Below are 59,978 nucleotides of genomic sequence, written 5' to 3'. Positions count from 1 at the left end.
GAAATGAGTGACAAGGGACCTTCATCTTGTAATCAGTTAAAGGGGCATGGTCACGATTTTGGTCAAAAATCATTTTTCCGATTCTAATGTTTCCAATGCTTCAGTAAGGAATTTCTAATAGGCATCCACAATTTGAGTGAGTTATAAGCAAGTTACAGAGCTTACAATTCTTTTGTTTACATTTTGAATGTTTAAGTAAAAATCCCAGTTTTAAACCTAAAATGAATGTGTTGAACGTTAGAAACTGTTTATTTATGCTTAAAGTTAATAAAAATATTGACAAGCTTATTTTTTAAAAAAGATTTTTTTACAGGTAAATTGAACCTTTGTAAACAAAAACAGGGCAAGGGCCTTGTTTACATGACAAAGAATTGTAAGCCCTGTATCTTGCTCATAACTCTACATCCGACTCTCAAATTTCACTTGATCATTAGCAATACATTCTTAAAGCAATAGTTAAATTGAATTTGACCAAAATCGTGACCATGCCCCTTTAAATGATGCACTGGTATTTGACCTGTATCATTGGTTCACCCCTCTCCCCCACATCCCCGTACTAAATACGGTAAATTAGATTCACGAGTGTTAACAGATCATCATACTATCAACAAATTAGAAATTCAGTTCCAGAGTTTTTGATATGAAAATATTTTTTCAATGTGCGTTAAGAGTGTCGATACTAAAAAATGTTGATGTACCTTTATAACGCACTTTGAATTTTTTTTTTCAAAGAGGGTTGATTTTGTCCAAAATTTAATATCTTATGATATAAAAACATAATAATTGGCTTGCTTTAGTTAATAAAGTTGTTTATCAATGGTTGAATTTGAGAACTTTTGCAAGGTTAAGATCTACGCATTTACTGCACAATCGGTAATTAGGTCAATAACAATGTTAACAATTTACTTAAAAAGATCTTAAAACTTATTAGGGACTCGCCCACCTTTCACCCACTAGGGCTTTGCCTGGCGACCTAATGGGGGCGTCGCTGTGTAATCCTATTCTAGAAAACTTTTCTTTTTATCAAGACTTTACTATATACAAAAACTGCCTCAACAGTTCAGCCGGGCTTTGTTTCAAAAAGGACATACGACTAATGGCCAAGTGTATAACTGCTCATTATTCATCAGCTATCAAACGTTTTAACTTAATTATAGTACGGTTTACTCGGATGATTTGAACTTGTTTTATCATAAATAAATAATTAATAAATTGCAAAGCATACAATTTGTTTGTTGAGGATCATTCATTGAGACTGGTATATTTTAAATGACTTTGCCATAGGCTCTTTACTTTAAAGAAAAAAAACAGACTCGTGTCCAGGCTATTCATGTACAAATTCATGTACATGTAAATACAATCATATTTAACAGCGAAGGCACATTTCATGGCCAAAACAGCGACATAACAGATAATTTATCGAGATGGCGCGAATTCATTTCTAAAACCTAGTTAATTTTGACTGCGGGTTACGAAAATTGCAGTTATGTCAAGATAAGGAATACTTCATGTAGCATTTGTTTGTGTTTCTCTCGATCTTTCATGCACTGTACTTTAAATCAAAACGAGAGATTACACATGTTGGATTTTTATGTGTTTCTCCAGGTGTTGCAAACTGCTTTTATATCACCATGCCACTACTTTATACAATAGAGATGTTTCACTATAATACAATCAATAGCCTTTTTGTATTACATATGTGATTATAAGAATTGTCGTGATCTTTTTGTCGATAATTTTTAGGTGAGTGTATATTAATAGTTTTCCAAAGTGTTCTTTATCACATCAAGAATTTAAGAAATCGAAGATGTGTATATGTCCGATTTGACAGAAGATTTTGAAAACTCTTGTTAACAGGTTTATTCTATGTGACGATAACCTTGACACAATTTATAAAAAAAAAACCAAATTTTTTTAAAAAGAATAACTTGCATAATTCCTAAAATTAACTCATTTTAATGTAAATTGTAAGTTATAATAGGTTTAATGCAATTTATATCCCTTGATGATTAGTTAAGAGATAAGAACCATCGATCTGAACACAATCCACCATTACGCTTTTTTAATACCGGATTCCGATATATATTGCCCCCCTCCCCTCCCTTACACCAAATGCTCTTGAACAGTATTGCAGTTTTGTTGTATTACAAATGAAAGTCCTATTAGGTACTGAAAAGACAGTCACTTATTATAACAATAGTTTATTTTTTATATCGTTGATTATGAATGTTTTTCCTGTTAAGAAATCTTTTATTCTTGGATAAATTGATCAATGGCTACCGAGGTTAAATACATGATTTTGTTCCATTCTGTTTAAGTTAATAAGAGTTATTTTCCTTGTCAGTTGCACGTAGCCATCAAGCAGATTTCGGTTTCAGTTCATTTTCAGTTCCATTTATCAACCTCATGGGTGACATCATTGTTGGATTCAAAGCATCTATGTAACATTTACTTAAAGGTAATATTTTTTCAGCGATTGATGCCATACCCATTTAAGTAGGCAATGGGCAATAAGCCGAAAACTATGAAGGTAAAACCGTAAACATTTAGTATAAAGCAATGTTGACATCCACTATGGATGATTCCAGAGTTGTCGAATTTTTTTATCACTATCAACCGTTTAGTCTGACACGGTAAAAAGTTCTGTCAGACCGGGCAAAGTACTGTCAGACCAGATACACGTGTTATTAAGAAATATGGTATCATATTTGGATGTAAATACGGGTAGATCACATAATCAAATTCCATAAGGCCAAAATGACTTTATGGAAGATTTGATCAACAACCAACCCGTATTAATATTCCTACATATATCCAAAAATGTTACCATAGCTTGGATTTCAAGAAGACCACTTGTGTCTTCGTTTTTCTGTCAAAATGGACTAGATTTTGTGACCTTTCACACTGTCATTGCCATTTACTTGATCTTCACATTTGTATTTCGATCTTGCTTTCTTTGGTGTTTTGTTCGGGCTACTAAATAAATGTAGATAGCATCGCAAAAAAAAAAACATCAAAAAAACAAATACAGAACTCGGGTTATTTTGTTTTTTCTGTAATGCTAGCTACATTTATATTGGCATGAAGCACAAAAGAAAGTACTCATTGTTTACTTAAACATTTAGAGTGAGACCTAAACTGTAAGAGTAAGCAATTGTCAGCAGTGAGTAGGCTGTAATTTCACGCTTATAGCAATTCTTTACTTATATAAATGGCAAACTTTCATAATTATTACATATACTTATGTTAAACTCACTTTTTGCTTTTACATGTACAGTACCGATCAGACCCAACTTAACAGAAAGTAAACCCCAACTAAACCCTGGCTTTACTTTCTGGGTTACCTCCGGATTTACTAGAGTGGACCCAGAGTAAACCCAAAGTATACCCAGAATGGAAACAGAGAGTAAACCCAGTCAGAAGTATACCCCCTGAAAACAAACGCTGTGTATTCGGAATATACAAGGGGCAGGAATGACAGGCAGTAGGATGTTAAGATAAAAGACGGGTCTGCTTCACACTTCAGTGCGTACAGTTGACCTCAAAAGCATTTTCCAAATAAATCCAAAGTAAACCCCGAGTGGACCTTTGGTGTTATGTTGGGTCTGATCGGTACTCTACTCATATACCAGATACAATTATCACATGTAGATAGCAAACATTATTGCAACAGTTGTCAATTCTATTTTAGGTCCAATGTAGAGAAAATCTTATAGATGCTGACCTTCTTGGTCACATTCAGGTGAATATAGCGTTCTATTTCTTCTAGATTAACTGATATCAGCCAATCAAAGAGCCCCGAATTAATCAATCATATAATTAAACGTTTTGTTTTTTAAGATTGTTAGATATCAGCCAATCAGACAGCTTGGAATTAACCATTTTTATGATAAATATTTACAAATTAAATACAATGTCAGTATAAATTATAGGAAAAGTGAGAAAATATACAAATGTTCAAAGAGGACAGACTTACTTTTAAAACTCAAGTTTAAATGAGCAGAGTTTTGTTAAGTCTTAAATTAAACATTAATTCACAAAAGGTTTTTTTCATAAAATCTACATGTAAAAACTATGTTTTAAGTATTTTTTGTTCTGATACATTTCGTCAGCTATATGATTCTTATTAAACAAGGCACAGAGTCTTTTATTAAGAAGAATACCTAACCAACTACCAATTTCTACAGTAAATTGGTAGTTTGACGTTCGAAATTTACCAAATATTTTTCGAAATTTTAATGGCAAAATACTTTTTAAAAGTGCGTTTTGATATCCCAAAGTTGATTTAAAAGTTTAAAAAGAATTTGTTGAACTATCAACCGACCATTTCTGTACAAACTGGTCTTTTAATCTTTGCTTGACAACATTAGTAATCCAGTTAACATTTACAATATATTGTTAATTCCAAAATTAGAAAATCCAGTTATCAAAAATAGAATGCAAAAAATAAATCAAGGAATTCTTTAGAAATTTACTATTATGTTGTGTCAACAGGTATTTGTACAATAATTTTTTGGGCCAGAGAACAATTTCGCCCAGTTTGAAACTTGAACAGTTCTAGAACAAATATTAACAGATAACGGAAACTTTTTCGTTTTTCGATAAAACCTTATATGATGAAGCACAACTTCATGTATCTAATTTGGATTTCAAAAATTTCTACAATTTCTACATTTCCATAACCCCATGTTTCATATCCATGTTAAAATACTGGCATTACAACTTTGATTATCAAAACGATCTATTTGACAGTTGACGGGTATATCAAATTGTGTTTTTTGCCTGATGACCCCATACATGGCCTTCTTTGCCTACTCACATTTTGTTTGTTAACGTATCCAAATAATTTTAAAATTTTAGTTTTTCCTTGTATAGTCTGTCACTTAAAGCTTAAGCAGATGATTGAAGTGCTGATTGCCAATTTTGGTTGAATTGATCAATTAGAACATTAATTACCTTAATTACATGTATTAACCACTTGGTATTTTGGTAAATTTTTTAGGCCAATACAAGAGAGTCAACAATGATTTAGTGTTGTTTTATACAGCCAAGCCAGTCAATTTTACCAATTTCTTTGTTTAATTGAAAGACCAAGCTGTATAACAGTTTGGAAAGTTTGGTTTCTTTTCCAGTCAGTAATTTTGACCAATATTCAATCATGCCTGTTTTTACTTGGATCTCTAAGGAATATCGACCAAGTTCCCCATATATCGTGAAATCTTGAGTTGATTTTTTTTAGTGGAGAAATTGTTTACAGAATTTGAGGTGAACCTTTCCTATAACAGTGATACTAAAAAAAACCAAATCTAACATCCATATAACAACTTTGGCTGAACATTTTTTTAAATTAATCAAGTTGACACTGTATTGAAAGGTTAAGCATTCTTCCTTTTTTTAAAAACATTGCATTTGTTGCTTTCTCAAATAGCTTTTTGCGACTTTAAAAGACCCTGATCTACTAAAAGTAACTCCTAAATAGTTAAAATAGGTCACAACTTCAAATTATTTTTTATTAATTTTTTATTATTATTATTATCGTCATATCGTATCTGTAAATTTCCGTCTTACTAGTCTTTTAATAAATATAGAAGTTATTAAATTCTTTAGTGATTTCTGCTAATAATAAAGTGTCATTTGGTACCAAATGGCAAATAGTTTATTTGTAAGAAATACATTCAGCTTTGTATGAAACATTCTAGATATAGTGGGTAAGCATTGAGCATTAGATGAAGTTAACAAATCGTGTAAACCATAAAAGTATATGGAAAATAAGAAAACTGTTATTATATGATAACTTTAACAGTATTTTTCACAAAATATTTAGATCCCACCTGTTAGTTTTCTTATTTGGGGCACAATTAGATAACTAAAGAGTCCTAAAAGTCGATAAACTTCTAAAATGAAATTAATGTTAAATCAATTAAGAAATTTAATATAAAAACGCATGAACAGAAGATGTGTTAACTTTGATGGTAATTTATTGTTGTAGTTAAGTGATACCGCATTAATTTATAAGTCAGACTATCTTTGTCTTGTTTACTATCAACAATCTAACATATAATTCATATTTTGAAACTCACATTGCAATAAAATGAAAATCTACACCCATTCATTCGATTCTGATAGTCCTCTGAATAATGGCGACTCCAAAAATTGCTTTGCTTTCTCAGCTACCATATTCCAACAATTGCAGGCGGTTTTCATCACGTTGTTAAAGGGATTTGCTGGATCCACCACGTAGTATGGGTCGCTAAAAATGATACTTTTATTTGAATAATTTATTTAATTAACGTAAAGGTTTTTATCTGCTCATCACACCAATTAATTTACCATTATTGGAAATTCGTGTTCTCAAAAATTTATTTTTATAGCTTTTTACTTTGATTATAATATTTCTTTTTAGCTGTAATTGATAAAAAAAATCAGCCTTAATTTTAGAATCTAAAAAATAAAAGGTGGAATTTTACATTAAATATAGAAAATTTCATATTTATTTTTTGAACCTCAAGCTTTAAGTTGAATTTCCCAGGCTTACGTTACAGTCACTTAAACTGAGATCAATGTTTCGAATTCTAATATTAAGAGAATTTTTAAACTTCTTTAAAACTGAGAATGATATTTACCAATTCTATATTTTACTTTAATAACATTGATGTGATATTCGTTGACATTTAAAATGTGCATGCTATTTTTTTAAAAAAAAAATTGAAAAATGCAAATATTATTACATGTGTACTGTAATTAATTAAATACTACCGATTTTTTTTTAAAAATAGGGGCACATACACCCATCAGCAATAATTGTATGCAAGAAAAAAAATAATAGAAATGACTTCATGCACAGTGCAACAATATTTTTTAAAATGCGCAAATCTTTACAGTGAAAAGAGAACTAGCAAGCTGTATTATAATATACTCTAACGACATGCACAGATTGACTTGTTATGTGTACACATGTTCAAATGATTAGTTAAAGAATCCTGAACAGTGCCATCTATACAGTAACATGTATCAAACTCTGTAAAAATTCTGCTTTCTTCATCAATTGTACTTCATACTTTACAATGCACTGACTTTGTTTAGTGTTTATTCTGTTGATTAGCAAAAAATCACTATTTTTTAATTTTCACAACTTTTGCGATTTATCATTTTCCCACAAAATTAAAGTGCACGTGAAGTACGTATGTAAAAAGAATGGATTAATAAATACGAATTTATGGTAAATTGGAATAGCGACAAATCGCACAAAACCATGAGAAAAAACACTTTAATTAGTTACTTGACACATTTCTGTTAACACAACAAACATCATAACATTAAAGAAACACTACACCCACCTGATATAGTTGAAATTGTAATTCACAGTCCATGCGTATTTCAGTCCTTCATAGTGAGCTATTGCATTCAAAACATTGTAAAATCCTATGCAAAGATTAAAGTTTTCTGGTTTCCCAGCATCTCCCCATTTCCCGATGACAATCAGTTCCAAAATGTAGGACGATGGCAATTTCTGTTTACCAGAACTTTCCTTAAACACAAAAGACATAATAAAGAGAAAAATAATATATTACTGAACCTCATGCCTTGCAACAATCGTTACTGTGTTCTGTCCAATATACATTTTGTAGATTTTCATAAAAACTAAATATGAAATAAGTATGTTGCAAAAAAATTTAAGATTTATAATGGGAAGAGTTGACATTTTTAAAAACTTTTATCCATTGGAATGTTTGGGGATTTCTCTCACAATAGTCCAACATTATCCTTAACCTCGGTGTACTTGCGATACTCCATTTCTTTGTTTGAGATGTGTAATTTTCTCCGTATCCATAGCCTTTACACCATTTTGTAGAAATCTCCAAAAATTATTTACACTTTTTAAGACGTTGTCTATTTTTTGACGTCATAATAACGACTTTGATACCATGGATTTATTCGTTAATATATATATATATATATATATATATATATATATATATATATATATATATATATATATATATATATATATATATATATATATATATATTGTAGTACAGTGATGAAACATAATTACTTGAAATTCTGTTTTTCTCCAGTATTTCAACAACCGAATTAGGGTCTTAACTTTTGTTGGAACTCCAGAGACGAATTCAATTTGGAGTGGAGCGAGAGCTGCGGAGTAATATTCTCTGTTTTTATGTAGAGACTCCATTTCTGCATATATGTATTGCTTTGTATCTTTAATTTATAATTAAAAAAATTATTATTAGATTGATCTTGAGTACAAATATGGCAACTGAAGGGTAAAAAGTGTCTATACATAACCTTCATTACTTTTGCAGTTATTGTTTTCCAAAGAAAGAATACTTTACGATTATAATACATACACCTTTAATAAAAAACAAATATGCAAATTATCTATTTTCATTAATATAGGCAACAAAGAAATATATATTGAGCTTATTTCATAAAATGTCTCATACTTTTTGCAAGGATATCTACACTTGGAAGTATGTCGGCACTGTGATCATGGCCATGACAGGAAAAAGACACCTGTACTGCATGATATGTTGTATCTACAACGTAGCATTTGGGGTGTTTTTTAAGGTAGACTTTCATTTGATTCAAAATATCCTCACTATGTTTTAGAAAATCCGACATGGTACTTAGCTTTGCCAAAAATACAACAAGATCAGCGTCAGACTTCCCCTTTACTGCCGTTCCTTTTCCTAGTGACCCACACTACAAAACATCAAAATATATGTACTGCCATAAGCTTAAACATTGAATTCAATTTGACATAGGTCATTGTTACCCAGAATATTTAGACTATACAGCATTTTGCACTTGAAGATCGCTCACGAGGTGATATATTTCTCTGCTCCATTTCTCGATTATATAAAGTAATCAGTATGAATGCATATTAGTAAAAACAAAATACCTTTCTTATTTCCGATGGCCTTAGTTTTTTTGGAAAGCTGTTAAGCATGAACTTACAGAGCTGATCGACCATGGCATTACACTTCTTGTTATAAGTCTTATCAGGTTCAATTTCCTTGCGGACAAACAAGTTCAGTTCATCAGCTGTAATAGAACTCAGAGAAGTAGTGGAAGCAGACAAACCAAATCTTGGAAGCGATCCTGGGGAGGAGTATTCAAAGACATTTGATGTTGCAGCTATTAGAATTCCATCTTGATGACGTTTACTTTCGTCGTGATATTTCTTATCTCGAGGAAGCAGAAATCGACGTTGAGGGACACATGTGTCGCAAACGTATGGAAACTGGTCTGGATTCCGTCTTCGATATTTGAATGAGTATTGTCTCGGCATTTCTATGTCTAAAATTCAAAATTTAATGGTATCAAAGAGGCTGGCTTTTAATTAATATATCTTTTTATTTTTTTCACGTCAAAATGCCTTCCTCGGTATTATTTATAAGCAGTTATAATATATTTATAAAATATAATAAATTTTGAATACGATTTAGAAAAATGAAAATTTGTTATTATTAATTTCAATTGATTATTTTAAATGAATCTACAAAGGCGTCTGATATAAGTATATACTAAACCTCTTAAATTCTGATTATTTTCTATGATATAAGAAATATACTTTGTTTATTACATGCATAAATTAAATGATGTAACCAGTTTATACTTATGAAGGGTCTAAGTAATAGGCCTGCTATTGAAGAGTCTATAGAATTTATTCATCGATACGAAGCCCATTTCTTAAATGCGACAAAGTGTAATATGGTTATAATAATCAAAATATCTAATTATAAAGACGAGGTTGACAGTGAATCATTATAAATTAGCTCTGCTAAAAATAGGAAATGCACTGTTTATTATTTATTATATCTTTCTGGTAGATGTACTTGTAGTATGTTTACCTCCCGTGCCCGTGTGAAAGGACTTACGCACGTTTTAAGATGAAATTTTATATCTTGTTTTTTTTTATATATACGAGGGTTGTCCCAACATAGCGTAGACAAGTGGCGTTGTTCAGTTAATCGAAGACAAAGGAAGATGAAATTTGTGCCACAAAGGGTTCAAGAAATTTGCATTCAAATAATGTTTTAAAATCAAATATTGTTTGAAATTAAATTAGTGAAATGAAAGCATGTTAGATCAGAAATTCGACATGCGGCGCAATGTCAAAAACAAAAAGTTAAAATCAACGTAATGAAATAAAAATTGCGAGGAAAAGTACTTTTTGAATGAAAAAATTCAAATAAAACATACATTGATATTTGATAATAATTCTATTAGTTACTTAGAAAATGTTTTGGCTATAACAAAACCTTTAAATATTTTATAGCGCGTTTTGTGACAAGTTGAAAAGTTAACTCGTAATAAAATGACGATGTCAGCGTTTAAGGCGGCGCAGTAGTAACTAATACAATTTTGTAAAGACCATGAAATAAATCCTAAGCGACTTTTGAAGTAAACGAAATTAACAAAATCGATTAAAAATGCGTTTTGTGAATAAATAGTTAAACAACATTAAAAATATTTGAACAAATATGATGACAATAAGTGGAAAAAAGAAACCCCAAACGATATCAATGCTGAACACACATTTCGGCAAGACGGACGTTAGACAACAAGTAATACAGGGCAAGTTTGGAGCCGACAGATCGTTTGTACTAAGAAAATATTAAAAGAACAAACAAAACTAGAAATACATGTTGAATGCGTACTCAGGTTACTTTTTCAAAGATAATATAGATATATAAGACTTTTTCGGAAATAAAACGTAAATGTTATCGTAAACGATGTGGAGGGTTTAGCAACAACGTAAAACTGGAAATTTTCGACGTCGCACATTGCGCCGCCTGACAAAACTTGTTGTTACTAATTATTCATTTTCTCGAGAAATAAATAAAGTACAGATTTGAATTTTTCAGTATTGTTTGCCAAAGCGTCATTGAAGAAAAACATAGAAGTCTAATGAAATTGCAGTGAACAGATTATAAATTATGTGTCCTGTCTACGCTATTTTGGGACAACCCTCGTATATATATAAAAAAGTTAATTTTGGAATTTGAACGATTGTCCAAAATTTGAATGTTCGAAGCTCAGTTATAAACAAGATACAGCGGTCACAATAAATTGTGATATAAACAAAGAGCTTTTCATTAGTATGTTTTGAAAATGACTCACAAGAAAATCAAATCCTAGATTGTATCAAATTCCATCTCGTAAACAAAATGAGTCTCGGCAAACAATTTGATTCCTACGGAAGCGTATTAATTGGGACTTACACTTGTACATATACAAAGTATTATTCCCTCTATTTCGTAAAATAATTGATTGCATTTCATACTTTGTTGAAACGGAAAGGACTGAATGCCCAGTTTATTGATTGGTCGAAAAGTTAATCGACCTCAGAAAAATCACGGACTGCACAAGATAATCATGATGATTCCTGTAGAAGACGTTTTTGCTGCTTCTTCAAGCTAAGGTACTAATGTACGTTAAGTTATTCTACGTATTTTTTCAAGCAATTTATTGATTTGTTAAAAGAAATATGTAAAATAAAACAATAAAATGCTTTCTTTGTACAAGTACTACGAAGTTGCCTTTACGAAATGCTTGAAATTCTGATAGACGACATCTATGAAGTTTTTGGAGACCAGGCCCCGAGGTTATAAAACTTTTTCCATACTCATACTCTAACCCGTACTCCGTACTCCGAGTATGTGCTCCACTGAGTACGGTTCTAAAAACCGAGGTTATAAAAGTTTTGGAGTACGTTCTCCGCTGAGCACTATTTGGAGCATGCTCCAAAAGCCGATCGATGAAATTTTACGTCTCTGAAGAAAGACAGAGAGCGGTAATTCATGTAAATAGTCCTGGCATGTAGGCAAACTGTACATGTATTCAGATTAATTATTTATCAACAAAATGTAACACATTATTTACATGTACATTTTACCTTCTTCATCTGCAAGCATGGAGATGTGTCTGCATCTATAACTTATGAATTTTTGAGCAACAAAGACGATAAATCCAGTGTAATTGGTAAAATTATCAACAAATTGTGTTTATGTCAAATGTCTCTCTCTCTCTCTCTCTCCCTCTCTCTCTCTCTCTCTCTCTCTCTTGAGTTCTTAAGAACTAACCTACATTTTCACTATAATCAAAAAGGGACCAATCAAGTACATCTGATTGAAATTGATTAATAACGATACATGTACATTGATTTCTTTGTTTTAAATGATGGGGTGTATGGGTCGTATTTGACTAAAAACAGAATTCTTGAAAAGTCGAGCTATTCAACGATAGTATTTTGTACGTAGGTTTACATGTATATGTGCATTAATTAATGAAGCAAACTATCGAAAAGTTATTTTGATAAACTTGGTTGCAGTTCGCCCTTACTCTTAAATTCATCTCCATTATATCTAGATATGTCATTAATAAAATGGTAAAAACTTTCCATTTTAATTCATATACATGTAAATATGATTAAATTATTGCATATAATACAGCAACGTTACAATATGAACAATATTATTTAGATTTAGATTTAGATTAAATGCCTTGAGTACGACTTTGAGAAAGCTCCAAAGCTTACTCAGAAAATCGCCGTTTTGTACTCAGCCGGAGAACGAGTATGAGTATGAAAAAGTTTTATAACCTCGATACCTTGAATACGAGTACGATTTTGAGCACGAAGTACGACTTGGAGTACGATATCGTACTCAAGAAAGTTTTATAACCTCGGGGCCAGGCTCCGAGGATATAAAACTTTTTCCATACTCGTACTCCAACTTGTACTCCATACTCCGAGTATGTGCTTCACTGAGTACGGTTCTAAAAACCGAGGTTATAAAAGTTTTGGAGTACGTTCTCCGCTGAGCACTATTTGGAGTATGCTCCAAAAGCCGATCGATGAAATTTTACGTCTCTGGAGTAAGACAGAGAGCGGTAATTCATGTAAATAGTCCTGGCATGTAGGCAAACTGTACATGTATTCAAATTAATTATTTATCAACAAAATATAACACATTATTTACATGTACATATTAATTTCTTCATCTGCAAGCATGGAGATGTGTCTGCTTCTACAACTTCTGAATTTTTTTTAGTAACAAAGACGATAAATCCAGTGTAATTGGTAAAATTATCAACAAATTGTGTTTATGTCAAATTATGTCAAATGAATATAAAAGAAAGAAATAGGAATATACACGGATATGAAAAGGGTATTTCAACATAGAATTTAGTTCGATATATCTTAAGTTTTCCTAGCTTTTTAACGATTTTGATATTTTACATGCCAGGAAAAGGTAAGAAACGACGCCAATACAAAACTGGAAAGTCACTGCCCCAAGTGGATATATCTTAAGATATTTAGTGAGCATTTCCTGTATTAGGAAAAACAGGGAAGAGTTTAATTCAAAAATAGAAACATATACTTTGGAAAATCACAAAAATACTGAGAAGATCCGTTTATTTTTACACTCATATAGTATACACTAAGGAAATTATATGGGTGTTCCAATTTAATTGCAACATACTATGTTTGCCTTAATTCTTGTGAGAAAAAACATCTAATACAGTGTATCTTGAAGGGGTGGCGTGGGGTGGGGGTTGGAATTGCATCAATGAACATATGCCAAAAGCCAAGAACACACGTAAAGTTTCTCATTTTTATTATTTTAGGAATGTGCACGAGAAATTAAGAAAACTCACTAACTGAAATATTTTTGAAATTTCCAATTTGAGGACCACGTTAAACCGAAACAACGTGTTCAAAGAAATTGTGTGCTAAAGTTGCTTTTTGTGGGGTTTTATTGATGGTTCAAGTTTTTCTCATTTAGTCAAGGCTTGACAATGTGTGTTTAGAATTTATACATACACGTACTGTGTCATTTTTAATCTTGTGTAACGTCATTTGATATTTTTGAGCAAGCCTTTTCCTATTCATCTTTAAAACTCGAAATAAATGTGTTAATTTTGATGCATTAAATTAACGATTAAATGTCTTGAGTACGACTTTGAGAAAGCTTCATAGCTTACTCAGAAAATCGCCGTTTTGTACTCAGCTGGAGTACGAGTATGAGTATGAAAAAGTTTATAACCTCGATACCTTGAGTACGAGTACGGTTTGGAGCACGGAGTGCGATTTGGAGTACGAGATCGTACTCAAGAAAGTTTTATAACCTCGGGGCCAGACGATTAGAGTTGGGAACGAAAACGACCGAATAATTATGTTTATTCATGTGAAATATAAAACAACGTTATGTATTGGAGATTTTTGCACTGAAAATCATCATTATCAAATGTACATGTACTTTTGAATTTATATAACATTTCTATGAAACATTATTATATAAGACTAGTACTCACCTCAAAATTCAAATTGCGCCAGCCTTTTTTATTCAACAGAGTACGATAACCTTTCACATAATAACCCGGAAGTGACCTACCCTTCGAGATAGTTCTCCTCTCCTGTGTTAACCTTATACCACCTGTATTTATTGATCGGTGGTTGAAGGATTTTCAGAAAATGTTTAGTACACTCTAAATGGCTTTTTTATCTTCTCGTAACATGCATTTCGACGGTCGAGTTTTAAACGTTTGTAAGATAACGAAACAAAAATATCAACAGATAAATATAATTGCATCTTTATTTTAAAATTAATCAAAAAGAGAACATATAACTAATAAATCATCTTCAACGTGTATAATTTTGTTCAATAGGTTGTGTACACATAGTTATCAGAGTTTTATCATTAAAGATTAGTTAAAATTTGTTAGGACTAGGATTGAAACACATCACACAGTAAGGAAACGTGCGTGTAATGAAGAATGTCAAAGACAGAACGATATAAGCATATGATATATCAAAACATGTATATTTGCCTCTAAAAGCTCTGATTATAACAATGTTTCCTACATAAATTAATTAATTAAATGAGTGAATATTTATATTTACTGTAAAGCTGTAAACAATATAATTATAATAGGTTTTAAATCATCCTAAAAACTTTTTATAAATTTAAAACATAAGAGTTGAGCAACAACTTCAAAAAAAATTGAAAATTATTCTTATTCACATGTTTGTTGTGAAGTAAAGGAAGCAAGAACTCATCCATACATTTTCTGAGCACTAAATAAGGAAACTAACATGAGCCCTGTTGGACTTCAAGTAACCTTTATATTTCAATGTATATATTAAACTTATAATGTATATAGGGCTCTGTAAAAATTATCTAATCTATCGTCCTCTTTTACATGAACACTAGATTTTGACCCGTGCGTACACGGGTTGACATGGCATATGATATCGGACATTTACGAAATAGATACATCGACACACCGTATATTGTTGACATTTGCATTACCAAGCTTTAAGCCTACAATAATGCTATTAATTTCACTACATTCTGCTGAGTTGGAATAATATAATCTGTGACTGCCTCCCATATACCCGTAATGTAGCAGAAAATCGCACAATCGCTCGAAAACTAATTTGGAGAAAATTAATAAAGTTGCATTGAATATAACAGACAAATTGTTCATAACAAACCATGTTGAAGCTGTAAATACCTTTCTTCGAAAAGTTTAATTTTATAATAATTATTGCATAATTCAACATTTCTTCAACAACGTTTTTTACACACCATGTTGACAATCAAAACTCCCGGGATTTTTTTCTTATAGTAAATGCACTGTGTTAGAGTTGTCACCCGTATTTTCTTTGATGAACAGAAAAAAAAATTCTAATTAAAATTTATACGCATTTGTTTTATCGTGTCTGAGTTTATCTATGCAAATGTGATATTGTGGAAACATAAAATAAAGAGCCTCCCGTGATTTACCGTGAATATAATGCGCATGCGCAAAATTGTAAAATCCAAAAAATTCAGATGATTTCCGGAATTTTTTGAGGAATTTTCGTTGATTATTGATTAGCGAAGCTTGATTGAGAAAAAATAAAAACAAATTGGTAATCTTCAAGAACCTATGATGTTTAGAATATATAAAACAAAAGACAGTACTCTTCCGATTAATTGGTATTAAAGCTAAAAAATTCGAGTCTATTATTTTAATATAGTAGTATAGATATTATAAATGCACTTGTTTGGTTAATGCATACGTAAACAAACATATCTTGAAGATTACTTTTAACATCTCTCTTCAATATTGAACACTGCAAAAGTTTCTTAAAGAGGGTAATTCAAATCACTTTTTTTTTCAATGTGTTGAACAGAAATGATATATCATATGCAAAGGAGACACAAACACCCCATCAAAAATAAAGACGTCAAGGTATCGAGCTTTATTTCGCTGGAAAGATCTGACGAGTGCATTGAACGAACAAAAAATAACAGCTTTTATTCTATAAAACATTTTTTGTCTTTAAAGATGAAAAATGACAATAACAAACCGTCAACCATCTTAAAAATCATAAAGCGAAATACGCATTTAAAGCAGAGCAACACGGTACTCTGAAAAGATAGACGTAGGTAGGACCAGGTGCCAAGGATGAGTAAGCACCCCTTGCCGCCTGGTCGCACCCGCCGTGTGCTCATTTTCAAGATCGTGGAAAACAGAAGAAAAGATAGTCAGTCCGATGTATAAATAATGGTCTAACAAGTATGAAAAATGTCTGTCGGCATGTGTCCTAATGAAACATTGTACTTACTGACAAGGTCATTGTATCGACCGTAGATATTGCGTAAAGATGATTTTATTCGATGTTCTTGATATTCTTGTCTTCACAACTTGTTGGTAAGTAGCATGCCTTGTTTAATAAATTATTGGTACGTAGAGCATGTTCTTGCGTAACGATTAAGGTGAAAGACATAAACCCCATAAGCAGGTGATGATGGTACATTGCTAATCAAAATCATATAGTTTGTCATATAATGTTTTTACCATTTACGTCTTTTTCTAGTAAAACATCTAAATATTAAACAGATGTCGGAATCTATGGTATTTTTTATTTCAAGATCACTAGGATATACATGTATTGTGTTAACATAAAAGTGAAAGTTATCGTTGTAAATGGATAAAGCGTCATCAATATATCAAAATGTACAGTTGAAGGCCATATCTAGAGCTTTATTCTTTTCTTGCACAAGCTTTTGAATGAATTCTGCTTCATAAGAAAATAAAAATAAGTCAGCCAATAGAGGAGCACAATTTGTGCCCGTGGGAATTCCGACCGATTGTTGGAAAATAAACTACATAGATGTTGTCTATCACAAATATAAGCATCTTCTTTTAATGTCAACTTCAGAGTAATTGTTTGAGCAATCATAATGGCTTTTAATAGAATAGATTTTAAGATTTCCAATGACAAGGTGAGAAAATATACGAATTCGATTTTTATTAAAGAAACAAATGTCGATGATATCAAAAAGCCTTGATTGTAATTGGTCGTAGGGAATGGTTGTAAAAAGCGTTGAAAAATCGTACGTTTTGATGTTATTGATTTTGGTAAGACTTTGTGACCCCAAGTTTTCTAATAATTCTTTAGAGTTCTTAAGTATTTATATCTGACTCGTACCGCATCTGGTGTTTATTAGTTATAGTGCTCTTGAAAAGTGACACCTTATTATACTGGGCGACGCGTCTTCCAGTGTGGTAGTGTATTATGTCTTACTGCGCATCTAAGGGGAATTACCAAACGACAAGTATCCTCGCAAACAGACTGTCCACCAGCAGAAAGACATATTCGGTGGTTAAAATTAAAAATGGCAGTAACAAAATGTCTACCATGAAAAAAATCAATGAAGCGAAATACAGTTTAAAGCAGAGCAACACGGACTTCTAAAATTATAGAGGTAGGATCAGGTGCCTAAAAAGAGTAAGTATCAAGTAAGATCCAATACTTAAGACACTGAATTGTTATATACCAATAACAACCAACAAAAGGCTTGACCAATTACTAGAGTTGTAATAACAGTATTTGTGCTTTGCAAACGCAGATGATTCAAATTTTCAATATTGCATTTTAAATGTCATTCTAAAACCACATTTCAAAGCTATCATCATTTTAATGCTTCAATTTAACCTACATTTTTATAATGAAGGGAGAACATCCTTTTTAAAGATTACGCGACGATAACTAATTATATAGATAGAGACTCGTCAAAAGATATGAGGAGAACTGCTTAAAGTAATAAAAAACAGTAGAGCTAAGAGTAGCGACTTACAAAGTATTTGGTTTTTTCATTTGTATTACCGATGAGTGGATCAAAATACTAAACCAAAAACCTAGTTTAAGAATAAAATTTGTTCTGTATGTAAATTGAAATGTTTATATTGAAAACTTATTAATAACTTTTAAAGTCAAATTGATATTAATCAATGTGTTGTATGAAAGTTCCCTTAAAAATAATGAAAATATATTTGATATGGATTGTATGGAATTTCAAGGGCAACCTCATAAAACTTTATTGTATCCGTAAATTTTCTACATCCAAGCAAGCTTATCTGTAAGAGACATGAAATCCTTAAAATAACTTAAATCAAAAGAATTTTTTAAGCAAGAAGTGGTTAATTGAGAACCGACCATCGATGCAAGTTAAGTAAAGTTAGAGCTATTACACACTTGGTTATATTTTAACCGGACACCGCCAAGGGTATTGCATAAGCCTCTCCCCCTTCCGACATGTTCTCTGTGAGCTAAATATATATCAATGAACTTCACAGAAATCAATTTGTAGTTGTTAGGAGTTAAAAAGGTTTCTTTAAAATCTACAATCATTACTTTATAAAAATGTGTGATTGCACTAGAAAACAAAACCTAATCAAAAGCTCGGTTAAACACGAAATATTATTGATAATCTCTCACCGTTTTAACGTAGAACCACCATATAATCACTTTTTTTATTTATCATTATCACAGCTAACCCGTCATTATGACAACAAGATAATAACTGACCATATTACCAATATTTGCAAAACAGTTAAATTAATCAAATGAATAAAGAATCATCCGAGGACAATTAGAACCAACATCTTGCAGTGAATTGATTGGAATTGGGTGGGGGTGATGCTGCGTATTTAGTCTTCCGTTTAAATCAGGTGGGAAAAGACCTCTTACAAATAATATCAACGTCATTTGTGAATAAAAGAATAAAAAAGACTGCGAGTAGAAAGGTTTTATCCATTGAAGTGGGACGTATGTTCTGTTTTTAATTTTCTCGCTGGTTTGTTTTTCTTCCAATTTGCAAGTTTTCTTGAATGAATTCGTAGCACTTCCTCTTGTTCCATGAACACGTGTTTGCTTTTGATTATGATCGACAGAATGATTCACGTAGCACTGAAACAATTACTAGGGCTGCGTTCAAGATTGTAGCTGCTAACCTAACCGTGAGGTCGTATATATGTAGGTCTATTGAACGAACGGCTAGGTTAGCCGCTAGGTCTCAGATTTGAAGTTGGAAATATTCAACTAAATACTAATTTCATCGACAGTATTTGTTAATTTCAAGCGGAAATATACATATTAAAATTCATTTTCACTTAAAGGATGAATAAAATATCACTAAATGAATAGATTTCATGATTGGTAAAAAATTTGAAACTAAGGTGGCCATCATGAATTCGATGGTAAGCATAAAATATTTAGACTACGAATATCTACGTAGCGGCTAGGATAACTTATCGTTCAACTACGTAGCCCTACGTAGCAGCTACGATCTTGAACGCAGCCCAGTAGTATTTCAACTTCTTAAGTCTACTGTTATATTTGTGTGTCTGTGTGTGTGTGTGTGGGGGGGGGGGATAAATGACAATTCTGTTGTTTTCATGGAGCTTTGGAAACCTGGAAACTGGAGCCTCAATGCACTGAAAAGGAGGCGTGCTGTCCTTTGAATATTGGTATTAAGAGGGAATACGGAACCAGCCTAATCTCCTCAATGAATAATAGAAAAAAAAGTTGCAGCTCATGAAGGCGTTGATGAATAATGCTGCCACCACACGATGAAATTATGTCATTCAGGAAAGTTAAAATGGTACTGAATGATATGCCATTCGGTTGCCTTTCCAGACCCTTAGTTATCCTTTAGTTAACGAAGGATGAATTTTCATCAAGTGCATCTTATAAGGGTGACAAATGAACACTCCATTACACTGCTAGCTTAGCACATACTTAAATATATATGTATTCCTTCCAATTGCCCAACGTATAATAGAGCCGAAGGCAGGGACTACTCATTCTTTATTGACCTGTCATTATCTAAGAGATATGAATGCAATGAACGCATTGACACCTGTCCGACTTCATCCTGGACTGTATATTTCAGTTGAAACAACATCAGTTTTACTTTTACACAGCAAGGATGATCTTGGGAAAATAAATTTTACCAGTGTGACAGTTTATGAATATGAATGAACTCCTTTAAGCGAATTAAAAGAAAGGACATCAATGTTTGACAGCTTGTTTTAATGAGCAAACTAGATAGTAACATCCCATCAGATCAAAAATCAAATTTTTTTTTAAACTAACAATACTAGTCACTACATGTACCTTTCTCAGTTTACCACAAAGTGATGCTTTTTTTCCCAAATGATCATTGTTCCTTGAAATGAGAACATCAAAGTTTTAAAAAGGAGGGTTGTAATTTGTTCTTTTCACAACACATCACATGTTTTACCGGTATACTCGAGTGTATTATTCTAATGGGACTTGACTATGGCATTGTGCTTTGTACTCCTCAATATTTATTGGACATGTTTGGGGTTTTTTTCACGTCCTTGGTGGTTTATTAATTTTCATGAAATCGTTTGAAGAAGAGTAAATATCGCCCAATCTCATAAACATTCCTACACATACTTTTTGAAGAAACAAATTTACGAAAGCATGAAAAGAAACCATTACAATTTGATTTCTTTTTTGAACAGTAAAATGTCTCAAAATGTGACTTTTTAAAAAACACGATCGTGCTACAGAGTAACTGTAAAACATGTAAAACCCACTCAGAGAACTAATCAGAGTGGTGTCAACCTACAGAGATGATATATCGTTAAAACGTAATTGCAAATGCATGAAAAAAATAGAAACGAGTGACTTCATGTTATTTTAAAATGTATTTTTTTCCTTTGAATGAAATACATACAAAAGCACTAAAACGTTTGGTTTGAGTAATTTAATAAAAACGCAATCAGAATAAAAAGAACCAGAAATAGAGCAGGAAACAGAACGAAATTTTCCGGCCGGGAAATATATATATATATATATATATATATATATATATATATATATATATATATATATATATATATATATATATATATATATATATAGTATTCAAATTCTATGATACATAACACATAACTGCTTAATTGTGTTTAATATTGCAATGGAACAATTGGATCAATATTGCATATATAATGAACGTTTACTAAGAACAGCAAACAAATTGTATATTAAGCACATTTTTTATTGAGAGAGAGAGAGAGAGAGAGAGAGAGAGAGAGAGAGAGAGAGAGAGCACTCTAGAGTGAGTTAATCACAGGGGTCAAAATTTCCCAGTTGTATTGAACTTATTCATCTTACTTGAAGTTCTTTCTTTTGCACAGAATTGGAATGCAATATATTTTTAATAGTTTTTTGGAAAGCCCTTAGGCACGTGCGCGCGGATCTAGCGACCAAGAAATCAAATTGGTGTGGCCAAACTGAAAAAAAAGTCAAAACGTTGTTTAGTAATGGTTAAATTTGAGAAGCTTTACATGATTAAGATTTACTTTACAATGAATTATTAGGTCGAAGACAATGTTAACAATTGACTATTTAGGTTTCTAAAATCACAAAATTAATAAGGGGCTCGCCCACTAGTGCTTTCCCTGGCGACTGTACGGTGGCGTCGTTGTGTTATCCTATTCTAAAATATTTCTTCTTATTGAAACGGTAGTATAACATAGAACTGCTTTAAGAGTTAGTCCGCGCCTTGTTATGCAAAATAACATACGACTCATGGCGAAGTGTATAAATGCTCATTATTTATACGCTATCAAACTTTTTAACTTAATTATTGTAAAACTTACTCAGAAGATGTGCAATTGTTGGATTATGAAGAAAAAACAATTAAAGGCAATGCATTAGGCTAAATTTGTTTTTTTTTTCTTTTGCTACCATATATATAACTCTTTTGCAAAATATTCTGCTATATATTATTTTTTTCATACCAAGTAGAATTGTAAAAGAGTTTCAATAAAATGTTTTTAAAAAATCCATGTAAGTACATATACAACAGCGAAAGTACATCCATGACTAAAACAGCGACATTACAGCCACTATGTCGAGGTGGCGTGAATTCATTTCTAAAACATGGTTAAATTTGACTGCGGGTTACGTAAATTGAAGTAGTGTCAATAAGGTAGTGCTCGTTTCTGTGCTTGCATCGATCTTCATGCGCTGTAGCTTTAATCAAAACGACAGATTGCACATTTTTAAGCTGTGTTTCCAGGTGTCGCAAACTGCTTTTATCTCACTATAACACTACGTTATCCAAAAGAAATATCTCAGAATACATTCAATCAATAACCATTTTTTACTACATCTGTGATAACAAGAATTGTCGTTATCTTATTGTCAATAATTTTTGGTGAAGGTATAAAACAGTTTTCCTACGAGTTTTTTATCACATCAAGAATTTAAAAAGTAGAAGAAGTGTTGTATAAATGTCCAGATGGACACGACACGATATTTTAAAACTCATGTCGTCTGGTTTATTCTGATTGAAGGTAATTAAGCCTTCATATTATTTATCTTTTTTAATGATTAATGTTGATTAATCTGCATTAATTAAATTAATTAATGCAGATTAATGCATTAATTGAATTAATTAATTAAATGCAGATATCAAGTTGACATAATCCTCCAATATGTTTTTTTTTCATTTGAATGTCCATATTGCCCCCCTCCCCCTTACATCCAATGTTTTACGGTATTACAGTTATGTTTCATTACAAATGAAAGTCCACGAAGTGTGGTTATTAAAAGACAAAAAAATATTATAATACAATTAGTTTTTAATAAATTACTATGAATTTTTTTTTCAAATTAAAGAATCCTTTATTCTGTAAATTAATCAATGACTATCCAGGTTCAATGCATGATTAAAAAAATAAGGTTGAGGCACATCATGAAATTTAAAAAGTTTGTGTGACGTACACATGTAGTTCCAATGATTTTCACAACATTGACAAGGCCCTGACAAGATTCAATTTATAAATAGACAAACAGCTACACGACGTGGTTAGTCAGCTGGGTTTAAAAAAAATAAAATACCAAAATCGTTTTTCAAATTCAGAACAGATGAATACAATGTTGTGATTGCATGATATATAATACTGTGTACATATATAAAAAAAAAATTAAGTTCCATGTATAACATAACCCAAGTTAAAACATTGTCGATTTAGAATTATAAATTGGCAATTAATACCGTACCTTAACATGTACAGTGTACACGTAACTTGGTGATTTTCAAACTATTTATTTTTACCCCGGCTGGTTTTCCGTTGACGAAATCTAAAAGTTAACTTAAGAGAAAACACCTGCTATATGGGAAAACTGACTATATAGAAAGTTAACCCCGGGGATAGACTACTGAAAAGCCATTTTTTTTCGGGATTGGCTATTGGAGAAGATTACTAAAAAATGTTGAATTCATGTTTAAGCGAAAGTACCTGCTAATAGTGAAGTTACCAAACATTTTAGACATATCTCTGCATAGGTTTACCTTCAGTTCAATTTTATCGTAAAAATAACTAGGTTGATTTCGGGGAAAAGATAGTAACAAATAACGATCTTTAAATAATAAAAACGTTGCTTACCGTTAATTAACTTCAGATAGTTATGCTGATTAGGGCTGAACTAAGTTCAAACTTGGGTGTTTTGGGGGGTTTTTTTTTTGGGGGGGGGGGGGCTGGGATGGATGGATGGTTATTTTTTCTCTTTTTTGGGGGGGGGGGGGTGTTCTTACAATGTTTGGTTTTTTTTTACTTCAGATAGTTTAGAACTCTTCTGTATACAGATTTAGATGTTGGTTTGTTCAATTCTCTTAGCATAGTATACCATATCATTCATTTACATTTCTCAGCGTAGCATTCAAATCTCTCAGTATTGCACAGTTCATAACAAAATATAGACATAGGTAATCAAGGATTACATAGCTCACGAGACGAGACATCACCCTTATGATATCACTTCATCATTTTACATGAAAATCATCGTCAATAATCTTGGATGAAATATTGGACATTGTATATACATGTAGTGTTCTTTGACACAGTATCGTCTATCATATGATTAAAAATTTAGTATAATCACATTATGTGCGAATTTCATACTGGATCGTATGATACAATATTTAACAACACTTGACTCTAAAATACAATATTGTATCCTATCATACTATGAAATATTCTGTCATATCATATCTCATGTGATATCATACAATGTAATACTGTATAATATCTTAATACAAAATGAATTGTATCAAGATATGATATTGTATCATACTATGTGATATTGTATTTGAGTATACAATGTTGTATCACAGTACATTAAACAATATCATATCATATTATTCAGTATTGTTTCATATGATATAATATCGTATCACGATACATTACAATATTGTAGCGTATGATATTGTATCGTATAATATGATATTTTATCATATATGATATCATTTTTATTTTCTATTATACGATATTGTATTATATGAAATGATACTGTATCATAATTATGGTATCGTATGATATATTATGGATCATCTGAGTAAGTATTTAGCAGAGTTGACTTTAACCAGTTCAAAGAGCCTAACACAATTTGAGCTGTTCAAAAATATTAAACCTGCGTTAGCATCTAAATAATTAGAAACATTCAATGTGTCTGAAGCAACCTCTGTGATTCATTTAGATAATGAAATTAACCATGCAAGTATGAAAAATCATACTTAGTAATATTATTCAATTCATATAAACCTGCTCCAAAAAATCCACCTCCTCCAGCATCCGGAACCTGTAGCTCAGATTCAACAACCCACTCTTTTCTTTGCTGAATATAAGCCCTATCACTTTTGCATATATGAAACAATTTTGAACTTGACGTAAAAAGTTCGTGCAAGCCACCTAAAACCTAGACTTAGAATCTAAATCTCGATCAAAAACAATAGAGTACATAACATATTTCAAATTCATTGATATTTTACATAAAGCAAACTGTAGCTTTTGAGTTTAAGTTAATTTTTATGATTAAATAATTTATTAAAATTATCAACTAGTAAGTGTCTTACCCGTCGAGCATGATATCTTTAGTTCTGTTTTTGTCAATTGCGACACGACTAATTGACTTTTAGGAATTTGTTTCATGTCAGTGAAGTCCTAATTAGATTTAAAAAATTATTTTTAGCAGTGATTCCGTCTGTATGCACTACACACGCGTGAATAGACATATAACGTATAATCAAGGAATGTTTCCTTATCTCCGTCTGTAGTATATCTAAACAAAACATTTATTCTTGCTGTACTTTAATGTTTGTTGTATACGTCATTCATCCTTTTAAAAATATGATACTATGGCTTCGTTTTAAATGATTTATATATATATATATATATATATATATATATATATATATATATATATATATATATATATATATATATATATATATATATCACTCTTCTCATATAACAAAATATAACAAATTTTTCAACCATTCTAATTAAGAAAATCAGTTTCAATTGCTGTTAAGAAACATCGTGATAAAAATATTCTACTCAGTAATCTATATGAATTAATTTTTTTTTTAAAAATGTAAACTGGACAGAAATTTTCTTTTTTCCACCACGCTCTACAATGAATATTTATATTTCATTAAAAATTAACCTAAAATCAAATAAATGGAGTTGAAAATATTTATTGTTAATGTAGATGTTTCCGATAATCGATACTACATTGTACATTATATGGTCATGTTATTTTTTATGATCACGTTCTTAATTCATCTTCAGTGTAACGCCAGGAGTACTCATTGTTAGGGGAGAATATTACATACAAATTCAGCAAAATTATTGGAAAGGACTCTCGTTTAAAAACATATTTATTTTTTAGTTTTAAGTATACGTCCAGTGTCAGTGACAATGATCTTTATGGAATATTATTAAAATGTGCACTATAAGAAAGAGGGTATTCAGTTTTATCATAAAAAATATATAAGGTGAGATGCCTGTGACAAAGGGCTAAAATAATTTCACTTTTGAAAAATAATTTTAAGATTTTTGTCAAATGAATTTGTTCTGTTTTCTTATTCAATACTTATTTTAAAGACAGGTACTGCATTTTGGGAACATAAACCATGCACATGAAATTCATGAACTACTTTATTTAGCATTTTTATTCGGCTGCAGTTTGAAGAAATTGGGGGTTAGTTTGGAAAAAAATAACAGTGAAAGGTTTCTCCAAAACTGGGGGGGGGGATTTCTGCAGATTAAAATGTTTGATGTGTTTACACCCAGCCGTCCAAACTAGAACATTGTCGGAACAATGGCTTCTGCAAAAACGCCCTTGCTTTCTCTGCAACCATGTCCCAGCAGTTACAGGCTTTCATGATGTTGTTGAAAGGATTTGCTGGGTCAACCACATAGTATTCATCACTGAAAATGAATTAATACATGTTCACAATATACTAGTATCTCAATATAGGAAGATGGGAGGGGGCAGTCTAAGTTATGGAACTTTTGCCCAATCCAAATTGTATTCTTGTACAATAAAACTATGTTCAAATCAAACCATAAAGGAGTCACCAATATTATTACAAAAAATCTTTTAATGTATTATATCATTATGATGTAAAAAAAAAAAAAAAAAAAAAAAAAAAAAAAAAAAAGATAACTTCCCATTGACTTTTTTTCTAACGGGTGTGCTAGATTTTAGAGCAATAAAATTTCTTGTGTTTTGGGTTTATTTTTTCACTATCGTTGGTGACACATGCTTTCTACGTCAATACTACCTGTACAAACGTTATATACAGTGAATTATCAATGCAACTAAAAAGCGTTATTACAATACATAAATAAAAATGTGTATATGAATGTTTACTTTTTTGCAATTTCACTAGATTTAAATCGACTCATATTTAAAGAATTAAACACATCGTGATTTAAAAATAAAACCGATTTTATAATATTATCACTATTTTTAACGGTTTTAAGACGTTAGCGTAGTTCATTTTGTAATCATGGTTTAAGACAACGATATTTCATTACACAAACAATTTAACGACATTAACGTCACTCATAAAAGGATGACTTTAACTGCTACAGTAATTACTACACTGACTTGCTGACATGGTTGGAGTTATAATTAACAGTCCATGCATGCTTCAGACTCCTGTAGTGAACAATTGCTCTCAATACGTGGTAGAATCCTTTGCAGATATTAAAGTTTTGTGGTCTACCAGCATCTTCCCATTCCCCGATGACTATCAGTTCCAGTGGGTAGGACGTTGGTAATCTCTGAAGACCAGTACTTTCCTTAAAAACACAAATAAGACTAAAGATGTATTTTTGTAGCTTCATAACTAAAGTACTCCTTACTACTTACATAATTGACTCCTATCTAACATTATCTTTGGTAAGGTGGGTTTGAATAGTTTGCTTTCATAATTAAAGTATCTTATGTAAATAATATATATGACAACGAAAGTATGAATAAACTCGTGTAATACAGAAAATGTTTAACTCAACCTAAGTTTTTCCAAAGGTTAAGTGTTTTTCATGTTCATGAATTTGGTTATATTTTGTGAACATATCTTTTGTACATGAAAGTACATGTGGAAGTTTAATGCCCGGATATTGCTATCTGCCCATCTTCGTTAATTCAATATTTACCGCCATATCATCGCAAAACCTACACTGAACAGTGTTTATATATGTAATGTTATTTAGGGCTGACAAATATTATCAGGAATTTTTTGGTATTTTATAAAATTCCAAGCATTTTCACATTTCAAATTTCATAAAATTGCTTAAACTCTCGTAATAAGATATAAATGATTATATACCTCAAATTCTGTTTTTCTCCAGTATTTGACTAATCGAATCAATGTCTTGACTTTTGTTGGAACCCCAGAGACAAAATCGATTTGAAGTGGCGCGAGGGCAGCAGAGAAATATTCTCTTGCAGGAAGAGAAGAGGAAGCCATTTCTGTATAAATGGCATTCTTCGAATCTGCAATTTACAAACATTGTTAATTTTTCATTTATAAACTGTATGGTAAATGTAAAGAAACAGTTATAACAAGTGTTTGTTCTTCAATGTTCTGCTCATTAGTTTTTTAAATATTCAATCGCATTCGAAAAAGTCATTTTAAACGTATAAGTATACATATAAGTATCTGAGCTTTAACATACTGTATCTTAGGATATCAACACTCGGCAGTATGTCAACACTGTGAGAGTGACCATGGCAAGTAACGGACACCTTTACTGCATGCAATGTTGTACCCTCAACGTCACACCCACCGTATGTACCGAGGTACACTTTCATCCGAGCTAAAATATCCTTTAGATTGTCTCGTAGATTTGACATGGTACGAAAATTTGCTAGGAAAACAACAAGATCAGCGTCCGACTTCCCCTTAACTGCCGTTCCTTTTCCTAATGACCCACTCTACAACAACGCATAAGATAAACAATTTTGAAGACTTGTTAAAGACTTTCAGTATACCAGTCAGTATTGTTTTCTCCAAAGTATTTTTTGTACGTCAAGATCAATTTTTCCTTAACTTTTTTTAAATTGTTTGTTAAGCTGTAAGTTATAACCTAGTAAAGAAAAAAATATATCAATTAAATTTGATTGCTTCTTAACATATACAAATATTTTTAGAGCTTTTCTTTTTCAGGAGATTTATATGGTATAAAAAATAAAAATGACTATGACCATCCAGCCCTATTTTTAAAAATCATACTTATTCAGAGATGGGGTGAAATAAAAAAAATAATACCTTTCTAACTTCTGAAGGCCTCAGATGATCTGGAAAGTTGTTTTGCATAAATTGACAGAGGCGATCGACCACGGCTTTACAGCTTTGGTTATAAGCTGTATCTGGTTCTATTTCCTTTAGGACGAACGAGTTTAGTTCGTTCGCTGAAATGGAGCCAAGAGAAGAAGACGAAGAAGAAAAAAAAGAGGAAGAAGGGCCAATATTTTGAATGACACGTATTTGTGGTAAGGAGTATTCAATGAAAGGTACAGCTGATATTCCATGTTTATCTTTATCGTGCTGTCCTTTATGCGGATCTAGCTTAAAACGACGTAAGGGGGTGCATGTTTCACAAAAAAATGGAAATTGATCAGGGTGTTGTCTCCTGTATTCAAATATTGCCTTTCGATTTCCTGTCATCTCTCAGTCAGGTCAGTATCTAAATAAAGTGCATAAATTGGATTCAATATAGCAATACCATTTGATATTCTTTCCAAACAATTCGTAAATTTTACAACTATATCTACCATTTCAAGAACAAAGCATTGTTGTCTGCTGTTGATGATTTTGCAGGCCCCCTATTCAAATCGATAAAAATCACTAACCCAGTAGTCATTTATTTTTAATTTACAATTTGAATCCTCCATACGCTGATCATATTCTTGTATGCGTTCGAATGACTTGAATACTTGTTATAAGGTGATAAATCATCTGTTTAATGTCTTGTGGAAATTTAAGGAATGGGTACTTTTCTTGGAATGTTCGTGAAAGATATAAAATGCATGCATAGTCATCAAGCATTTCAAAGTCTATAAAAAAAAAGCAGACGCATTATATATTATTGTTTTTTGTCTTTTTTTTTCTTCTTAAGAATTCATATATATTGTACGTAGTCTGAATAATAAATTGCGTTTTCACTTCCAAGATCATCGACTTCATTACTCCTACTTAACTGAATTTAAAAAGACATCTAATCATATATTTTGATTTTCGTGCTTTTAAAGGTCTATGACGAACGATATTTGAAGGACACCTGAACATAAACTGCCATTGTATTTAACATAACTCGTTTAACAACCACCGAACGGAGATTGCTGATCGAAAGTGTGATTGATTTGGATCACAAGCTATTATATTGATTTGGGTACTCCTGTGTATGTTTCAATATGCAGGACTTCAAATGGGAGAAGGAAGGCTGAAGTTTTCAAAAAGAATATTTTGTGTTATAATGAGAAAACCTTGTTACTCAAATTTTCCGAGAAGCATAACCAAATTACATGAAAACAGCGTTAACTAATTAAAGAATATAAAATACCACTTGTTAATAGGCTATAATTTGTTTGCAATATTTTTTTGCTCTTGATATTCTTTTCAGTCTCTCCGTCTAAAAAACATAAATGAAATTCACTTATTATTTTATTATCTCGACATTCATGTAAACTATATGGGTATATAATCAGTAACGAGATATCTAACCGTTGAAAAATGTTAAAACAATGTAATGAATGATATAATTTGATTTCATTGTTTATTATTATATTATGCTTCGTTTGCGTTTTTATCGATGCGTCTGGTTAAGACTGAAAATTATGCTTGATTTAGTTTGTAACGTTAATATTATTACATATTTTGTAGTGATTAGTATCAAAAATTATCTTTCAAATAATTATTACCCAAATATAAATTAGCTTTTAAAACGGGGTAGATAGAAGTATATACATGTATTTGGAGTTAATCTCAAGATCCGTGATCAAATATGATTGTAAATGTTTTGTAAATGTGCTTAGAATGTGAAGCAATAAACATCTTTCATTGACAATGTCTTAAGTTATATGATAAACACCTGACATAAGTGTTTGAAAATGAAAACAAAAAAATAATAAACTTTGAAAATGATCAGCAATAATATTCAAATCATTCAAAGCAATTTTGATCAAAATTTATTTAAAGTAATTTATTATGGGCTCTTTTTCTAAATGTGCAGACAGTAATTTTAAAATACCCGACCCAGGTGATCCAAATCAAGCACATTCTTGATTAGCATTTTCAATACAGTCACAATGCATGAGGAGAAACGACCTTGTCTTCGTAATTTATTCTCTCTTTACACGTACCGAACAACAATGATTTGTCCTTTGAAGTTAGTTACTACATGTATCCCACATAGAACTAGCGGCGCTCTAGATACATTATTGGAATTATTTAATTCATAAGTTACTTATGCAGAGAAAAGCTACCAAACTTGCAATGGCGACGAATTTTGGCCTGGATTAGTAAAACGTCGGATGTCATTGACAAAATCAGGAAATACCCACTCAAACAAAAGTCACAACAAATATTCGTCAGCAATCAAAATATTTTATATTGTAGGTCAGATGTAGAAAAAAGCTTTGTTAAGGAAAATATACTCCCTTTCTTTTTCTCGGTATTTCCAGATCTGAATCAACGCTTTGAACGGACGAGCATGAACATAATAAGTTGAAAAGAACCCGGAACAAACCAGACTTAATTCTGATTTGAATACAAAAAAGCAAAATTATTAAAATATTTTCTTGCAAAACAGAGGCGTCTGTTTTAAATTTTACTTACATTTATCTTACAGGTACCTTTCCAGACAACTCCAATCCTGTATTTGTTTAAGGCCACATCGATCGCAAGCTGAATGATTTTCAGAAAATGTGTGTTGTATGGTCCTGTTAAGGTTTGAATAATATATTTTTGGCATAGATTCAAAATCGATTTTGTTAGGTATGAATGCAAACTGCGCATACATTTTTTTATCTTACGTCTTCATATCTGATTATTTTCTCTCCTCTTTTTTTTTTGGGGGGGGGGGGGGGGGGGGTGTTGTCTTAAAGTTTGTATCTTTTTTTATGACGCCCTTTATCCCTGTAAATGTAATCTTGCATTTCATTAGCAAACATTCAACGCAAGCAAATGTGTCTGTGTTTGATTTATGCATAACTAAACAAATAAACAAACATTTTTAAATCACACTTCTAAGATATATCATCACTCTCAATTAGTTAATTAAAAATATCTATTCAAATATCTGTTAAAGAAAATATGATGATATAAAAATACAAATCTATTTTTTTCAGTAACCTTTTTAAAAGCGCACACGATTTTTAATAGAATTTTCGAAGATGAAAAAAGGACAGCAATGCAGGTTCATAACAAGGCCAACTACACTCATAAAGCCCATTCTACATGTATAGTTGCCTAAGATACAAGTATTAGAAACACTCAAGGTTAAAGGGAGATTGTTCTGATGATTGCTTTGATAAAGAATCAGATTTATTTGAAAGGACTCTCGTTAAAAAAAATGTTTTAGTTTCAAATAAACTCAAGGTCTACTGAATTCAATTGATAATTTTCCAGTCATCTTTTAGTTACTTAATGGCATAAACGTAGCTTCGCCCTGCCTATATCCTTTGTTTCTTTTTCTATCTTATCTTTTTTAATGTGCACTGGAAAAAAAATAAAGGTAATACTATTATTTTGTTTTATTTGTTTTGATATCACTTAAGTTTCATTGCCGTTGGAAAATTGTTTTTTTCTTCAGAAATGTGTTCTCTGTCAGAATGTATCAAATGTTTTTTTTATGAAATTAAATAACGTTTGGTTCATAGATAGTTTTCACCTGATGCAAAGGTACCTAGTTAAAACAATATTTAACTGAGTCGAACATATGAGAAACTAAGTCGTATTTACGAGATGAAACTAAGCCGTATTTACGAGATGCTTAGTCGTTTTAACAAGATAATATGTCCAAGGTAAGAGATGATATGCCGTACGCGTATGAGAAAATATGTTGTTATAACGACATAAACTAAGTCGTACAAACGACATAAACTAATTCGTACGTATGAAATAATAAGTCTTTCTAACGAGAAAATGGCGCACGTAATATGTCGTTATTATAACGACTTAGTATTTCGTACGTACGTCACATTATCTCGTTATCACGACATTGTTTATGTATCTCGTACGTTGGACCTAGTGTATGTCGTTTTATCGACATATTATCTCGTACGTACGACTCAGTTAAAATTAATTCTAACTGGCAGCAATACGCTTCTGGCACTGTAGGTACCTGAAAAAACTCTTCAATCCAAATGCTTGTCCGTTGATAGATACAGAATGTTACTTTAACTGTTAACAATGACAATGATCTTTCATGGAATACTAGGTCTATTATAATGATACACGAAGAAGATGTGACTTGAAAGGAAAATATTTCATAAATACATTTATTCATTATATATGTTTGTATTTTGAGATTAAGAAACGAAAGGCTTGTCATGCTGTATAATTACTGTTTTATTTCAAATATACAAATTTGTTACATAATTTGTGCAGTTGTCAATCAACTAATGTAAATTACTTCTGATTGTCTATTGAGCAAGTGTTATAAAAATGAGGCAAAAGTATTTTTTTTTTAGTATACAAATATGAAAGATTGCATTATAATTTTATTCTAATTTCAATTGAATTATATCATTAGTAATTATGTAATTCAAGCATATGTTTATTTATCATTAGTGTAAAACAAAAGGGTTGATTTTGATCATAGTAATTGTACAAGAGACTGAAAGATTACTGCTTTATTAACTATGTGTATACACGTAATATGTATATCTGCCAATAGTTGTTCTGAGAAATTTTCAAAATAATTTGTTTGCTTTTATATAATTTTAGAAATCATAGTTTTTGTTTGCTTACTTTTTGTTTGGTACCTTCCCATTATTTTTTCTCTCTCTGGTTTTGATACCACATTGTACTAAACTAAATGTTGTGTGAACTTGCCAACGTAGATAAGGTCTTTATGCTTATTTGAAAAAATTAAAGCCTTTATTCTTTATTCAGAGAGGTTTTTTAACAATACTTTCATATTCAAATAGGACCCTGTCCCGAGCGGGTCCTACTCTGACCCTAAGGAAATGATATTCTTTATCATCAATTCTCGGTTTTAAATGTCTCTCTTCCAATAAACTTCTGTTTCATAATACCTGAACTCTTCAAACAAATTACTGCCTTTTCGCAATTTTCCAATCTGTAAAAAACTATGATTAAAAAACAAAAATATTTTTGCTTAAGTAACAGTTATTTATTTATTTTAAATTAAATTAACCCTCACTCTATTCATGTCATACATGTGAACTGATTATATACTATATATGTTGTACTATTCGATCATAGGATAGCTAAGATATTAAGGTAGTTCTTAGAACCACATACATTACATTAATTTGTTCATCAGACTAGGATTGAGACACATCACGCCAATACAATAAAGAGTAATGGAGAAATAGATTATCAAAGCAATGACAGATCAAACATATACATGTATGTTTTAATTACCCTTTCAAGCACTTGTTATTAAATGTATAAGCCATGTAACACATTATGATTGACAGTAGAAGTACACCATCCTACCCAACCAGACATGCATACATGTATAGTTACAATACACAGGATAATATTTGTTGGGTGTTAATTATGATAAGTAATCAACATTTTACAAGCAAGCAAAACTATAATTTATACAAATTCTGATTTTTTATCTTTTCAAATTTATAACAGCATAAAGGGTCAGAGAATGGAAAACTATAATTAATCTTAAAGAAATTTTGAACATTAAACACATGGTATTCATTTGAAGAATAAATAAGGAGACAACAATATGAAAGAAAAATAATTTGTTCAGGATTATGTTGTCAGTTAAAAGGAAACAAATAATCATCCACCAAAATAAATATTTCCTACCGCAATACATCTATAAAAAAGTGATTTGCCTTTGCAAAAGGTTATCTAAACTTTCTGGTGTTACATAACCAAAATGATAAAAAAAAACACTTTATCAAAAGCCCCTGTTAAGTTAATATGTAATTTAAAAACAAACAAAAACAACTGGAAGATAACTACGTATATGTACACACGTATCTAGTAATGAAAGATAAAAACAGTTTCAACAACTGTTATCAAAAATAGCACTTAGAATTCAGGATGTCAACGCAAATATTACTACACATTTTAATACCAAATCAAGTCAACTGTTTTTATAACATTTTATAAGGAAAACATAAAATGATAGTTATGAAATATTCATACAGAAGAAATTCATTTATACCTGACATGTATGGTATGAAAGTACATTACTATAATAATACACACACAGAGTCAATTCCAATGAGCTTTGGCATTAATTATTGATTAAAATCAATTAAACAAAGAATTTACATTGTACACGTAGTCTCATGAAATCTCCTACATCAACAAGTACGGTAATATGTCCAATTCAATGCATGCACCAGAAATACACACTATGAATAAGAAACAATTTTCACACGATGAGCAGCAGTTTATCAAAAGAAAACATGTGGAGATAAACAGTTTGTAGTTTTAAATAAATGATATATATACTATGAATAAATACAGTAAAACTGTATTTAAGCACAGTGCAAATAGAATTCAAATTTACCTTGAGTTTGTAAAAATCAAATTTTACTTTATAGTAATAGACATACCTTTCTTGATGTAATTCAATTCAAAAGCATTGCCAATGTAGAAACGAGGTAGATACAGAAAAAAAGGAAATCAGATTGTTATTTCTATATTTGGACCCCAATATAGAATTAATGTACACATGCTTGTCATTTGCTCAGATTCCCTGTTATGCAACTAAAAATACCCAAAGATACTTTTTAACAAAACTATGTTTTAAATGAGAGATTCGATGAAATTGAAAATAAAATCATGTGTGGTCCTTGTAGATAATATTTTGAAATAAATTCACATGTGGCCAATCTAAATGTTTTATGTGTGGTCCTTCTAAATGTATAATATATTATATATATAACTGTCAAAGCAAAAAGTTGCAAAAAAAAGATTTCATAACAATATATTTCTTACATTATTGCAAAAACAAGTGCATGTAATGCATTGATCGAAGTATATAGAATATACAAAAATATCAAAACAAAATATGTATAAATACTATGATGTAAATAATTCAAAGATTTTAAGCCAATTAAGGTTGATTTAAGCTGATTCAAGTGAAAACAACTGTAGACAACAGTGGCGCCCTGTCCCCCTCATCATAGTTGTTGGGGTGCATGTTGCTGTCCTCTGGGACAGAGCCTGATAGTGCCCGCTTCACTGGAGATTTCTTCAGGGCCGGCTGGGATTTACTTTTGGTCATGCACTATATAATGAAATATCACACATAAGGAATAAAACTTTGATCTTTAGTTTCTCAAGCAAATCTTTTTCAAAATATTATGCAGCTGACATATGGCGTATTATTATTGGTAAGTAAATTTTGAAAAAGGGAAATAATTCAATTTTGTTTTTACTTAGAATTGAAAAAATAAACTGCTGGTAATTCCCCTTTTCAAGAAGGCAATGAAATTGATCGATGTGACAATATTTTACCTGATGCTTAAGTCCCCAAAAAACTATAAACAATGAATTTTGTGGGGATTTTCTTTTGATTATCTTAAGAGTAATATGTAATTATAACTGTTACAAGAATAATTGATGACAATAATCCTTCAAAGAATGATGATAAAATGAATGATAAATGAAAAAGCTATGATAAAAAGAAAATATCTCATTTATACATGTAATAGAATATCTATAGAAATTGAAACAAAATTTCTGATATGCTTAAATAATTCTGAATGAATCAACTTCCAAAAGCAAATTTTAACAAGAAGCCAATTGGCCTTAACGGTCACCTGAGTAGCATATAACCTATACCCAAACTTGTCGAGGAGTCTCATATATGCATTTAATTAGGTTTCATTCTGGTGTAGAAAAATTATAAATTTGTAATGACGACCATCTCCCTGCCTGACATTTTTCAAAAAGAACTATGAAACCTTTAATTTTGGTGAAAAACTTAAAGATCTGGTCTACAAAATCATGAATTCAGTTTTCCTTTCAGGTGTGTGGGAGTAAGATAATTTTTAAACATTATATGGATTAACACCTATACATCCATTTTGGCCCTGCCCTAGGGTCTCCCCTCAAAACCCATACTCCAGGTGACATGAAATTAAAAATTTTAGTAGAGGACTTTCTGGTAAACATAACTATGAAGTCGGTTTTTCATACAGATGTGTGAGAATAGACAAGAAGATTTTTAAACATAATATGCATTAACACTATATTGCCCCCCCCCCCCCAACCATGCCCTGAACCCCTGACCCAGGGGCTATGAATTTCACAATTTTGGTAGATGAGTTAATGGATATCATAACCATGTATTCAATTTTTTTGCCCATATGTGTGGGAATAAAGAAGATTTTTTAAGATTTAATACATTTTAACTATATGGCCATATTGGCTTAACCCTAAAGCCCGAACCCCTGACACAGGGGTCATGAATTTCACAATTTTGGTTGAGGGCTTCATGGACATCATAATCATGCATTTAGTTTTTAACAAATATATATGGGAGTAGAGGAGAAGATTTTCTAATTCAATACATTTTTACTATATGGCCATATTGGCCCCACCCTAGAGCTTGAACCCCTGATCCAGGGGCCATGAATTTCTCAATTTTGGTTGAGGGCTACATGGACATCATAATCATGCATTTTATTTTTAACAAATATATATGGGAGTAGAGGAGAAGATTTTCTAATTCAATACATTTTTACTATATGGCCATATTGGCCCCACCCTAGAGCCTGAACCCCTGACACAGGCGTCATGAATTTCACAATTTTGTTAGAGGGCTTCATGAACATCATAATCATGCATTTAGTTTTTAACAAATATTTATGGGAGTAGAGGAGAAGATTTTCTAAGATTCAATACATTTAACTATATGGCCATATTGGCTCCACTCCGGAGCCAAAACCCCTGACCTAAGGGCCATAAATTTCACAATTTTGGTAGAGGGCTTCATGGACATCATAGCCATGCAACCTGATTTTTCCTCACATGTGTGGGAGTAGAGAAGAAGATTTTTGAAAATTTTGGGTTTTTTTTTTTTGATATTTGGCCCCACCTGTGGACCCCGGGGACGGTAGAGCCATGAATTTCACAATTTAAATTCCTCTTACCATATAGATGCCTCACATCAAAAATGATCACAATTGGACTTGTAGTTTTTAAGAAGAAGTTACAAATGTAAAATTGTTACGCACAACGGACGACGCACGACGCATTACGCACAACGACGGACGAAAACGGATAGCAATAGGTCACCTGAGTACTAAAAATGCATGTCAAACAATCTTTGTTATTTAGGTCTGGTTTCTTTCATTCCCCTATCAGTCTGTGTTTAAAACATTATTATCAATTGAACCGTAGAACTATCATTTTCTATATATTGCAATTTGGCTTTGATATGTGCACATTTTATATCAATTTTTAATTTCCAGCAGAATTTAATTAATAACCTTGTTTAAGGCAATTGTATTTTATTTGTGCATGAATAGTTCGCCTTTCTAGAAAGTTTATGGTAAACAAAAAAATTATACTAGGTTAGCTAAAAGCAGATAAAAAGATTGATAGATAGCCACTGCAACTAATACTAAACAACACATGAGGTATTTACTAAAATGGGTCTTACAAATAAATAAATAAAAGTATAATGTCAAAGAGCTAATACAAGTGATTTGAAATTTAACAGAAATTATTATCTACCGATTGAGGCTTTGTAAAGTAACATGTAAATACAAAAAGACTAATGCTACATGAACATTTTCTAAACATTAAGAAATCTAAAGCAAAAGCAGGCAACATGTTCAGAGATATAGCTAAAGAACAACATCAAGGGTATCCCACTCACAATATCATCTAACTCAGAGATATGAAAGCCTGCTGCGTTACTGGCAGAAGGGAGATTACTCCGATCAGGGTCTTGAGAGTGAAGTCGATTTAACATCTAAAACAAAAGCTCTTTTGGTAAATTTACTTAATCAACTAAATACTTCTATTTCATATATGGTTTGGTAAAAACCTACTTTTATGATTTTTTTTATTTAAGGAAAAATTACTTTATCTGTGACCAAACTACAAACTTAAGTTCAAGATCTATTTTTTTTTTTTAATTTCATTGATGAAAAACTGAAATCAACATAATACAATTAGAAAATAATAAAAACAAATTAGTTATGAAAATACATAGAATTGTTAGTTCATACAACATGTAGATTAAAAATTATAAAAATATAATGAAATTAAATATAACCTGTCAAAGCATTTTACAGTGTTGATGTTGAAAATAAAAGCTTGTGTACTAAATTCTAAAATCACCACATTCTAAAGAAGACAGAAATGAGAATAGGCCAAATTCACTAATGCACTTACAGATAGCCTTGCTTTCTTTGCTCTTGCCACTTGAATTCTCTGGTGTATATCTACATAGACATCTGTTTCATCGATTATCTCCTCTTGAATTAGCTCTTCTATCACATCCTCCAATGTTATTATACCAATTATCTGAGGTTAAAAAATAAAAGACATCTCTAGAAAATGTCCAAAGATCTTTTGGTAAAAAATCAACACAGCTGTCCTCCTTAAACAATTCTTGAGGTTAAGAAAAAAATTGTTTTGTCTGACCTCTTGAGATTCTGGGGAAATTTCAACTTCATATCCTTCGTCTATGTCTTTTATCTCTGTGTGTTTCCTCACAAAGGCTAAGTGACCTGTCCAATCAAAATTGATACATACTGCATGAATGTAAAATAAAAGACAAGAAAATTCGACATTACGTATTATCATAAAAAGTCATTTGGTAATATGAAAGGTTTCATCAAGTCTTTTTACAGGTAACATACATTAAGATGATATTCCTGTTATTTGTACATGTATATACATAATGAGAGTGGAAGTTAAAATGTATATTAATTATAATGAACATGACTTTCATCACCCATGAATTAAATGTATTTTCATACTGCACTACAATGCTTTGTAGAAGATTATAAATAATGAACATGATCGAGACTACTAGTATTTACTTCTCTTAAATGTATTTTATCATGTAGGACTCTTACTTTTTCCAGTTTGAAATATATTCAGTAAATCAAATAAAGGCATATCATCATAAACATAAAGGAGGCTCCGGGTGCAATCGTTCAGTAGATCCCGCACAGGGGTTCTGTCCTCAGGGTTCAACATGATGTAGTTCTTGACAAGCAGTAACCCCACTACATTGCCTTCATGGTGCTCATAAACAGGGACACGAGAGTGGGCTTGATGCAGAATCTGAAACATATCAGGGTTTATTTATTTGATAGTGAAAAACTAAGAGAAAGTGATCAAGAAAATATGTTTTCACAGGTACTGTGGAATCATTTAAATTTAAGGGTAGCCAACTTACGTGGTTTGTGGGTTTTTTGCTTATTCGTTGGAGTGTAATTTTGTGGATGTGTTGGTTTTCAAAAAAATAACTCTTTTAAAATCTATTTTCATCAAGGATGTATATTCATGGTGGAGGGCTACCCATCAATGCCACAAAAATTGAGCCACCACAAATTCTATCAATTAACACAACAGATTTAAGGAGGCTAGATGTCAACAAATTAATCATCAGATCTACATAACCTTTTAAGATATGATTTGCTCATCTTAAAGCTATTATTTAGTAATAAAAAAACCACATATTTTATTTTTTATGGTTGGGAATTTTCCTATATTTTTATATAAAGCTCTTGTTTTAAAGGAGAGTGATAATGTCTAAAAATGGTCTTGATCATTGAGCCCTCTTAATGAACCTTGACAGTGCACAATCAGAATCACTTTCAAAAGAACTGAATCAACAGATAAGTGTTGTGTTGTTGAACCTAAAATGAATTTTTTCACATCAGACCTTTGCTAGGTTAGGTTAAAGGAAGCTAATTGTAATATTCTTGGTAATCACTTCCCTTCCCCTAAAAATGTTTTGCGATAGAAAGTGGCACAATAAATCCTTGATTTATTCTTAAAAACAAAGTATAAATATCAAACAAAGGCCTTAATGTAAAACATTTTACCAGTAAAGGAAAAAAGCAAGATGGGATAATTTTCTGAGAGAGATATAAAGTAACATACAAGTGAACAAAAACAAGCATATATAAGCAACCTTGCTCATGGTAGGTTTATCCATTGCTGAGTCAGCATCAATCATGAACACATCACCCAAAGGCAGCATGGCATCTCTCACTGTCTTGTTCTTCATGTCAAGTGCACCCTGTAATATATATTATACAGAGACATCAAAAAAAGGAACATGTGCCTAACACTGTAAAATTATCTTTAAGTTACTTAAAAGTGGAAAATACACTGACATTATTAATCTCACCCAGTTTTCTAGTAAAAAAAATTTCCACAAACATCAATTGAGCCATTGTAAATATTTTTTCACAAAGAAATATATATTCACCAAGTTAAAGTATATTGAAAGAATGTGAAAAAAAAACAACCATAAAATGAACCAACACAGCTAGGAAACCTGTAAATATCAAACTTGAATTTAACAGAAAAAGAGGTTTTCTACAGAACTTTTTCAAACAATGGCCTACCAGTATCTACAATACATGTATCAACACACCATTTTCACATAATATATATAACGCACTTTAAAGCAACATGTCATACTGCACCAGAAAAACAGTTTATTCATGCACTATTTGAAGATTGGTGACTTTGATATTCTCTTATTGTTCCATCCTGTCATGAATAACGTTGTAACATGTACAAACCTTTATGATTAAGACCTCATCAATTGACAGAGGTTCATCATCATCCTCCTCCTGTTGATGGCTGAGGTTGGCTTGGGAATTGGGACCGTGCAAGTCCACAAGAACTTTGAGCTGGGCCCGTCGGAAAAATGTCCCATGATCCTCTCCCAACACACAGTCCAAGAGCTTGGACAATGGCCAGGTCACAACAAAAAGCAGACCCATCAGAACATAAACGAGCCTACAGTTAGGATACACATAACTACATGTAAATCTATGTCATTACATCAAAATTTCAAATCTATCATTAAGCATATCATGCTTTATTGGATTTGATCACCCCTGACCATATTTGATCACCTCATAATACTACAATATTCCATTATTCCTTAGATAATTTACTTGTACATTGTATTTGCATACTGGTAAATTGTTAACCATGAATTGTTTTAGGATAAAAATAATGGTGTTTTTGTGTAAATGTACATTAACTTACGGTGCTAGTGTGGCTCCAATGGCCAATCCAAATCTTGTACAGATTGCTTGAGGAACAACTCTAAATAAATACAATATCATAAAATCAGGGATTTCTTCATTTTTTCTATATTTAAATTAATAAAAAAAATTAACATAAAGGGAAAATATATTTTTCAAGCTTTTATGAATATTATTACTTCAGTGTCTCTGGTGAATATAATTTCAAAGCAAATCACATACAGGTGTATTGTCGAACATCTTTTGAAACTTTTCATAATATTCTTGAGTTATGATATACCTGAGTAACCTCTTAAAAATTGTCAAATAGCATAATTAGAAACCCCTGGTCAGTCAAAAGGCAAAAGTGATTGTGAGATTCCAAGGATCTCATCTTAACATGTTAATGTTTGAATTTTCTTCACATTGCTGTAAACTTACTCTCCAAATATTAACACAGCAGTAACAGACACAACAATAGCTATCACAGGAGAGGAAATTCTGTCCAGGAATATAGGCATAGCCTCCACGGCCCCAGCATTGGCCAGCAGTAGGGTGACTAGGAGCAAGTGATGGCGTTTGACGATGGGGAGGATCTTCCTTGCTTGTCTCTGTTGCTTGGGGGTTCCTCCCTCCTTCATGATTTGTAGTGTCATTAGGTCCAGGGAGAGAAGACCCATGGTCAGCCCAGACATCAGTCCTGTTAATAAAAGAAATTAAAAATTCCTGGGTTAGAGATTTTATTGCCAAAAAAAATCATATTAATATGCAAAAGAGGCTGTCAAGTTCATCTCCTACATTTGCACTTAAATTTTATTCAATATACTTTATTTTGGAGTTTTCTTTTTTATTGATTTAATTTAATTTAGGTCAAAGCATAAAAAGAATTTCATAAAGATATGACTTGCAATTCTATGTTTAACATCTTGAAATTGTGATTGTCAGACCGGTTCGAATACCACCGCCAGATAGTTCAATTGGTAAAGCACCTGACTTGAGATTCAGGGGGCCCAGTTTGAATCCCAGTCTGGTCTGTCATTATTTCTCCCATCCCATTACATTTGGTGCCATGTCACGACAACCCCTGGAATGAACTGACAGGTTAACTCCTGCATTGGGGAGAACCTAGGGAGATCTTCAAGGGAAAAGATCATTTAAGGGGGAAAGATCGGTTCAAATACCAGATAGCTCATTTGGTAGAGCAACTGACTAGAGATTTAGAGGGTCCGGGTTCAAATAATTATTTCTCCCATCTTGATCTTATTACAAAATAATAACACAGTGAACATATAGCTGCAAAAACAACACAGCCAAAGGATTAACACACAGTAGCTAATGCTAGAAAGAGTGTGATGGTATTGAGCCTGCACCATTAGATGCAGGCCTATCCTCCGCCGCAAATAGGATGTGTTTTAAATTACATTAAAATAAATAGAGAAGTCAGGTTTCTGTCTAGTTTTTAACAACACATTCACATTTATCAGTGCATGCATGATTGAGTTGCCTTTTCGGGTATTTGCTGAGATTTTCAATGATTTATCAACATCCGGAAAAGTGAAACTAAAAGAATCGAGGAAATTCGAGAAAATTCTTTCATTTACCTGCAACCAGTACAAGGCCTACATAGATACCGAGATAGATCCAGAACCACTCGTCACGGTACGTCAGCTTCTCCTCTTCTTCCACGTAAGTTGTGCCATTGCAAATAATTGCATTAACAACCAACTGGCATGTAATATTTGTCATTTCATCAGATGAGCTGGGCAATGCCCGCCTCCAGTTTCTGTTTACATCGACGAGTTACGTCTTCCGTGTTCGAGTTATCTTTCTTTATGTAGCTCGTCCCGTGATCAGCCGCAAAAGTGTGTGCGAGGGAGGGGGGGGGGCACTTATGATACGAAATTTTGACAAAAAAAGAAAAACACAGTTCTCTCCTATTCCGCGTAGGGGGGGGGGGGGGGGGGTGTTAATTAACCACATAATTTTTTCATGCTCACAAAAGGGTTGCAAATCCTTTAAAAATTTACATGTATATGTTGTGGGGGAAAACACGAGAAGAATTCAAGGCACGTAGCTTCAGGGCCACCCTACCCCCATCCCCAGCCCAGCGGCCAGCTTTCTACGAAGGAAACAATAGTGATTTTTTTATGTAATTTGTTTGTATGTGGAATAGTGGAATATGGGGGGGGGGGTAACTTGGATTCGAAGTTGGATGTGGGTTTTTGAGCCTGCTCCCTTCCTCTCTATAAAGTACTGTCCATTAAAATCGGTTTCAGTTGCCTCAGAATAGGGCTAATGCCTATACCCATACATTTTAAGGAAATATATATTAATGAATATAAGTTTGTGATTTTTTTGTAACCTGATCAAAAACCTGCATGTTTTATATGATGACGTTTGGGTTGACCAAAACATTTTAGTTTAGGATTTTGAGCTGTGGGAAAATGATGGTTTTTGTTTATGTATTTGTTTATTTTCATTTCAAGATACATGTATTTGGGGCAACCACCCCCCCCCCCCCCCCATCCCCAACCAAACTCACACGACATTTGTACATAACATGCTTGTACTTTGCGGGTGCAAGATTTGCACCGTTGCTTTTCTCCATAAACATCGCCAAAATTGATAATATGGATGAAAATCAAATCATTTTACATTTATTCAGTTGGAACGTTTAAGACATCAAATGGTGAACATCTTTTGGCAAAATCTAAGCAAGGGCACTTTTTTCAATCAAAACAAACGCAGCGGGGAAACCTTCTTTCATATCAAGATTGCAACAGTAATTTGCCACTCGCCAGTATTTTATTAAAGATGTTTTTAATTCTGTCCGATGCAGTAGATATATTCCCATCTCGAAGAAAGAAAAAAAATCCGTTTTATAAAATTTCTCATTTATGCTGGCTTTTGAAGTTTTGATGCGGTTTGCTGCAGCGAAGCCCCGTTACGCCATTGCTAATGTGGCTCTACAGCCAGTGGAGTCGTTTGATGTTCTATAAATCAAAGAGTAGGGAAAGTTACCACAAGGAGGATAGATTCCTACATTTAATTTTAGCCGCTTATTATGTTATATCAGTTTTCAAGATAACTCGTGATCTGAATTCCAAATTTGATTATATTGTCTGATTGGGTTCGCTCCACTATTTGTGATTTATCTGTATCGTTTCGCTGCTTTTGATCGTGATATCTCGCCATGCACTTAATGTTCAAAACAAGCTTGTTATAAAAATGGCACTTAGATTAATGCAACTGCCTCAAAAAAGTAGGTGGATAGTAGTGGGAAGGGGTAGAAAACAACCATATTGTGTGATGGAAGATGCATACTGTATATACAGAGAGAGAGAGAGAGAGAGAGAGAGAGAGAGAGAGAGAGAGAGAGAGAGAGAGAGAGAGAGAGAGAGAGACAGACAGACAGACAGACAGACAGACTTGTATACTGGGGCGATTCTCCTTTTTTTAACTGGAGGGGGGGGGGGGCAATTCTGCAAGTGTGATGAAAAATCCGCATATATACATGTATATATACCTATTATAGTTTTCAGAATTTGTTCGTATCGCAAAATTTGCAGCATGCGTTAAAAACGGATCGACGAAAAGAAACAATGATTATATAGAAAATTTAATAATGGAAAGAGTCAGTTTGCAAAAACAAAGAGTGAAGCAAAGTATTAATATGCTAGCAGAAGTACTATTTAGCTTTTTTTTCCATAGCAAAGTAAGCGGAAATATTCAGAAATGCTGCATGTAAGTACTATTATAATATAGCAAAACAAGTTTTGTCTTAAAGATTTTGTTACCGATATATCACATAATTTAAAATCAATGAAGTTATCTCGATGATTATACATGTATTTTTGATCTCTTGAAATATTTTGGTATGATACCGATATTACACGTTTTAGGATATCAATAGCTTTTTTCATCATTACTGAATACATCCACTTTTATTAATACATTTCTATTCAAATTAAACAGTTAAATTACGGACAGATTTACAGTTCGAATATAGGTATCATATTTGGGTTGACAAGCATCCAGAGTTGAGGAAAATTGTACATGTATTGCACTGTTCGGATATCGGGTTAAGTTGTCGTACATGTATAGTCCAGATATCACGACCCACCAACAGTCCTCCAGATTTCTCAGCTTTCGTTACGTACATGTAGCTATGCTTTATTTTGGATTGGCACTCTAATGTCAACTTCAAAGAATATACATAGGATACATACATGTACTTAGTTCAAAGCGTTTCTATTTATTCCACATCCATACACCGTTATCAGCAGTATACACGATTAAAAACCCATAAGCGAAGATTTAATTTGCGTTATCTGGGATTTCGAAAATGATTAACTGAATTTTGAAAATAGATCCGGGATGGAGAAATGATGAAAAGCTCCCGGTCTCCGAATGCCAAAACGACCATGGTTTTTTTTTTTTGTTTATCCATAAAGTACGCACCAAATTACCACGCATGAGATCTGGCCATTAATGGAGAAGTCTACAGAGACCTATCGTATCATAGAGGATACTAAAAATAATTGTCCGGGAATTTGAACAAGATACTTTTGCATTGCGTGATTATATTTATTGGGCCTCTGCTCATTTTGATTGGCGGGGAGTTCGTGGAACGAGAACATTTGGATTACTGTTTTCTAGGCTAGAATACGGGCACAAAGTACATAGATAGACTATACCGAAGTTAATAAGTACTTCAGTGCATAATATTCTAGAGACTGGGGCCGAGGGACAAGTGTAGGAACGCTAGGAAGCACTCAGAAATAACTGATACCATAAACTCCAATGTACATCCCGATTCTAGCTATACAAATGTATGCATCAGAAATAGTTAACTTTGATATCCCTAAACTTTAATGCATAGACTCTCCTTCTAAATGTAGCTAATAGTTTATATTCTAAACTTTATTGTATATATCCTGTTTCTAGCTAGACCAGTGTACATTAGAAATAGTTGACTCTCTTAACTTAAAACATATCCTGAGTTTTGCTAGTATATACCACCATGCTTCAGAAATATAAGAAGTTGATACCCTTGACGCCATCGCATATCCTGCTTCTACCTATACCGATATGCAATATAGGAATTGTTAACGTTGATACACTATATCCTGCTTCTAGCGATACTGATATGTATTAGAAATAGTTAACATTGATATCTGAACTTTACTGCATACAGTACATCCTGCTTCTAGCTGATAGTTGATACTCTACTTCACTGCATATCCTGTTCCTGCTAAACCGGTATGAACCAGGAATAGTTGACACTCGTAAATCAATTGCATATATATATATATATATATCCTCCTCTATATCAGTGCCGGGGTAAATACTCTAAACTTCATTGCATCATTTCGTAGCATATCCTTTTCATACACATGCGCGGGTCAAGAATTTTTTTTATCAGAGGGGTTTCGAAGGGGGCCCAAGGTATATTTAGTTTTGCCCGGGGATGGAGGAGTCCTAGGCACATATTCAGAAATTAATTACTATGTAAATAAGAAATTTGAATTTTCTAGGAAATATCCGGAACCCTCCCTCCGTCTCCCTTCCTCCTCCCCCGGTTTCCCTCTAGACACACGCATGCATGCATGCATGTAGCTCAACCGGTCTTCTACTTCTATCATATGTGCCATACATTATGTACTAATGTACAATACAACGGCACATGAATATACAAAAAATGTATGCACTGGACAGTCACTGGTACACCAATATTCATGAAATGATTTTTTTTTGTACAGTATGCAACTACTGCAAATGGTCCTGACAAATTAAGTATTTTGAAAATATAATTTTATCATAAATGTATATTTTACTGAATTATTGATATGGTCACCTGGTAAATTTCCCTATTAGTATATAAAAATATAATCTACGTCGCATTTCAATAGTGCCCTTGTCGCTGAAATATACCAGGGGCACTGGGCACCCCCGCCTTGTCCCTAAAACATATAACACCTGGTGTCACCGTGTGAGTGATGTTCCCCACCAGTCATCAATTGCTACGGATTTGCATGAATTACGCAACTGGAAGGTGAAGTTTTTCTTAAATCAGATATATGCTTTTCCAACATTGTCGTAGGTAAACCCCGTCCATGTCATTCTCTCTCTCTCTCTCTCTCTCTCTCTCTCTCTCTCTCTCTCTCTCGTCAATTTACTCGACGTCATTTTACATGTTCAAAAATTATAAATACAGGTAAATATATAAAATGTAACGAAGTTTGAAAATCTGTATGTTTTGTTTTACTTTTTGGCTCAGCTGAGTCTGTGTTAAGTATTCTAATGTTGTTTTTAACTTTTTCAGTTTCATTCTCGTTTGCCAAAGTTTAAGGTTAGAAGGAGACATAATGATGTTTGTATATCAGCATGAAACTCAATGGGGTTCTTTTTGAAAAAGTCATCAGATTTCGAGCAAACACCCTCATAATAAGCGGAGTGGATTGAAAACTTTGTAAGCAAAGATATACAAATATCTTCCGATGAATAAAAAAAACCCCGATGGTTTCTTTTTTTAACAATCATTAAAGAGGAGGGTTTTTTTTCCACATATATCCCATTCACATGGATTCTGATAGCAGTCGTAACAACTTATACTTGTTAATTTTTGTTTTTAAGTTAAACGTTACATCTACTTATCTGGCTCGATAACCATTAGACATCGTTTCTCAGGTGAGCTAAGTTGTTCACGGACCATTGTTCCTTAACACCAGTGTAAACGGGTCATTATCAAAATATGCAGACTTTTGAAAAATGTAAAACATGAGAAAATTATTGCTGAAAAAATTACTTTGATTGCAAAAAACACATTTAACAAACAATGAAGTATAACATCTTAAAATTTGCAAACATTGGGATCTACCATTTGATTGATAATTAGACTGAAATTTAATGAACTGTGAACATTTTGTCAGTGGTGTAACAGGTATATAGTATAGGAAAAAATTCTTAAATAAAATAAAATAATTCTTTTAAAATGATGGACATAAAGTTTATATCAACAAAATTCATTTAAAGTTATTAGAACTAGATAACAGAAAATATTTGACACATTTACATACTGACCAACATAACATTTGAGACAAAGTCTTGATGTTACTCAACAAATTTTTAATTTGAGCATTAAAAAGAACACAACTGGATTTTTCTTTCAATGGAGCATAAAAAAGACATTACTATAAATGCACTGGTGTGTTTCAAATATACATGTATTATTGTCAGTTTATTTTATTTGGAGAAAAATGTACATGTTACACCACTGATTATTATGTTTTACCACTGACATAAAAGTTACACCACTGACCTAGCGATAATAAATAAGAGATAAGCGTGTTAAATTTTGTAAAATAAACAAATTTCTATTTTTTATTGCATTTAAAACATGATAAATTTGATCTTAAATAAAAGTTTTCGTGCCTCATTCTTTCATAATCTGAAGATAGACACACTGTTACACCACTTATAATCAGTGTTACACCACTGACAGAAAAATTACATGTATATGTTTTTTTACATGAATTCACTCATTCTTGAAGTTATATTTTTCTACTATTGGCATCCACACACTTATATCCACCTTGTACCGAGTTCGAACTTTCTTTGCCTCATCAATCTCACAAACAACATCGTCAATACTATACCAGCTCATATCAATCATACATTCTGGACAATAAAATTGAATTTTCTCCAATTTTCTCCAAAATCAATGCATACAACGCATATACACTTCCTCTTTGTCTATATATGTTTGTTGAAGCTCAGCTAGCATTTGTTACCTTTAAGCATTTGAAAGATTTTAGTATAACATAATAGGGAATGTGAAATGTCAGTGGACTTATCTTATAATACACTGTAAGTCATTAAAAAATTTGATTTTTTAATAAAAATAAAATGTGGATTATTTCATTTCTTTATTAGAATAAATTTGTTTTTACTTTTATCTTTTAATCAAGTATTTAAATGAGTAAAACATAATTAGAGCATACAAAATGTCAATGGTGTTTCAAATAATGTCAATGGTGTAACAGGTCTCATTTTCCAGATTAAGAAAACACAATTGCAATTAAATAGTCAAGCTTTCTTTATTGTGACAGTGTCTAACTTGTAAAATTGATAAATAACAATTGTTTAAAATGCTCAAAATATAAATGAAATGGAAGAAAAAGTAAAATAATTAAATAATGTCATGTGGTGTAACAGTTTTTTCAGTGGTGTAACAACAATTTTTGGTTACACCACTGACCGTTATACCACTGATGTATCCATAGTAAATGTAGCAGTGTGACCCAAGAGAACAGATACTACACAAAGCTACAAAGCCTATGTTATAATGTGATAAACATTCATCATTTGTGTGAAAAACTTTTTTGTTCTTTCATAATAGAAAACCTTAAATAGCACGTTATTCCACTGACACAGTTTACATTGTATTTTTCGGAGCATCCTAACATTTTCTGCCATATTTTCTATCACAATGATGTCATCACTGATACATTTATCTTTTTAGTAGCAGGGAATGATGCCACTATGATCTGAGGGATTCCAACTGTAGTACAATATTATTTACTTGATGTATTTTAAGATATTTTTATATAATTTGCCTTGTAACACCAATGACAAAAATTTTTTGTACAAGCATATATTTCATCAAATTCATTGTTTTTAAAAGAGAACTTGTTAAGGAGCATATCAGAAATTAAAATATGAATGTTGTTTTGAAAATTAACGGTGATTTTTGGAATAAAACATCAATATTATTGAAGATATTGTAGGTTAAAGAAGTTGGAAAAATTTAATGACAGCATAGATTCACTGAAATCTCATAACAAATAATATTTTTTTTATACTTTAAGCAGTAAAATTGTCGATTTATTTGTTCAACAATATAGGTTTAAGTTTCTAAAATCCAATGGTACTGTATATATTCCCCAGAACATTATTTTTCCCCCTTTAAATTGACACTGACGCAAAAGGCTGCATATTTTGATAATGACCCAAACAGCAATCACCGGAGTGTGAGTACTTATTAGTTACACTATACAAAGATGGTAGGTGAATAAGAAAAATTTCAATTGTGTGTTCTTTGGAAACTCACCAACGAGTTACATACATACATGTCTAGAAGTTCCAATTTCAAGAACAACAGACTTATCTAGTAAATACAACCAATATGCTTTTTCAGTTAGTTGTAATCTGAATAGTTATATATTTAAAAGACAAACGCTATATCATTGACTTTTCTTTTTCTTATTTTTAAACCATTGGCTCAAATGGATAGACATGTGGGTTATATTTGTGTACAGTTCTGATTAATGCGTAAATTTATACTTGATATATCATTATATAGGTTTATGGTATTGTTGTGTTCATATACCGAATCCAAGCTGTCGCATTTTTTTTCCCGGAAAAAGTAAAGTCAAATGTAATTATATTGTTATGTTCATAACATATAGTGCTTTTTTTTTATACATGCATAAACGTTAATTGCAACGTGCCTGCTTCTGATAAACACTTTTACCGAACGCTCCTCAATTCGATTCTCTCTAAAATTTATTTGTCGCCATCGTTCGATTCTCCCTAAAATTTATTCGTCGCCACTTTAGAAAAAAAAACATGCGACCTTTCTATCACATCAAAAATCATTAAAATATTCCTGGGACTTAATTGAATATTCAACCCTTATATCAATGTCAAGAGATACGAATCACGCAGTAATAATTTCCCCTCCCTCTGATTTATTCTCCCGATAAAAGCCTCGATCGTCTGCGTGACACATTGCCGGGTCATCTAGCTATTCATCGCCGAAATGGCTTGAATCCTTTACGGCTATTTTGCCAAGGCCCCTAATACAGACACAGGGAAGACATTAGCATTTTCACTTTCAGTGAACCCCATATATATTAAAGTCATTCAATCAGATATGATCTACGGCCCAAGCAGAAGCCGCCTTTGGTGACAGCTGATCCCAAAGAGGTTCTTAGTTAGGTTTTTTCCTTCTGTTTTTCTTTCTCATTTTCTATCTTTCTTTTTGTAACTTATGAATAAAACATTAGAGATATTGTTGATAGTTGGAAACAAGTCATAAATTTGTGTAAAAATGTGCACGGGACTGCAACAGTTCTCTTTTTTATGCGAATTGATTAAGGATGCGCCGTACTTAATTCTGTATAAACAAGCGATGGTTTGAATGATCAACAATGGGAACGAACGCGATAGACAGTTAAAGCATATCCTCAACGTCAGGGGCCCTGAGTCCACTGATGCTGTCAGCATAGTCGAAGCAATGCTGCGTGGCCGCATATGCCAATAAGAACTTGTAGTTAAGAAGATAAGACGCTATTAATATTTTACATTTATTGGATCACTGTATAAAGAACAAAAAGCAATGTACAGACCTCCATGTCTGATTTACAAAAACAAGTTTGGACTTCTGGCTTGTTTACAAATACAAGTATACCCTTACCAGAACCTTTAATTGCCAAGCAATGGAATGTTGGATAAGAGAGTTGAATATAAAAAAAACAAAACAACGTACAAAACTGTACACAGTTAGAATAGTTTACTTGCCCTCATCAAAGTCCGTAGAACAATATTGCATCTTAAGAGGGCTCCGTGGTCGATCGTGTCCATTTTTAGACTGTATTGATCTTGTTCTGTATAGATTTATAGAAAAATGCCCAAATTTAAAGGGTGAAATATTTGTATATTTTCTTTACTATTATTTATAGCTAAACAAATCATATCTGAAAATTTTAGGTAGATCTGAAGGTTAGCTTGTTGACCATCTAGCTTCCTTAATTTCTACATTTCATGTACAAAAACATTTGTTTTTTCTGACTTGTTTACAGTACATTTACTAACTGGATCAAGTGTATGAATTTCCCACTAACGAAAAAACTGGATGTCAGTCGGTTGCTTTAAATATCAGCCCTTGCAGATAGCTGCACGTTCCATCGATTTCTAGAACATTACTCAGTATCAAAGTGATATAATTTTCTAAAACAAACGAACTGTTCGTTTGATTTGCGGATCCGATCCATATTATTTCTCTCAAAAAGGAAAAACGGCTTCGATTTTATATCTGGCCGGAAGGACAGCACACCGACAATCTGCTAATGTTTTATGATTTATTATTAAAACTTTCAAACTGACGTTAATATAGAAGTCATTAACTCTGCTTCCCCCGGCAATTTAGAGCCAACTTTTGTCAAAACGAGCCTATCATCTCGTCTGAATTGACCTCTCTGTCAATATAGCGTAATCGATGTTGCATCATGGGAAATATTTAAGTTAATGTGCACTGAACGGTTAACATTGCCAAACAACAAATACATATTATCAAACACAATATTTGTATTTGTATGTTATTCAGAACATGAGAAATTTTGGTTGGTATACATGTTTCAATCTATGATTGGTTGGAATGAGTTCATATGTTCACTGAAAGTGTCATCTGGTGAATTATTGATTTGTAAATCATAGGACTAAGTCACTGATATTAAGTTTATATGAAATGCTACATAACTGTTGTTAAATATAATTTGTAGTTGTACTTTTTCTTTGCTAGTTAAGTCATTCAACAAGCAAGTAAATCGATGGATATTATGTATAAAAGTGGCAGTTTAAATGAGTACCAGTAACATGTTAAACAGTTGGGAAGTTGACTTGTTGGGTGATTTTTATTGTTGAATAGTGGAGATGTTGACGTTTTGACTGGTTTCTATTGATGATTATCAGTAGCTGAGAGGTTGACTTGTTGACTGTTTTTTTGTTGAAGTTGAGAATTTCAGAGGAAGACTTGTTGACTGGTTTTTATTGTTGAATTGTTCAAAGGATGACTTGTTGACTGATTTTTTTATGTGCAACAGTTGAAAAGTTTGCTGAATATCATTGTTGAAAAGTTCAGAGGATGACTTGTTGACTGGTTTCTAATGTTGAAAAGTTGAGAGGTTGACACTTGGACTGAATATCATTGTTGAATAAATGAGACGTCGACTTGTTGACTTGATTCTATCGTTGAATTGTTGAAAGGTTGACTTGTTGACTGTTTTTTAATATGATTATATAAATCAACTTTTATTTTACTCATACCTTTAATCGTTTTGCAGAGTTTTGTTTACTCAAATGATTAAGATACTTAACTTTCTTTGGTTGTTCATCAATATATGAAGGCAACGAGAATTGCAGTACATTACCCGATTTTTTTTTCTCAGTAATGTTAGTTTGGTATTTTTGTCCATTAACTTTTTGTCTGAAAGATTATTTTATCAAACTATTTGATTTGTTATATGTTTGTTATTTGTTAGTTACTTGTTGTATATAGTTATTTGTTGGTTATTTGTTAGTTCTTTGTTGTATATAGTTATTTGTTGGTTATTTGTTAGTTCTTTGTTGTATATAGTTATTTGTTGGTTATTTGTTAGTTCTTTGTTGTATATAGTTATTTGTTGGTTATTTGTTAGTTCTTTGTTGTATATAATTATTTGATGGTTATTTGTTAGTTCTTTGTTGTATATAGTTATATGTTTGTTATTTGTTAGTAAGTTGTTGTATATAGTTATTTGTTGGTTATTTGTATGTTATTTGTTGATTTATCACCTGATTTTTTAGTTGAATAAAAAGTAAAACTGGCTGTTTATCTCATAATATTTTAAAGTTAATCCGAAAAAAAATGTTTAATCTTTAACACTTAATCCTGTGTAGAAATAATATGAAGCACTGCATTAAATGTAATTTTTAAGGAAGACATCAACACATTTCATCATTATTATTCAAATTAATTTACTGTCTTGATCACCCTGGTCAAAAAATCATATTGTTAATGAAATGTTTAAAAAAAAAAAACACGTGCGTTAATCATGTCAAAACATGTACAAATGTACGATTTTAAAAAATATGTTTTAAAAACACTAATAAAACAAATTTAAAGCGATATTTATTAAAATGTGTAATAAATCTCCGCTGCAGAAACAAAACTGGACGGCAAATGTAATTAGGTTGGTTGATTTCGGAGGACAAGAAAATCTATAGGACGCATCGCATTGCACAACAACATTTGGAGATACATAAATTTTACAAAACACGTACCAGACTGCGGCGTTCAGCCTCCGAGATATAAGGACGGCATTGGCGATGATAGATAACATTCAAGCACATGCAAATTTGTCCACATAAACTGTCTCTTCGGTGTTTTACTTATTATATTTGTCAAATTGCGATAAAAGTGACATTCAGCAAATTTCTAAACATCTGAAAAGATTTGACGAAGCGAACAGCGGTTTTATCTCACAATTTATATGGCGTATCTAAGCCAGGGCCATAATGGAGGAATAAAGAGAATGGTGCGATGATATAACGAGAGGAAGTGTAAAATTGATAGGTCCCATCTGTGTAAGGTTCGATATAGTGTGAATGGAGAGAGAGAGAGAGAGAGAGAGAGAGAGAGAGAGAGAGAGAGAGAGAGAGAGAGAGAGAGAGAGAGAGAGAGAGAGAGAGAGACGATAGTATACATATACCATAATTACATGTAGGCTGTTTTTCTAATATTTTTAAAAATGCCTTCTGTTTTTAAATTTAATGAATAAGTCATGCATTTTGTTCATTTTAATCGCGTTTAGATTAAATGATAAAGTCCTCTTTAACTAATTACTTGAATATGACGTCGTTCTAAATATTCAAAATGAAGAATCTGTTTACCAAATGGTATAAGAGTTGCATTGGCATGTTAGAAACAGCATTTTGTACAAAAATTAACAGAAAAATGTTAATTCCAGTGCAAATGAATTAAATGAGAATTTGTCTGAGATTTCAAAAATTCGGTAATTTTTCCCCGAAAATGAAATCCAATACTCGAAATAGTTCATAATCCTTTCCTGTTTGCATTTTGTTAATATTCCCATAGTGTATGCACTCTCTACATCGAAAATCAAATAAGTGTATTAGAAATCTTGGCACGGCTTCAGTCGATGAACTTAACCAGTTTTCAAACGCGAATTTATGTAATTATATTCTGAGGTCTTGGATGAAAATTAGTCTTAAGTCTTTCCAGAATCAAACCTTCCCTGTTCTAGCTCAAAACGTTTCCAGCGGCGACATAGATTTCATATTTGATGCAGGTGGCTTTCAAAACAGACCGCTGCTCTATGCTGAGACTATATAATTTCTCCGCAGTGTGTAGTTATTTTGCGAGGAAGCGAAAATGCAGAATTTTTCTCAAGAGAAAACCCCAGCTCCTAATTAATTAAAGATATTGCTAATGGTTTATGAAAAGGCAACCTTTTAATGAAAACAACAACATAATGATTAAATTCAAACCGGTAATCTATCTTGGTATGAGAAAATGCGGGTAAATGAAAACATGCACGTTCGAGATCGCAACAATTACGTTACATTAGTTTTATTTAATAGCAAGCTCTTATTCAAAAAAAAAAATGAAAGAAATTCTTTGAGGTAATAATTTTATAATGGCGCTCTTCCAATCGATTGACTAACAAAACGTAGAGCAAATCTATACAAGTATATCAAGATGAAATGAAATGCATCAGATATAGAGAAACTTAAATTACTATCATAATGACTGAATTTCTCTCAACAAAATCGTAATGATTCCGGAAGATCAAATTAAATAGCTTAATTCTTCGTTATGAACATGTACAGTACGGGTGTGTGAGTGAATCCATCAGTCAGTCTTGGAACCTACTGGAATAAAAAACAAAAGCGAATTGGCAAATATGACAACGAACTGTTTCAACAGATCAATTTTTGAGAATGTTTTTTTTTTTCATCTTCATCAGCATCAATTATGAAATCTTTGATTTGTCTTCATTGTATTTTCTATTCAGCAAGAATATCATCATTGTCGTTGTGATCATCCTTATATCGTTATCATCTTCATCTAATGATCACTTTCTAAACTGAGCATGTTTGATATATAGTGGTCATCAAAATCTCGATTTTTCATGATTATCGTCAGCCTCGTAAATAAAAGTCCTAATTGTCGTCATCTCTGTATCATCAGACTTTTGGTCGTAATCATCATTACCATACCTAAAGTTTTGGTCACATCATCGTTTTATTATCACAATCATCTTCTTCATCATCATCATCATCATCATCATCATCATCATCATCATCACCAACAACAACGTTTTCGTCGTAGTCTTTTTCATAGCATCACCATTAACATCATCATCGTCCTCATCACCATTGTCATGTTCGTATCATCGTCATATATTCACCTATCTGGTTAGACGTCATCATCATCATAATCATCACCATATCATCATCACCATATCATGATCATATAAGCATCAGTAACACAGTCTTCGTCACCATCATATTCATTTTATCGTTCAATAATCACCACCAAAGAGCGACATTAGGTTTGAAAAGAGAATAAATATACCATGCATGTATTTCAACAATTAATGTATTTCAAAATATAGCGAATATATCAAATTCAACTGTAAATTTTTGTTTTTTCAGTGTCATTTTTTAACATTGCAATGAGAGTTAGACTAGTAAATCTTATAGACAATATAGTATTAAAAATCATATCTTAAGTTATCATTTTTTTTAATTTAAGGTGATTTTTCTACTTGGACGACCGATACGTAATCGTATCACGTCTACGTGCTGTTAAAGGAATAAAACATGTTCAACGGTAATTTTTTTCCCTAAAATTCATGTTTGATGTGCAAGGTACATTTAGTTGCTTTTCCAAGCATACAAATATCAGAGGAATTTTACATTATTGTCATGTGGCTGGGCAGGAAGTATTACTAAAGGTACGCATGCTCTGTCGATCAAAAGATGACAACAGGATTAATTAAGCATCACTTCCTTTTTTGGAGAGAGAGAGAGAGAGAGAGAGAGAGAGAGAGAGAGAGAGAGAGAGAGAGAGAGAGAGAGAGAGAGAGAGAGAGTTACATGTATTTTTTGCTTCAAATCAAATTCCATCTCCTTTTTAAAGAACAAAAACTATGAGCATGTACTTGTTTTTTAAACGAGGTATGTATAATTGATAGCTTTGAGATACAAAATAGTGTATAAAAAAAGGCAAAACACTCATCTCTGTTACCTGAATACATTTCTGTGGTCTATTTTAAGTGTTTATATTTTTTTTTACTAAATCTTATATCAGTTTTAAATTGATTGACATATTAATAACGTTAACAAAAAATTCAAGTTTAAAGAATTCTAACTTTTACAAGAAATACATATTTTTTTTATATGACAAATGCTTTCAGATATAATACAAGTGTAATCAGCAAAAGCACTAAAATAAAACCTTTATCGAAGGATCATTGCAATTGCAGAGGATTTGTTCAAAACAGTAACCTATCCACAAATGTTATTAATTAGAGTTCAATGACCATAGACGAAACATATTTTCTTTTTTTTCAAATGAGCTGCATTTCTTAGAGACAATCACAAAAGAGGGATTATAATGTTTTCTTTGAAATAACAGAGAACAAAAAAGTCAAAACAAAATTTTAAAAGACAACCGTAATGGAACATGAACATCCTGGAAATCGAAAAAGGACGACCCTATCAAATTTCCTGGTCCAGTTATTATAATCTGTATTCACATTGTTAACTTTTCTAAAGATGTGCTTTAATCCTATCATTGAGTTTTTTGTTCAAATAATAAAATATTATCGGTTGACCTGCATCTGAACCTCGGGATTTGGAAGTGACAGTTAATTGAGAAACGTAGAAATTTGGAGAAAAAAGACATCTGAGGTGTTATCTTTGCAATGCATGCAAATACTTTTGAAAAATAACACGAGTTATTAAGTATCCCTAAGTAAAATTGATATTAGGATATTTTGATTACGTAACTTCAAAACAGCCATTTCTGTGTTTTGAACACTTTACGATTACTTTAATAAAGATCTACAAGGGATTGTTTGGACTTTATTTCGGAGATTTATCTAGCTGCTGGAAGACATTGATTGTGATTTAAGTGTGTATTCTGAGATTAACATTCCGCGACCCGCTGTAATCACTCTGCACAGCTCAAAGGTAGGAACTATTTGCTGCTGTTATGGCAGAACTTCAAAGTCTCATTCTCGCTAAAAGTACCGCGTCCCTAAGACACCGTGTCATTTTCCAAGTCATGTGATCAACTTCCGTCACCTAACGATGAGAAGCCAGTCCCTCCGGAGTCTTGCATACAATAATGCAAACGTACCATCTCTGGAATGGCCGTAAATTCCTGCGGCGGAAGGATACATGAATGTGATCAGGACCGTATGCAGTTAACTTTTGTATCCCTATCTTTATCGCTTAAGTGGGTATCTCTGTTAGTAAATATGATGAAAACAAAGTAAGAAACAACTGTATTTAATTGCTATTGGGGAATATGAGCTAAGTTCTCGCTAATCTTTGATTTATAAAACTGTTCACTGTAATGTTTAAATATAAAGAAATACGAATAAAAAACTTGGAATTTCAAATGAATGTTGCACATTATCATCAACAATAATTTTTGAATGGCAGACATGTTTAATCTCTCTCTCTCTCTCTCTCTCTCTCTCTCTCTCTCTCTCTCTCTCTCTCTCCGAATGTATAATGAACTCAGATTCTAGACATCAAATAATTCTACACATTACAAAATATAGTATTCAATTTATCGAATAAACAAATTCTTTCCAATTGAAGGCTTCAAATGTTCCTTTAATGAAACATGAAATTTACAAACAATGCAACAATGAACAAAAAGAAACAATTATGAGATGAATGTTTATCGTTTATGAACGAAAGCAATATTCATGGCTGCTTTGTAAGGATTCCCTGTGTCTTTCTCTCGGAACACGCATTTAATTCCAAGCCTCATTCGCTCCAAACAACA

At 32.0% G+C, this 59,978-nt stretch overlaps 3 protein-coding genes across 7 annotated transcripts; all 3 read right to left on the bottom strand.

Annotated features, from left to right (window-relative positions):
* Window positions 1–5,934: 5,934 nt before the first annotated feature.
* LOC105337972 (2'-5'-oligoadenylate synthase 1A) lies at window positions 5,935–22,064 on the bottom strand. Of its 3 annotated transcripts, none has more exons than XM_066072291.1 (6): window positions 14,344–14,500; window positions 8,924–9,321; window positions 8,622–8,724; window positions 8,057–8,220; window positions 7,338–7,528; window positions 5,935–6,250 (listed from the first exon to the last, which is right to left on the bottom strand). In XM_066072291.1, the coding sequence occupies exons 2-6, from the start codon at window positions 9,311–9,313 to the stop codon at window positions 6,100–6,102; spliced, it is 999 nt and encodes a 332-aa protein (XP_065928363.1). In that variant the 5' UTR covers window positions 9,314–9,321; window positions 14,344–14,500; the 3' UTR covers window positions 5,935–6,099. The 3 variants fall into 3 exon arrangements, with proteins under 3 accessions (XP_065928363.1, XP_065928362.1, XP_034331751.2); XM_066072290.1 differs by lacking the exon at window positions 14,344–14,500 and adding an exon at window positions 21,512–22,064 and having other exon boundaries at window positions 5,940–6,250; window positions 8,466–8,724; XM_034475860.2 differs by having other exon boundaries at window positions 5,940–6,250; window positions 8,466–8,724; window positions 14,344–14,499.
* A 4,278-nt stretch (window positions 22,065–26,342) lies between these two features.
* Window positions 26,343–31,693, bottom strand: LOC105348571 (2'-5'-oligoadenylate synthase 1A). Of its 2 annotated transcripts, none has more exons than XM_066072010.1 (6): window positions 31,539–31,693; window positions 28,971–29,388; window positions 28,378–28,636; window positions 28,029–28,195; window positions 27,305–27,498; window positions 26,343–26,619 (listed from the first exon to the last, which is right to left on the bottom strand). In XM_066072010.1, the coding sequence occupies exons 2-6, from the start codon at window positions 29,367–29,369 to the stop codon at window positions 26,472–26,474; spliced, it is 1,167 nt and encodes a 388-aa protein (XP_065928082.1). In that variant the 5' UTR covers window positions 29,370–29,388; window positions 31,539–31,693; the 3' UTR covers window positions 26,343–26,471. The 2 variants fall into 2 exon arrangements, with proteins under 2 accessions (XP_065928082.1, XP_065928083.1); XM_066072011.1 differs by having other exon boundaries at window positions 28,489–28,636.
* Window positions 31,694–33,873: 2,180 nt separating this feature from the next.
* LOC105348560 (uncharacterized) lies at window positions 33,874–43,932 on the bottom strand. 2 transcript variants are annotated; one of them, XM_011458043.4, is made up of 10 exons: window positions 43,708–43,932; window positions 42,548–42,806; window positions 42,129–42,188; window positions 41,654–41,873; window positions 41,035–41,142; window positions 39,968–40,178; window positions 39,531–39,616; window positions 39,279–39,410; window positions 38,758–38,853; window positions 33,874–36,156 (listed from the first exon to the last, which is right to left on the bottom strand). In XM_011458043.4, exons 1-10 carry the CDS (start codon window positions 43,850–43,852, stop codon window positions 36,004–36,006), a joined length of 1,470 nt encoding a protein of 489 aa, XP_011456345.3. In that variant the 5' UTR covers window positions 43,853–43,932; the 3' UTR covers window positions 33,874–36,003. The 2 variants fall into 2 exon arrangements, with proteins under 2 accessions (XP_011456345.3, XP_011456353.3); XM_011458051.4 differs by lacking the exon at window positions 38,758–38,853.
* Window positions 43,933–59,978: the final 16,046 nt, after the last annotated feature.

Source organism: Magallana gigas, chromosome 9 (genome assembly GCF_963853765.1).
Source record: "Magallana gigas chromosome 9, xbMagGiga1.1, whole genome shotgun sequence".
NCBI lineage: Eukaryota > Metazoa > Mollusca > Bivalvia > Ostreida > Ostreidae > Magallana > Magallana gigas.
This window is presented reverse-complemented; position numbering and strand designations above follow the sequence as displayed.

Excerpts from the sequence above, each read along its gene's own strand:
- LOC105337972 (XM_066072290.1), bottom strand. The coding sequence starts at position 9,313 with ATGCCGAGACAATACTCATTCAAATATCGAAGACGGAATCCAGACCAG. Across the intron at positions 7,529-8,056 it reads GGAGAAAAACAGAATTTCAA|GAAAGTTCTGGTAAACAGAA; the intron begins GTAATTATGTTT and ends TTTGTGTTTAAG. Across the intron at positions 6,251-7,337 it reads TACAATTTCAACTATATCAG|CGACCCATACTACGTGGTGG; the intron begins GTGGGTGTAGTG and ends TATCATTTTTAG.
- LOC105348571 (XM_066072010.1), bottom strand. The coding sequence starts at position 29,369 with ATGACAGGAAATCGAAAGGCAATATTTGAATACAGGAGACAACACCCT. Across the intron at positions 28,196-28,377 it reads TGTTGATATCCTAAGATACA|ATTCGAAGAATGCCATTTAT; the intron begins GTATGTTAAAGC and ends TGTAAATTGCAG. Across the intron at positions 26,620-27,304 it reads AACTCCAACCATGTCAGCAA|TGATGAATACTATGTGGTTG; the intron begins GTCAGTGTAGTA and ends ATTCATTTTCAG.
- LOC105348560 (XM_011458043.4), bottom strand. The coding sequence starts at position 43,852 with ATGACAAATATTACATGCCAGTTGGTTGTTAATGCAATTATTTGCAAT. Across the intron at positions 42,807-43,707 it reads AGGCCTTGTACTGGTTGCAG|GACTGATGTCTGGGCTGACC; the intron begins GTAAATGAAAGA and ends TTTTATTAACAG. Across the intron at positions 36,157-38,757 it reads TCTCTGAGTTAGATGATATT|TGCATGACCAAAAGTAAATC; the intron begins GTGAGTGGGATA and ends TTCATTATATAG.